Source organism: Callithrix jacchus, chromosome 5, assembly GCF_049354715.1.
Source record: "Callithrix jacchus isolate 240 chromosome 5, calJac240_pri, whole genome shotgun sequence".
Taxonomy (NCBI): Eukaryota; Metazoa; Chordata; class Mammalia; order Primates; family Cebidae; genus Callithrix; species Callithrix jacchus.
Window position 1 is genome coordinate 71,753,550 of NC_133506.1, and position 69,742 is coordinate 71,823,291.

The following is a 69,742-nucleotide window of genomic DNA, read 5'->3' on the forward strand; positions in this document are numbered from 1 at the left end:
CCGATAATGCTGGCATCATACCAGCCTGCACTTTGGGAGAGGTGATGGCTGAGGTGGGAAGAAACGTGAAGAGGGAAGAGGAAATTAGGACACAGAGAAAATGCTGCAACAATAAGTCCTCTGGCTTCACTGCAGACAACTGGTTTCTCCTTCGCCCGTTATCTTAAACTGGGCTGCTGTAGCAAATCTGACGCAGCACTACGGCGTTTGAGATTTACCTTGATTCGTGATTTTACCAAGCAAAGGAATGCAGTAAATTGACCTGCCTCAAACGTAGGTAGATGTGAGAAATGGAAACAGAAAACCATGCAACAGCCCCAGTGTTGCAGTGAAAATGTGACAGGTCGACAACGCTTTCCATTCGGGAAGCCCAAGATGGCCGGGCCAAGGACCCCGGGAGGCTGCTGAAGTCCAACTTCCCTCGCCCTAGGCCTGCCCAAGGGAAGTCAGGAGCCGCGCCACGCCCACTTACGTCACCGACAGACGTAATCCGGTTCGGCTGCAACCGTGCGGCAGGCCGTAGGCCCCGCCCCCTTCCCAGCCCCTCCCCGCCCCCCCCCCAGCAGGGTGGCCGAGCGCCGCGCGCGTAGCACGCCGGGACTAGCTCTCGAGCCTCCCAGCAACCGACGGGCGCGGTGCGTAAGTAGCTCGCCGGCGGTGGCCGTTGTCCGTAAGATGGCGGACCGGCGGCGGCAGCGAGCTTCTCAAGATACCGAGGACGAGGAATCTGGTGCTTCGGGCTCAGACAGCGGCGGCTCCCCGTTAAGGGGCGGCGGTAGCTGCAGCGGTAGCGCCGGAGGCGGCGGCAGCGGCTCTCTGTCTTCACAGCGCGGAGGCCGAATCGGGGCCCTTCATCTGCGGCGGGTGGAAAGCGGGGGCGCCAAGAGCGCTGAGGAGTCGGAGTGTGTGAGTGCGCGTCGGCGGGGCGAGGTGGGGGCCGGGCGGCGAGCCGGCCGGGCGGAGGGGCGGGCTGTAGGTGATGTTGGTGTCTGGGAGTTGATAGTAGATAGTGAGACTTTTTTTTTTTTTTAAAGAGAAAAGGAGTTATCCCAATGAGAGTTGCATCTGGAGTTCCAAGGGAAGAACGGTTGGGGGATTCTGGGAGGATGGCAGTGTCGGTGGGGATGGAAAGCGGCTGATTATTCAGAAATCCGGGCTGGAGGGAAGGAGACCGGACTTGCCTCGGATGCTACTTGTGAAAGATTTATTATCTCCGTCTCCCTATTCAACCATTTTGTGTTGAGTCTTTAGCTCTTCACCCACATTTCTTTATTGGCCTTCCCACCTATGGAAATCATAGAACTAACCGACGTCTTCTACTTTCCTGCAGGAGAGTGAAGATGGCATTGAAGGTGATGGTGAGTATTATCTTTTACCCCGTTATGACAAGAATTTTATTTTTTAATTTTTAATTTTTTTATTTTTAAAATCTTGTCTTTCCTTTCAGTGTTATCCAAAAGAGTTTTTTTTTTTTTTTTTTTTTTTTTTTTTAACATAAGCTCAGGCTGGGCGAGGTGGCTCACGCCTATAATCCCAGCACTTTGGGAGGCCGAGGCGGGTGGATCACGAGGTCAAGAGATCGGGACCATCCTGGTCAACATGGTGAAACCCCGTCTCTACTAAAAATATAAAAATTAGCTGGGCATGGTGGTGCACGCCTGTAATCCCACTTACTCGGTAGACTGAGGCAGGAGAATTGCTTGAACCCAGAAGGCAGAGGTTGCGGTGAGCCAAGATCGTGCCATGGCACTCCAGTCTGGATAACAACAGCAAAACTCTGTCTCAAAAAACAAAAAAACATAAGCTCAGGTCACTTATTTCCAGCAGTCTACATTCTCACACACTGTCTCGGATTTAGGGCCACAGAGTGGCTTTTTGTAGCATAGTGGTTAAGAGCATAGGTTTTAGCAAGTTACTCTCTGAGCCTGTTGTAAGTGGGGAACTATACTTTTATCCACCTTATAGGTTGATGTCAGTTTTTTTTTTTGACACGGAGTTTCGCTCTTGTTACTCAGGCTTGAGTGCAATGGCCGGATCTCGGCTCACCGCAACCTCCGCCTCCTGGGTTCAAGCAGTTCTCCTGCCTCAGCCTCCCGAGTAGCTGGGACTCCAGGGTGCACGCCACCATGCCCAGCTAATTTTTGTTTTTTTAGTAGAGACGGTGTTTCAGCTTGTTGACCAGGATGGTCTCCATATCTTGACCTTGTGATCCACCCGCCTCGGCCTCCCAAAGGGCTGGGATTACAGGTGTGAGCCACCGTGCCCGGCCGGTTGATATCAATTAAATGAGACTCTTAGTCTAACCTATTATAAACCAAAAAAGTGTTTCTGGGTTTCTTTTTTTTCCACATATTTCTGTTTTATTTCAGCTGTTCTCTCGGATTATGAAAGTGCAGAAGACTCGGAAGTGAGTATGATAGGTTCTTTTCCCTATGGTATAGATCAGAAATGCTTTTTAAAAATGTGTACACACCTTTGTTGCAAACATACCATCACCTCCTTGTTTATCCTTTTGTGCATTCTTTTTTGCTTCTGAAAAACTGTTACAGAAGGTCTTGTTCAGTTAAGAGTTAGGGAAAACTTGGGGCATGCTGTTTCAAGCCACAGGTGTTATACTGTTAGTTGATTTCTCTTCTGGTAGAATATGAGGTTCTAAATAAGAGAATGAAAACATCCTGAAGTCCTCTGATGTTTTCATTCTTTTGAATGAAAGATGTTTGACAGTTCGTTTTATGCAGCATAGGTTGAGAAGCCAGTCAGTTGGATATTTTTTTCAAATCTATCTGAAGTCTATGAAAGGGCACGATTCTGAATGTTTTGTGCCAACAGCATCCATCGTTTTATAGATGGGGATTTCTTTGTCTTTAGGAGAAAGTTTCCTGAAAACAGACTTTTGTGAGCTTACTTCTTTTGATTGGATAAATTACTAGAGATGCCATCAGAATAGATGCTTGTTTTTTGGGTTGTTTAGTGGAGTCCTGAGTTCTGGTAATGGGGTTATATACAGGGGGAATTGGATGGTGGATTAAAGATTTCATCTATAAATTTTTAGAACTGTTGCTACATTTTAGACTGTTAAGCCCTTGAGGCTGGAATGGTAAACACTAACAAAATTCCTATCTTTAGAGATATTATTACTTAATAAGGAAGTCAGACAGACATGCAAGCAATTGTACCATTTGCTAATAGGGGATAGCACTGGAATAGGGCTAAGTAGTGTGCTACCGCTGGGCACTGAATCCATCTTAGGCAGTCAGGAAAGATAAAGAGTTGGCAGTCCAGGTGTGGTGACTCACGCCTGTAGTCCTAGAACTTTGGGAGGCCGAGGTGGGCAGATTACAAGGTCAGGAGATTGAGACCATCCTGGCCAACATGGTGAAACCCCATCTCTACAAATGCAAAAAAAAAAAATTAGCTGTGTGTGGTGACACATGTCTGTAGTCCCAGCTACTCAGGAGGCCGAGACAGGAGAATTGTATGAACCCAGGAGGTGGAGATTGCAGTGAGCTGAGATTGTCCCACTGCACCACAGCCTGGGTGACAGTGTGAGACTCCATCTCAAAAAAAAAGAGTTGGCTGGTTAAACTGTGTTCTGAGCAGAGGAAACAACAATCAAGAAAGCCCATTAGTGGCCCGACACTGTGGCTCACGCCTGTAATCCCAGCACTTTGGGAGGCTGAGACAGGTGAATCACTTGAGGCCAGGAGTTTGAGGCCAGCTTGGCCCTGCATAAATATATATACCTCCTATGTACCCACAAAAATTAAATATTTTCATTTTCTTTTTTTTTTAACTGAGATAGAGTCTTGTTCTGTCACCCGAGCTGGAGTGCAGTGGCACTATCTCGGCTCACTGCAACCCCTGCCTCCCAGGTTCAAGCGATTCTCCTGCCTCAGCCTCCCAAGTAACTAGAACTATAGGTGTGCACCACCGCACCCGGCTTATTTTTGTATTAGAGATGGGGTTTCACCATGTTGGCCAGGCTGGTCTTGAAGTCCTAACCTCATGATCCACCAGCTGTAGTCTCCCAAGGTCCTGGGATCATAGGTGTGAGCCACCGTGCCCCAAATTTTTTTAAAAAGAATAAGCCCAGCCAGAGAAGATAGAGAGCATTTGGAAACTTGGGAGTAGTTAGGTGTGACGGGAACATTGTTGGGACAGGATATGTATTAGAAATAAAGACAAATTGGTGAGCAGGGGCTACCAATTGGTCAGGTGGGAGGATTGCTTGAGCTTGCCATGTAGAGGTTGCAGTGACTCAAGATTGCACCACTGCACTCCAGCCCAGGCAACAGAGCAAGACCTCTCTCAAAACAAACAAAAAGTGATGTGATTTGATTTAAATTTTATTTTTAAAATTTTTATTTACCTTCTTTTTTTTGAGATGGGGTCTTGCTCTATTAGATGCCCAGGCTCTGGAGTGCAGTGGTGCAATCTTGGTTCACTGCAGGCTCTACCTCCTAAGTTCAAGCGATTCTCCTGCCTTAATCTCCGAGTTAGCCAGGTAGCTGGGACTACAGGAGCGTGCCATCACTTCCAGCTAAGTTTTTTGGAAAAAAAAAAAATTTTTTTTTCTGAGACAGAGTCTTGCTCTTGTCACCCAGGCTGGAGTGCAGTGGTGCAATCTCAGCTCACTGCAACCTCCTCCTCCCAGGTTCAAGTGATTCTTCTGCCTCAGCCTCCTGAGTAGCTGGCATTATAGGTGCCCACGACCACACCTGGCTGATTTTTGTATTTGTATTTGTATTATTTTTTGAGACAGAGTCTTGCTCTGTTGCCAGGCTGGAGTACAGTGGCACGATCTCACTCACTGAATCCTTCAACTCCCTGGTTCAAGCGATTCTCCTGCCTCAGCCTCCCAGTAGCTGGGATTACAGGTGCACACCATCACGCCCAGCTAATTTTTGTATTTTTAGTAGAGACGGTTTTACCATATTGGCCAGCATGTTCTCGAACTCCTGACCTCGTGATCTGCCTGCCTTGGCCTCCCAAGGTGCTGGAATCATAGGCATGAGCCACTGCGACTAGCCAGTTTTTTTGATTTTTAGTAGAGGCAGGGTTTTACCACGTTGGCAGGGCTGGTCTTGGAACTCTTGACCTCAAGTGATGTGCCCGCTTTTGCCTGTCAGAGTGCTGGGATTACAAGCATGAGCCACCATGCTTTGCTGGATTTAAATTTTAAAGGAGTGTTTTTCAGATCCAGAGAACACTTGCATCAGAAAATCCAACTGGCCATTCTCTACTGAAACAGACTCTTGATGGGTAATGGGGACTCGGACATTTATATATTAAAGCAGATGCTAGGTTGATGCATTTGAGGATTCTTTTACAGTAGTTATTTTGTCCGCAATGAGGAGAAACAAGATCGGAGACAGGAAAGCTAAATAAGAAAACTGTTGTAGGAATCTAGATAAGTACTGAGTGTGGCATGGCGTAGAGTGGTGGTAGTGAAAATAGAAGTGGACAGAATTCAAAGTTACAAGTGGTTTTGGGATGGGGAATGTTTGCAGTACAGCTGCTTTTTGATTTATGGTATAGTTACATCCCATCCTGATAAACCCATTGTAAGTTCAGAAGTTCAAGACACCGTAATGCATTGCTAACTTGGAGCAGCACCTCTCTGCTGCTATCCAGCAACTCAAGAACTACGGTTTCTTTTCTTTTTTTTTTTTGAGACAGAGTCTTACTCTGTCGCCCACGCTGTAGTGCAGTGGTGTGATCTCAGCTCACTGCAACCTTTACCTCCTGGGTTCAAGCTATTCTCGTGCCTCAAGCCTCCTAAGTAGCTGGGGTTACAGGTGCATACCACCATGCCCAGCTAATTTTTTTTGAGATGGAGTTTCGCTCTTGTTACCTCCACCTCCTGGGTTCAAGCGATTCTCATGCCTCAAGCCTCCTAAGTAGCTGGTATTACAGGCACGTGCCACCGTGCCCAGCTAATTTTTTGTATTTTTAGTAGAGACGGGGTTTCACCATGTTGACCAGGATGGTCTCGATCTCTTGACCTCGTGATCCACCCGCCTCGGCCTCCCAAAGTGCTGGGATTACAGGTTTGAGCCACTACGCCCGGCCCTTTTTTTTTTTTTTGTATTTTTGATAGAGAAAGGATTTCACCATATTGGACAGACTGGTCTTGAACTCCTGACCTCTGGTGATCTGCCAACCTTGGCCTTCCAAAGTGCTGGGATTACAAGCATGAGGCACCACGCTTGGCCTCTTTTTTACTTTTTAAAAAATATTTTTGGGCCTCTGTCTCAAAAAAAAAAAGAAGGTTTTTACTTAAGAGCTTTTTTTTTTTTTTGGAGACAGTCTTTTTCTGTCACCAGGCTGGAGCAGTGGCGACATCTTGGCTCACTGTAGCAGCCTCCGCCTCCCGGGTTCAAGCGATTCTCCTGTCTCAGCCTCCTGAGTTGTTGGGACAGTAGGTGCACACCACCACACCCAGCTGATTTTTGTATTTTTAGTAGAGATGGGGTTTTACCATGTTGGCCAGGATGTTCTTGATCTTTTGACCTCGTGATCCTCCTGCTTTGGCCTCCCAAAGTACTGGAATTGCAGGTGTGAGCCACTGCGCCTGGCGAGAGAGATTCTAGTATTACTCATAACCCCTTCATTGACTGAATGTGGAACCTGAATTAAGGCATAAAAGGAGGCCAGACACCATGGTTCTTGCCTTTAATCACTGCACTTTGGGAGCCCAGGAGTTGGAGACCCACGTGGCAACATGGCAAAATCCTGTCTCTACAAAAGAAAAGTAGAAAAAAAAATTAGCTGGGCTTGGTGGTGCATGGTCTCTGGTCCCAACTACTCGGGAGGTTCAGGCAGGAGGATCATCTGAGCCCAAGGAGGTCAAAGCTGTAGAGCTATGATCACTCCACAGCACTCCGGCCTGGACAACAGAGTGAGACCCTGACTCAGAAAAAGAAAAAGAAAAAAAGGAGCCAAAGGAATGTGCAGGTTGATGAATGGTGTTAACCACTAAGGAAGGGACAGCAGAAGAATTCTAGGACAGTGGTGGGTCAGGTTTTGGATGTTGTGAAATCGAGAAGCTTTGGGACTTTTAGGTGGTGACATCCGGTATATAGTTCCTAATTCCTCATATGATGAGTTTTCATTTCATTTTTGAGTTTTTCCAATTCTGATTGATGTTCTTTCATGCCTTATATAATTTTCTTAATGTCTTCTTAGCTCATTTTGAAATAGAAGTTGCAATTTTGATGTGATACGTGGATGTCTTTCTGGCATGCTTTCATTGTCTGTAGGAATTCTTATAACTTTATATGGGATTTAATTTCTATATTTTCTGTTCATTTTTATGTAATTAGTTTTCCTGGTCTTTTAGAAGGAAGCATGATTCAGAGTAGCTTTTTCTTTTTTTCCCCAAGACAGAGTCTTGCTCTGTTTCCCAGGCTGGAGTACAGTGGTGCAATCTTGGCTCACTGCAACCTCCACCTGTTAGGTTCAAGTGGTTCTCCTGCCTCAGCCTCCCAAGTAGTTGGGATTACAGGCATGTGTCACTCCACCTGGCTAACTTTGTATTTTTAGTAGAGACAGGGTTTCTCCATGTTGGTCATGCTGGTCTTGAACTGACCTCAGGTGCCACCATGCCCAGCAATTTTTAGTATTTTTTAGTAGAGATGGGGTTTTGTCATTTTGGCCAGGGTGGTCTCAAATTCCTGGCCTCAAGTGATCCACCTGCCTCTGCTTCCCAAAGTGCTGGGATTATAGGCAGTTTTTTTTTTTTTTTGAGAGGGCGTTTCGCTCTTGTTACCCAGGCTGGAGTGCAATGGCGCAATCTCGGCTCATGGCAACCTCCGTCTCCTGGGTTCAGGCAATTCTCCTGCCTCAGCATCCTGAATAGCTGGGATTACAGGCAGGCGCCACCATGCCCAGCTAATTTTTTGTATTTTTAGTAGAGACGGTGTTTCACCATGTTGACCAGGATGGTCTCAATCTCTTGACCTCGTGATCCACCCGCCTTGGCCTCCCAAAGTGCTGAGATTACAGGCGTGAGCCACTGCGCCTGGCCTATTTTACATAGTTTTAAAGAGACAGAATCTTAGTCACCCAAGCTGGAGTTCAGTGATACAATTATAGCTCACTGGAACCTTAAATTCCTGGGCTTAAGCAATCCTCCCTCCTCAGCCTCCTGAATAGCTGGAACAATAGGCATGTACCACCATGTCCAGCTAATTTGTTTTTTTTTTTTTTTTTTTTTTGAGACAGCATCTCTTTTTGTCATCAGACTGGAGTGCAGTGGCACGATCTCTGCTCATTGCAACCTCTGCCTCCCAGGTTCAAGCCATTCTCTTCTTGCTTTAGCCTCCCGAGTACCTGGGACTGTAGGCATGTGCCACCATGCCCACCTAATTTTTGTATTTTTAGTAGAGACGGGGTTTCACCGTGTTGGTCAGAATGGTCTCAATCTCTTGACCTTGTAATCTGTTCACCTCAGCCTCCCAAAAGGCTGGGATTACAGGCATATGCCTCTGTGCCCAGCCACCCAGCTAATTTTTAAACAAATTCTTTGTAGAGGCAAAGAATCACTATATTGCTCAGGGTGGTCTTGACCTCAGCCTCAAGCAATCTTCCTGCCTCAGCTTCCCAAAGTATTAGATTACGAGCCACCATGCCTGGCCAAGTATACAGTACATTATTGTTATTATTATTATTTTTAGGTGGAGTCTCCAGGAAGGTTCACATAAAAAAAAAAAAATTAAAAAAAATAGATGAAGTTTTGTTCTGTTGCCCAGGCTGGAGTGCAGTGACATGATCTTGGCTCACTGCAACCTCTGCCTCCCAGGTTCATGTGATTCTCCTGCCTCAGCCTCCTGAGTAGTTGGGATTACAGGCACCCACTACCACACCCAGCTAATTTTTGTATATATATTTTTTTGAGATGGAGTTTCACTCTTGTTACCCAGGCTGGAGTGCAATGGCGCGATCTAGTCTCACCGCAACCTCCGCCTCCTGGGTTCAAGCAGTTCTCCCGCTTCAGCCTCCTGAGTAGCTGAGACAACAGGTGTGTGCCACCATGCCCAGCTAATTTTTATATTTTTAGTAGAGATGGGGTTTCACCATGTTGACCAGGATGGTCTTGATCTCTTGACCTTGTGATCCGCCTGTCTCGGTCTCCCAAAGTGCTGGGATTATAGGCGTGAGCCACCGTGCCCGGCTAATTTTTGTATATTTAGTAGAGACTGGATTTCACCATGTTGGCCAGTCTGGTCTCAAACTCCTGGCCTCATAATCTGCCCACCTCACCCTCCCCAAGTGCTGGGATTCCAGGTGTGAGCCACCGCGCCTGGCTAGTACATTATTACTGACTGTGGTTACCATGCTGTACATCAGGTCTCCAGAACTTGCTCATCTTGTAACTGAAATTTTATATCCTTTTACCATAATCTTCCCATTTTCCCTACCATTAAGCCCTAGGCAACCTCCTTTCTACTCTCTGTTTCTGTGAGTTTGACTTTTTTTTGAGACAAAATCTCACTCTGTCGCCCAGGCTGGAGTGCAGTGGTGTGATCTGGGTTCACTGCAACCTCCGCCTCCCAGGTTCAAGCAATTCTCCTGCCTCAGCCTCTTGAGTTGCTGGGACTATAGGTGCATGCCGCCACACCCAGCCAATTTTTGTATTTGAGTAGAGACGGGGTTTCACTGTGTTGCTCAGGCTGGTCTCGAACTCCTGAGCTCAGGCAATCCACCTGCCTTGGCCTCCCAAAGTGCTGGGATTACAGGCGTAAGCCACTGGGCCCGGCTGAGTTTGACTTCTTTAGATTCCACAATTAAGTGAGACCATATGGTGTTGTCTTTCTATGGCTAGCTTATTTTACTTAGCATAGTTCCCTCTTCGTTCATCCATTTGTTGTCACAAATCGCAAAATTTCTTTTTTAGTGCAGAATTATATTCCATTGTTTGTGTGTTCCACATTTTCTTTATACATTCACCCATCAACAGATAAGAGTTATTTCCATATCTTATTTCTGTCTTTTGGTTATTATGAATAATTCTGCTACAAACACTAGTGCACACATTTTTGTGGAGACATATATTTTCACTTCTCTTTGTGTATCTAGGAATGGAATTGCTGAGTCATGTGGTAACTCTAATTATTTGAGGAACTAGAACTGCCATACTGTTTCCAAGGTGCTGCACCATTTTATGTGGCTAATATCAGTGTATGCGTATTCCAGTTCTCCATAACTTTGACAGCACTTGTGTTATTTACCCAGGTGCATGCCTGTACTCTCAGCTACTCAGGAGGCTGTGGCAGGAGGATTTCTTGGGCCGAGGAGTTCGAGACCCGCCTGGGCAACATAGATCTAAAACTTTTTTTTCTTTTTTCTGCTGGGCACAGTGGCTCATGCCTATAATCCCAGCACTTTGGGAAGCTGAGTTAGGTGGATCACTTGAGATCCGGAGTTCTGAGACCAGCCCCCACATGGCGAAACCCTGTCTCTGCTAAAAATGCAAAAATTAGCAAAGCATGGTGGCATGTGTCTGTAATCCTGGCTACTCAGGAAGCTGAGGCATAAGAATCACTTCAACCCAGGAGGTAGACGTTATAGTGAGCCAAGATCGCGCCGCTGCACTCCAGCTGGGCAACAGAGCGAGACACTGTCTCCAAAACCAAACCTAAACAAAACAAAAAACACAACTTTTTTTTGGCTGGGCGCAGTGTCTCATGCCTGTAATCCCAGCACTTTGGGAGGCCAAGGCAGGCAGATCACGAGGTCAGGAGATCAAGACCACCCTGGCCAACATGGCAAAACCCCATCTCTACTAAAATACAAAAAATTAGCCAGGCATGGTGGTGTGCACCTCTAGTCCCAGATACTTGAGAGGCTGAAGCAGGGGAATTGCTTGAACCCAGGAGGCAGAGACTGCAGTGAGCCGAGATTGCACCCCTGTACTCCAGCCTGGGCTACAGAGACAGACTCCGTCTCAAAAAAATAGTTTTGATTCTAGGCATCCTGGTAGGTATGAGATGTTATCTCATTTCGATATGCATTTCCCCAATGACTAATGATGCTGAGCGTTTATTCTGGTGCTTATTAGCCATTTGTGTATCTTCCTTGGAGAAATGACTATTCAAATACTTAGGCCATTTTTTGTTTTTTATTTTATTTTATTTTTTTAAGATGGAGTTTCGCTCTTATTACCCAGGCTGGAGTGCAGTGACACGATCTTGGCTCACCACAACCTCCGCCTCCTGGGTTCAAGCAATTCTCCTACCTCAGCCTCTCGAGCAGCTGGGACTACAGGCTGCGCCACCATGCCCAGCTAATTTTTTTGTATTTTTAGTAGAGACGGGGTTTCACTATGTTGACCAGGATGGTCTTGATCTCTTGACCTAGTGATCTACCCGCCTAGGCCTCCCAAAGTGCTGGGATTATAGGTGTGAGCCACTGCGCCCGGCCCACCTAGGCCATTTTTTAAAAAATTTATTTTTAATTATTGTTTTCATGTTTTTAGAGACAAGGTCTTGTTATATTATCTAGAGTGGTCTCAAACTCCTGGGCTAAAGCAGTCTTCCCACCTCAGCCTCCCAAGTAGCTGGGACTACTGGGATCAGCTACCACACTTGGCCTTTGCCCCAAGTAGCTGGGATTACAGGTGTGCGCCACCACATCTAGCTAATTTTTGTATTTTTAGTAGAAACGGGGTTTTGCCACGTTGGCCAGGCTGGTCTCAAAATCCTGAGCTCAGGTTATCTGCCTGCCTCTGCCTCTCAAAGTGCTGGGATTACAGGTGTGAGCCACCATGCCTGGCCAATTTTTTTTAATTGAGCTTTAAGAGTTATATATATATTCTGTATTCTAGATATAAGTCCCTTATCAGATATGATTTGCAAATATGTGTTTTCTTTCTGTGGATTGTTCACTTTTTTATAGTGTTCTGTCAAAGGTTTTCTTTTTGAGACGGAGTTTCTCTGTTGTTAACCCAGACTGGAGTGTAATGGTGTAATCTCGGCTCACCGCAACCTCCGCCTCCTGGGTTCAGGCAATTCTCCTGCCTCAACCTCCTTAGTAGCTGGGATTACAGGCACGCGCCACCATGCCCAGCTAATTTGTTTGTATTTTTAGTAGAGACGGTGTTTCACCATGTTGACCAGGATGGTCTCCATCTCTTGACCTCATGATCCACCCGCCTCAGCCTCCCAAAGTGCTGGGATTACAGGCTTGAGCCACTGTGTCCAGCCAAGTACAAAGGTTTTAATTTTGATGAAGCCAGATTTATATTTTTCCTTTTGATACACACGCTTTTGGTGGTATATTTAAGGATCATTTGCCAAACTCAGAGTCATGAGTATTTACGCCTATGTTTTCTTTTAAGAGTTGCATAGTTTCAGCTAGGTCTTTGATTCATTTTGAGTTAGTTTTTATATGTGTGGTGAAATAAGGGTCTAACTTCATTCTTTTGCATGTGATGATTTTGGTCAAGGACTAGGGTATTTATATTTAAGGTTTTATTTATTTATTATTATTATTATTATTTATTTTTTTATTTTTTTTTTGAGACGGAGTTTCGCTCTTGTTACCCAGGCTGGAGTGCAATGGTGCGATCTCAGCTCACCACAACCATCGCCTCCTGGGTTCAGGCAATTCTCCTGCCTCAGCCTCCCGAGTAGCTGGGATTACAGGCACACGCCACCATGCCCAGCTAATTTTTTGTATTTTTAGTAGAGACGGGGTTTCACCATGTTGACCAGGATGGTCTCGATCTCTTGACCTCGTGATCCACCCGCCTTGGCCTCCCAGAGTGCTGGGATTACAGGCTTGAGCCACCATGCCCAGCCTTATTTTTTTTTTGAGAGATGGAGTTTCGCTGTGTCGCCCAAGCTGGAGTGCAGTGGCGCTGTCTTGGCCCACTGTAACCTCCATCTCCTGTGTTCGAGCAATTCTCCTGCCTCAGCCTCCCAGGTAAATGGGATTACAAGTATAAGCCACCACCCCTGGCTAATTATATTTAAGGTTTTGAGAGTAGCCAGGGGTGGTGGCTCACGCCTGTAATCCCAGTACTTTGGGAGGCCAAGGCGGGCGGATCACCTGAGGTCAGGAGTTTGAGACCAGCCTGACCAACATGGAGAAACCCTGCCTCTACTAAAAATACAAAATAAATCAGGCGTGGTGGCACATGCCTGTAATCCCAGCTGCTTGGGAGGCTGAGGCGGGAGAATCCCTTGAACCTGGGAGGCGGAGGTTGTGGTAAGCTAAGATTGCACCATTGCACTCTAGCCTAGGCAAGAAGAATGAAACTCCATCTCAAAAAAAAAAGAAAAAAAAGAAAGTGGAGGAGTTTTACCTAAAATAAAAAAGCATAGCAGTTCTAGGTAAGACTGGTTTGGAGTGCAGCCATGGAAATGGATGGCTGAAGTGCAGGTAAAGACTGAACTCAGCGCTAAAGTCTTCAAGTTAGTGACAGGTAGGCCTGTGGCCGTGGAGGAACCAGGGTGTTGTTTTTTGCTTTTTTTTTTTTTTTTTTTTTAGAGATGGAGTCTCATTCTGTAGCCCAAGTTGCTGTGCAGTGGTGCAATCTTGGCTAACTGCAACCTCCACCTCCCAGGTTCTAACAATTCTCCTGCCTCAGCCTACGGAGTAGCTAGGATTACAGGCGCATGCCCCCATGCCCAGCTGATTTTTTTGTATTTCAGTAGAGACGGGGTTTCACTGTGTTCCCCAGGCTGGTCTCGAACTCCCGGGCTGAGGCAGTCCACCCTCCTTGGCCTCCAGAGTTCTAGGATTATAGGCATGAGCCAGCGAACAAGCCAGGATTTATTAAAATGAGGCTAGAGGAATTAAATCTGGAAGAGACATTGAGAGTAAGGAGGATACAAACCCCCTCTTTTATTTGAAATATGTGCGGAGTAGAAGCATGAGCTAAAACTTCTGCATTAGAATTTTTCAAAGGAAGCAATTCCTCCAGGGGAGAGCTAGTAAGAATAGGAAAGAGTACACTGAAGTTGTGGGTAATACAGGGAGTTTGTCTCCCCTGGAAAAGGGTTTTGATGACATCCCTTTGCCAAAGCAGTGTGACCATGTGGTAGCACCTTGGCTTCAGTTAGACTAAGCTTTACTAATTTGGAGCTTCCTCAGCACTATGCTATTTGTATCTGTTCTGCCCTGGAAACAAAATTAGTTTTTCACTTGGAAGAAAGTTGCCTCATTTGACATCCTACCACAGATCAGAGGGTGGAGCATAAAACAAGGTTTCTCTATTAATCATGTGATAATACTATTTAAAGGTTTGGTTTTTTTTTTTTTAGACAGAGTTTTACTCTGTCGCCAGGCTGGAGTGAGTGGCGTGATCTCAGCTGACTACGGCCTCCACCTCCTGGGTTCAAGCAGTTCTCCTGCCTCAGCCTCCTGAGTAGCTGGGACTACAGGTGTGCACCACCACGCCCAGCTAATTTTTGTATCTTTAGTAGAGACGGGGTTTCACCATGTTGGCTAGGATGGTTTCAATGTCCTGACCTCATGATCCACCTGCCTCTGCCTCCCAGAGTGCTAAGATTACAGGTGTGAGCCATCACACCCAGCCTGTTTAAAGGTATTTGAATTAAGTCAGTATGTGTGTATGGGGGGGTGGTGAATTAAAGTCACATACGCCAAGTTATTGTAATTTCTGCTTGAAAATCTGTACAGAACATAGGATCAAGGAAAGAACTGTATGATTGCCACCTACCCATCCCAATTTTGAGGAGGAATAACTTCATGTAATTAAGAGAAATGGGAAGAATAAAGGGTGCTCAGTTGTTAAAAAGCCATAGGTCAAGGCTTGATTCCAATAGTGTGGGTATAGTCAGACAGTCCCCCTCTATTCTGTTACCTTTCCGGGAATCCTAACCAAAAACACTCAAGGCCAAAATTGTTGACCTTTGAACAATATGAGAGTTAGGGGTGCCTATCCTGTCGGTGCAGTCACTCGTGCTTCTAATTCAGGCACTTTAGGGGACCAAGGCAGGAGGATCAGTTGAACCCAAGAGTTTGAGACTAGCCTGGACAAGAAAGGAAGACCCTGTCTCTACAATAAAAGGACAAAAATTAGTTGGGCATGGTGCCACGTGCCAGTAGTCCCGGCTACTTAGGAGGCTGAAGCAGGAGGATCACTTGAGCCCAGGAGTTTGAGGCTGTAGCAAGCCCTGATCACACTCCTGTACTCCACCCTGAGCAATATAGGAAGACCCCATCTGTTAAAAATAAAAAGGGGTTGGGCATGGTGGCTCACACATGTAATACCCAGCAGAAGTGGGTGGTTTGCCTGAGTTCAGGACTTTGAGACCAGCCTAGGCAACCTGGTGAAACCCTGTCTTTACTAAAAATACAAAAATTAGCTGGGAATGGTGGTGCCTTTCTGTATTCCCTGCTACTCAGGAGGCTGAGGCATAAGAATTACTTGAGGGGCCGGGTGCGGTGGCTCAAGCCTGTAATCCCAGCACTTTGGGAAGCCGAGGCGGGTGGATCACCAGGTCAAGAGATCGAGACCATCCTGGTGAACAAGGTGAAACCCTGTCTCTACTAAAAATACAAAAATTAGCTGGGCATGGGGGCGCGTGCCTGTAGTCCCAGCTACTCAGGAGGCTGAGGCAGGAGAATTGCTTGAACCCAGAAGGCAGAGGTTGCGGTGAGCCGAGATCGTGCCATTGCACTCCAGTCTGGGTAACAACAGTGAAACTCCATCTCAAAAAAAAAAAAAAAAAAGAATTGCTTGAACCCGGGAGCTGAGATCATGCCATTGCGCTCCAGCCTGGGTGTCAGTGCAAGATTCTGTCTTCGAAATAAATGAATAATTAATATATATAGGCTGGGTGCAGTAGCTCAAGCCTGTAATCCCAGCACTTTGGGAGGCTGAGGCGGGTGGATCACGAGGTCAAGAGATCAAGACCATCCTGGTCAACATGGTGAAACCCCGTCTCTACTAAAAATACAAAAAATTATCTGGGCATGGTGGCACATGCCTGTAATCCCAGCTACGCAGGAGGCTGAGGCAGGAGAATTGCTTGAACCCAGGAGGCGGAGGTTGCGGTGAGCCGAGATCACACCATTGCATTCCAGCCTGGGTAACAAGAGCGAAACTCTGTCAAAAAAAAAAAAATATATATATATATAAAAATATATAAAGGGCACCTACCCCTGTGCAATGAAAATTTAACTTTTGACTTCCCCAAAACTTAACTGTTAAGTCAACTGGAAGCCTTACCAATAAGGTAAACAGCCAATGAATACATATTTTGTATCTTATATGTATTATGTACTAAAGTCTTACAATAAAGTAAGCTAGAGAAAAAAATGTTATTAAGAAAATCATATTACCATTAAGGAAACATTCACTGTTAATTCAGTGCAGGTAGATCATCATAAAGGTCTTTATCTTCTTTGCGTTCTATAGATTGCAGAAGAGGAGGGGTTGATCTTGCTGCCTCAAGTGACAGAGGCGGTGGAGGGGAAGGCAGGCATACTTGACGTAACTTTTATTGAAAAAAATTTGCATAGAAGTGGACCGGAGTAGTTCAAACTCCTTGTTTTTCCAGGGTCATCTATACCCATGCTGAGCAGGGAAAATGAAGAAGGATTAATTGGCTTGTCTGGGCCAAAAGGATGACTCAGATCTGTTCGAGGAGATGGCAGAAACTTAGAGTTTAAGGGCTTCTCAATCAGGAATTCGGGAATCTCACATTGAGCCTCTTTGACCAGATTATTGGAGCCAGCCTGGGTCTTGAGTGACAGGGCAGTCTGGTTCAGGTCAAGTGTTAGACCCAGTAGGAGAAGGAGAGACCAGTGTACGTACATTTACCAGGTTTTAGATGTAACCACCAATGAGGACTAAACCACCTTTCCTTGAACCCATTTCTCTGTGTCCTCATAGGTCTCCGTAGCCATAGCTCTGCCTCTTTAGGGCCAAATCTGGGGAGGACAAGGAGAGGAAAGTTACCTTATTCTAAAGTCAGTCCCTTTATCATGAGCCTTAGCTGCTATTTTTTCCTACCTAAAACTAGCCACACATCTAATTTCCTGACCCTTTCTAATGGTCTCTATTTAGGGGGATGGCCTAATTATCCTCATTTGTGTGTAGACCCAGCACTTTATCAGTCTTGAGCAGTTATCCAATCTTGTTATAGTAAAAGAGGGAAGAAGGTAGTAAAAAGGAGAGAGAGACAGCACTTGGACTTTAATTTTTTTTTTTATTTTTGAGATGGAGACTTGCTCTGTCGACCCAGGCTGGAGTGCACTGGCTTGATCTCGGCCCACTGCAACCTTCACCTTCTGGGTTCAAGCAACTCTTCTGCCTCAGCCTCCCGAGTAGCTGGGACTACAGGTGTGCACCACCATGCCCAGCTAACTTTTGTATTTTTAGTAGAGACAGGGTTTCACCATGTTTGCTGGTCTTGAACTCCTGACCTCCTGATCCGCCCTCCTTGGCCTCCCAAATTGCTGGGATTACAGGCGTGAGCCACCATGCCCGGCCGTATGTTGGTCCTCTTGTATGTTAGGTATTGTATAGTAAGTCTCCCTTCCATTCATAACCCCTGGGCCCATTAGAGGCTGCTGCTGTTTTTTTTTTTTTTAAAAGACAGAATTTTGCTCTTGACACCCAGTGTGATCTGATGTGCAGTGGCACAGTCTCAGCTCACTGCAAACTCTGCCTCCCAGCTAATTTTTGTATTTTTAGTAGAGATAGGGTTTCGTCATGTTGGCTAGGCCGGTGTTGCACTACTGACCTCAGGTGATCCACCTGCCTCAGCCTCCCAGAGTGTTGGGATTATAGGCATGAGCCGCCATGGTCAGCGAAAATAGGGTCTTTATCTTCTAGAAATAAGGATAAGAATATTGATTTGTGGCCGGGCGTGGTGGCTCACGCCTATAATCCCAGCACTTTGGGAGGCCGAGGCGGGTGGATCACGAGGTCAAGAGATCGAGACCATCCTGCTCAACAAGGTGAAACCCCGTCTCTACTAAAAATCAAAAAATTAGCTGGGCATGGTGGTGCACGCCTGTAGTCCCAGCTACTCGGGAGACTGAGGCAGGAGAATTGCTTGAACCCAGAAGGCGGAGGTTGCGGTGAGCCAAGATCATGCCGTCACACTGCAGTCGGTAACAACAGCGAAACTCCGTCTCAAAAAAAAAGAATATTGATTTGTTTGCTTTTCAGTTCTATGTTGTGGTAAAAGTTTATCAATAAATGTATTCCTAAAGAGTAGAAAATTAAAATGTAGCAGGGCACGGTGGCTCACACCTATTATCCCAGCATTTTAGGAGGCGGAGACGGGTAGATCAGGAGGTCAGGAATTCAAGACCAGCCTGGCCAACATAGTGAAACCCTGTCTCTACTAAAAATATAAAAATTAGCCAGACGTGGTGGCATGCGCCTATAATCCCCATTACTTGGGAGGCTGAGGCAGGAGAATCACTTGAGCCTGTGAGGCAGAAGTTGCAGCGAGCCAAGATTGTACCACTGCATTCCAGCCTGGGTGACAGAGCGAGATTTTATTCCCTGGGGCAGGGCCGGGTGGGGGGGGGGCGTAGAAAACATACCATTCAGATCTTATCTGCGCTGCTGACAGGGAAACTTTTTTCAGGGTGAAGAAGGTGAATACAGTGAAGAGGAAAACTCCAAAGTGGAGCTGAAATCAGAAGCTAATGATGCTGTTAATTCTTCAACAAAAGAAGAGAAGGGAGAAGAAAAGCCTGACACCAAAGGCACTGTGACGGGAGAGAGGCAAAGTGGGGACGGACAGGTCAGTACATCTCCCAGTCCTCCATTGTAGAGGCTAGAATGGGGACTCTGAGTCTTGGAAGAGTAAGGATCCTTTTATCTGTCATCTAGGAGAGCACGGAGCCTGTGGAGAACAAAGCAGGTAAAAAGGGCCCTAAGCAGTTGGATGATGATGAAGATCGGAAGAATCCAGCATACATACCTCGGAAAGGGCTATTCTTTGAGCATGATCTTCGAGGGCAAACTCAGGAGGAAGAAGTCAGGTAAAAGCCACTTGCTGCTGCTGCTGTCTAACATGTATTTTAGACATGTAGGCCAGGCACTTTGCTAAATGCTTTGCCTGTATTATTTCATTTAATACAACATTTTTAGTTAAGCATTATGATTATCCTTCTTGTACAGATGAGGAAAGTAGGGCTTAAGAATATTTGGTACCTCTTGGTGAGGAAGCTAAGATCCAGACCAAGAGCAGTCTGTTTCCAGAGCTCATCTTCTCTTAATTATTATATTTTTGCCTTTCTTAATCTGAAGTGTAAGACCTCTGAGATGTGAAGTACTTATTAGACTAACTTTTAGGAGAAAGGAGATGTTTGAAAAGTACTGAAAGGCATGAAATGAAGTGTTTGCTCATTTCTGTGTCTGTTGTATTTGAGCCCAGCAGGCCCTGAGATTCTGTGATCCATACTTGCTTCGGGGATGCCCATTTTGAATAATCTCTCTTGGATAATGAAACTACTTGAAGTTCCTATTGTTCCCCTGCCTGACACTTTTTGTTCATGAACATCTCTACTTGGAGAATTCTGCTTACCCAAGATACTTTTCCTTCATTTTATCCAGACCCAAGGGGCGTCAGCGAAAGCTATGGAAGGATGAGGGTCGCTGGGAGCATGACAAGTTCCGGGAAGATGAGCAGGCCCCAAAGTCTCGACAGGAGCTCATTGCTCTGTATGGTTATGACATTCGCTCAGCTCACAATCCTGATGACATCAAACCCCGAAGAATCCGGAAACCCCGGTGAGAACTACTGGGCCAGGTGTGGTGGCTTGCACCTGGAACCCCAGCACTTTTCAAAGCTGAGTCAGGAGGATTGCTTGAGGCCAGGAGTTCAAGATCAGCCTGGGCAAAATAGTGAGACCCTGTCTCAAAAAAAAAAAAAAAAAAGGAGTGTACACTATTGATTAGGCATAGTGGCTCACGCCTATAAGCCTAGCACTTTGGGAAGGTGAAATGGGTGGATCACAGGGTCAGGAGTTCAGGACCAGCGTGGCCAAGATGGTGAAACCCCGTCTCTACTAAAACTACAAAAATTTGCTGGGTGCGGTGGCAGGCACCTGTAATCCCAGCTACTTGGGAGGCTGAGGCAGGAGAATCACTTCAACCCATGCAGCAGAGATTGTAGTGAGCCGAGATTGTGCCACTGCACTTGAGACTCCAGCCTGGGTGACAGAGTAAGACTTCGTCTCAAAAAAAAAAAAAAAGTACACTATTGATAAGTTTAAGAAAGAACTCTGTTGCTTTTTTTTTTTTTTTTTGAGACAGTGTCTCACTATGTTGCCCAGGCTGGAGTGCAATAGCACAATCTCAGCTCTGCATCCTCCACCTCCTGGGTTCAAGTGATTCTCCTGCCTCAACCTCCTGAGTAGCTGGGATTACAGGTGTATACCATCACACACCTGGCCAATTTTTGTATTTTTAGTACAGATGGGGTTTTGCTGTGTTGGCCAGGCTGGTCTCGAACTTCTGGCCTTAAGTGATCCACTCCTCTTGGCCTCCCAAAGTGCTGGGAATACAGGCCTCAGCCACTGAGCCCAGCATCCTTTTGTTAATTTTTTCTTTTTGTATTTTATTTATTTATTTATTTATAAGCCTACAGCACCCGGTATTCCCAGGCGGCCTTCCGTTAATTTTTTCTTAACAGTTTCTTCATTTGTTTATAGATATGGGAGTCCTCCACAAAGAGATCCAAACTGGAATGTTGAGAAGCTAAACAAGTCCCATCGCCACCAGGGTCTTGGGGGTACCCTACCACCAAGGACATTTATTAACAGGAATGCTGCAGGTACCGGCCGCATGTCTGCACCGAGGAATTATTCTCGATCTGGGGCCTTCAAGGAAAGTCGTCCTGGTTTTAGGCCTGTGGAAGCTGGTGGGCAGCAGGGTGGCTGGTCTGGTGAGACTGTTAAGCATGATACTAGTTACCGGTCACGGCATCTAGAGCAGACTTGTGTGAGGGATCCATCTCCAGAAGCAAATGCTCCAGTGCCTGGCAGTCCTGAGAAGGAAGAGACAGCCTCAGAGACATTAGCTGCTGCTCCTGATACCACACCACCAGCCCCGGACAGGCCCATTGAGAAGAAATCCTATTCCCGGGCAAGAAGAACCCGAACCAAGGTTGGAGATGCAGTCAAGCTTGCAGAAGAGGTGCCCCCTCCTCCTGAGGGGCTGATTCCAGCACCTCCAGTCCCAGAAACCACCGCAACTCCACCTACTAAGACTGGGAACTGGGAGGCTCCAGTGGATTCCACTACAAGTGGACTTGAACAAGATGTGGCACAACTAAATATAGCAGAACAGAATTGGAGTCCCGGGCAGCCTTCTTTCCTGCAGCCACGGGAACTTCGAGGTAGGTATCATAGGATTGATGGCTAGCTTTTTCCCCTTTGCATCATCAGGTTTAGGGGCATGGGACTTCTGTCTCAGAAATATGGTGTCTGATAAATGTCTACTTCTTTTTTTATTTTTGAGACGGAGTCTCCTGCCTGGCTCCAGGCTGGAGTGCAGTAGCGCAATCTTGGCTCACTGCAACCTCTGCCTCCCAGGTTCATGCCTCAGCCTCCCAAGTAGCTGGGACTATGAGCACATGCCACCATACCCAGCTAATTTTTGTATTTTTAGTAGAGATGGGGTTTCACCATGTTGGCCAGGATGGTCTCGATCTCTTGACCTTGTGATCTGCCCACCTCGGCCTCCAAAGTGCTGGGATTACAGGCATGAACCATCACTCCCCGCCTACTTTTTCATTGACTGAGAGAAAGATGCATTCATAGGTACATTCATGAATTTTGCTCTTGACACCCAGTGTGATCTGATGTGCAGTAGCACAGTCTCAGCTCATTGCAAACTCTGCCTCCCAGCTAATTTTTGTATTTTTAGTAGAGATAGGGTTTCGTCATGTTGGCTAGGCCGGTGTTGCACTACTGACCTCAGGTGATCCACCTGCCTCAGCCTCCCAGAGTGTTGGGATTATAGGCATGAGCCGCCATGGTCAGCGAAAATAGGGTCTTTATCTTCTAGAAATAAGGATAAGAATATTGATTTGTGGCCGGGCGTGGTGGCTCACGCCTATAATCCCAGCACTTTGGGAGGCCGAGGCGGGTGGATCACGAGGTCAAGAGATCGAGACCATCCTGGTCAACGAGGTGAAACCCCGTCTCTACTAAAAATACAAAAAATTAGCTGGGCATGGTGGTGCACGCCTGTAGTCCCAGCTACTCGGGAGACTGAGGCAGGAGAATTGCTTGAACCTAGAAGGTGGAGGTTGCGGTGAGCCGAGATCGTGCCGTCGCACTGCAGTCGGTAACAACAGCGAAACTCCGTCTCAAAAAAAAAGAATATTGATTTGTTTGCTTTTCAGTTCTATGTTGTGGTAAAAGTTTATCAATAAATGTATTCCTAAAGAGTAGAAAATTAAAATGTAGCAGGGCACGGTGGCTCACACCTATTATCCCAGCATTTTAGGAGGCGGAGACGGGTAGATCAGGAGGTCAGGAATTCAAGACCAGCCTGGCCAACATAGTGAAACCCTGTCTCTACTAAAAATATAAAAATTAGCCAGACGTGGTGGCATGCGCCTATAATCCCCATTACTTGGGAGGCTGAGGCAGGAGAATCACTTGAGCCTGTGAGGCAGAAGTTGCAGCGAGCCAAGATTGTACCACTGCATTCCAGCCTGGGTGATAGAGCGAGATTTTATCCCCTGGGGCGGGGTGGGGGGGCGTAGAAAACATACCATTCAGATCTTATCTGCGCTGCTGACAGGGTGTGCCATCACATCCAACTAATTTTTGTATTTTTTGTCGAGATGGGGTTTTACCATGTTGGCCAGGCTGGTCTCAATTTCTTGACCTCATGATCTCCCCACCTCAGTCTCCCAAAGTGCTGGGATTACAGGTGTGAGCCACTGTGCCCAGCCCCGACTAATTTTTTTTTTTTTGAGATGGAGTTTTGCTCTATCTCCAGGCGGAGTGCAGTGGCGTGATCCCGGCTCACTGCTGCTTCCATTTTCCGGTTTCAAGCAATTCTCCTGCCGCAGCCTCCCGAGTAACTGGGACTATAGGCACGTACCACCATACCCAGCTAATTTTTTTTGTATTTTTAGTAGAGATGGGGTTTCACCATGTTGGCCAGGATGGTCTCGATCTCTTGACCTTGTGATCTGTCTGCCTCAACCTCCCAAAGTGTGGCTAATTTAAAAAAAAAAAATTTTGTAGTGATGAGGGTCACACTATGTTGATCTTGCACTCCTGGGCTCAAGTGATCCTCCCAAAGCGCTGGCATTACAGGTAAAAGATACTGCACCTGCCCAGTTGTCATTGAGCCTCCTGAGTACAGGATCCTTTTCTACTCTCTGTAAAAAAAGGGTAGTAGTCAACGTTATTATTTGCACTAATGGTAAATGTTTGAAGGGAGAAATTTATTCAGTTGAATTTTGATCAAGATCTTCTCTAGTATCTTTGAAAGGTAAGCCTCCCTAATTTCCTTAATCTTCTAGAGACAGATCATCCAGTAGAACTTTCTGTAGTGATTGTACTTTTGTGTTGTTATTGTTCTTATTATTTATATATAGAGATACAGATTTTTTTTTTTTTAAGATGGGGTCCCACTTTGTCACCTAGGCTGGAATCTGAAGTACAGTAGCGTGACCTTGGTTCACTGCAACCTCTGCCTCCAGGGCTCAAGCAATCCTCCCATCTCAGCCTCCTCAGTAGCTAGGATCACCTGGCTAAGTTTTTTTTACTTTTTGGGGAAACAAGGTCTCACTGTGTTTCCCAGGCTGGTCTTGAATTCCTGGGCTCAAGCATCCTCCTACTTCTGCCACCCAAAGTGCTGGGATTACAAGCATGAGCCACTGCACCCAGCTGGAATTGAACTTTTAATTTTAATTAATTGAAACTTAACTGACCACATTTGGCTTGTTGGTGTCATACTGGGCAGCATAGTTTTAGAGAGTAGGCCCAACTGTTGCCCATTTTGCCTATTGTAGTTTGTCTTCTTCTAGCCAGACAGATTGAAGGATCTTTTGTTAGTCTGAAATCTAACTTAAATACTGGAACTCCTCATTTGGAGTTGCAGCACACTTCTCACCATTGGAAGACAATCTCTAGAAACATTCCTTTTGTTCTTGAGTCATTTTAGCTAGCCAGAGGAGAATCTTCTCTCAAGCTTCCAACCTACAACAGCTCTGTGAATGGGGTATAACAAGTAGATTTACAAAGCATCCCTCCCTTGTCCAGCTGTTGCTCAGAAACTCTTGAGCTGAGATTTTTCAATATGTCAGATAATGTAATGTGCTAATTATAATCTCCCAGATGCAGAGAACAATTTGATAGGAAAAATTTGAACTTGATTTTCTTCACTGAAGTCATTTTTCATGTTCAAAGGCTTTATTACTATATTAAGATGGCAGACAGTGGGGACAAATTTCTAAATGCTGATGTTGACAGCAGAGATAATTTATAGAGAATTTTATTAGTTAAAAGAAGAAAGCCATTTCCCATGTGGACACTTAAACCTGTCATTTTCAGCCGGGTGTTGTGGCTCACACCTGTAATCCCAGCACTTTGGCAGGCAGATCACGAGATCAAGAGATGAAGACCATCCCGGTCAACATGGCAAAATCGTCTCTACTAAAAATACAAAAAATAGCCAGACGTGGTGACACATGCCTGTAATCCCAGCTACTCGGCAGACTGAGGCAGGAGAGTCGCTTGAACCCAGGAAGCAGAGATTGCAGTGAGCTGAGATCGCAGCACTGCACTTCAGCCTGGCGACAGAGTGAGACTCTTTCTCAAAAAAAAAAAAAAAACAAATGAAAAACCTGTCATTTTCTTAATGGTATCTTTAAGTCCCACTCACATATGTCTGACCTGCAGAAGTGACTTTTTCCGTGTATTACAGGTATGGCCAACCATATACACATGGGAGCAGGACCTCCACCTCAGTTTAACCGGATGGAAGAAATGGTACAGGAGGGGAAAGGGGTCGATGGGGGAGGAGGCTGCTTTACATAGCTTGTTCATTGTTTAAAACAAGATAAGGGCTGGGTGCGGTGGCTCACGCCTATAATCCCAGCACTTTGGGAGGCCGAGGCGGGTGGTTCACGAGGTCAAGAGATTGAGACCATTCTGGTCAACAAGATGAAACCTCGTCTCTACTAAAAATACAGAAATTAGCTGGGTATGGTGGTGCGCACCTGTAGTCCCAGTTACTCGCTGAGGCAGGAGAATTGCTTGAACCCAGGAGGCGGAGGTTACGGTGAGCCGAGATTGTGCCATTGCACTCCAGCCTGGGTAACAACAGCGAAACTCCGTCTCAAACAAAAAAACAAAAACAAGGTAAGATCCAAAAGTCAGCTTTCCCATTGATTATCCATGTTTCTTTTAATTTGGATCTCAAATCTTGATGTCTTTCATTGATTATTTTTCAACTCACTTTGCAAATACCTATTAAACACCTGCCATGTACCACACATACCAAGTGTTTTGCAGCAGCTAAAGGAAGGTAGGACTTGATATGAGAGCCCTCTAGAATTCTTGTTCAGGCCTCTTTCTTTGTCTCAGGGTGTCCAGGGTGGTCGAGCCAAACGCTATTCATCCCAGCGGCAAAGACCTGTGCCAGAGCCCCCTGCCCCTCCAGTGCATATCAGTATCGTGGAGGGACATTACTATGATCCACGTGAGTTTTTTCTTGTTGGGGTACTTTTCTTGGCAGGGTGAAGTGAACTAAGACACCAGGCTCCTGGCTCCTGAATTTCTCTTCTGACCTCTCAGTGTTTATCAAACATTGTCTGATTGCTCTTTTCCTCACATGCAATATTGAGAACATCTTTTAAAGGGTTTGGGGGACAAGGTGACTTGTCCATGTGATGTGAAGAGTAAGGGTTTATGAGAGTCCCAATGTGATATCTTACAGCACAGTTCCAGGGACCAATCTATACCCATGGTGACAGCCCTGCCCCGCTGCCTCCACAGGGCATGCTTGTGCAGCCAGAAATGCACCTTCCCCACCCAGGTAAGCTTTGTACCTGTGCTTGTATACCTCCGGTACCTGAGGATGTATGTTAGGAGTGCCACAAACCCCATCCTCCTCAGCTCTGTGCTGCTAGCCTGTGAGTGTGGCCATCCTTGGGCAACAAATTCCTCTTGTGTCCATCCTGAGGACTTCCATCCTGAGCCTCATTATGCTGAGCAGTCCAGCCAGGCCATCCTATGAAAATGGTGTTACTTTCTTTTTCAATTTTTGTTTTCTTCTCCTTATCCAGGTTTACATCCCCACCAGACACCAGCGCCTCTGCCCAATCCGGGTCTCTATCCCCCACCAGTGTCCATGTCTCCTGGACAGCCACCACCTCAGCAGTTGCTTGCTCCTACTTACTTTTCTGCTCCAGGCGTTATCTTTGGTAATCCCAGTTACCCTTATGCTCCAGGGGCACTGCCTCCCCCACCGCCGCCTCATCTATATCCTAATACGCAGGTGAGATGGTTAATGAGCATGTTTTTCTAGCTACACATCCTTTAATTCAGACAGGAATGTGGTATGGGGAGAATCCTAAAGGAATTTGAGAAAACATTTCAATGCCACTGATTTTTATGTGGCACCAGGACGCCTCTTAGTGGTCAGGAACTGGAAATGCAGCTTATGTAATGCCCATCATCTTTATTCTTTTCAGTTTTTTTTCTGTCACCCAGGCTGGAGTACAGTGGTGTGATCTCAGCCCACTGCAACCTCCACCTCTTGGGTTCAAGCGATTCTCCTGCCTCAGCCTCCCGAGTAGCTGGGATTACAGCGCCTGCCTCCACGCCGAGCTAATTTTTGTATTTCTAGTAGAGACAGGGTTTCACCATGTTGGCCAGGCTGGTCTCAAACTGCTGACCTCAAGCGATCCACCTGCCTTGGCCTTCCAAAGTGCTGGGATTACAGGCATGGGCTACTGCACCCAGCCTTCAGTTTCTCTAATGGTGTTTCTTTCCTGTGTTGTGGTACGTCATAGGCGGCAATATCTGCTTTTTATTCTGTTACATAAAGAAGCTGTATTGTACTCTTTATTACCCCTACCCTTGTCCTGCTTAACTTCCACCATGTTGACATAATCCAGCATCTGAAGTGTCACCACTGAACTCAGCCTTTTCCATTTGTCAGCTGGTGGTAGAAATTAGAGAAATCTGGGTAGTACTTTGAAGAAGGAGAAACAAGAGCATAATAATGATGAATTAAGGCAGAAATGAATAGTCACTTTATTTTGAAGGGTGGGCAGATTTTAGATATTTAAAAAATTATAAATAACCCAATACTCTTTTGTGGCTGAATAATATTTCCTATTTATCATAGATTGGATGAACTCATTCCTAACTTTTTCTTCTCCTGGTTTATCGGGTGCCAGGCCCCATCGCAGGTATATGGAGGAGTGACCTACTATAACCCCGCCCAGCAGCAGGTGCAACCAAAGCCCTCCCCACCCCGGAGGACTCCCCAGCCAGTCACCATCAAGCCCCCTCCACCTGAGGTATGAGAGCTCCTTCCCATACCTATTGCACATGCTCCATCAGTGGGCTTTCCTTCTCCCCAGAGGATTTCCCTTCTTTTCTGGGTGTGTTTCTATGGAAAATGGTCTCTTTGGTATGACCTGATAACAAATTCCAACTTTATTATTTCAGGTTGTAAGCAGGGGTTCCAGTTAATCTGAGTTTCTGAATATTTTAAATCTTAACATCATATAAAAGTAAGTGCACAACTTGCTGTGAATATTATTCTTAAAACTAATGCTCACATTTACTTGATTAACAAACAAAATCACCTAATTAATTCCTTTTTTTTTCTGTCGATTAGTATCACATTTTATTACACAAAATAAATTTCATCCTTGTTGCACATTCACTCTCGCTATAAATCTGGTTTTTAAAAAATCCCTAGGGATTCAGTCTCATCTATTTCATTGACGTCATGCCTCTATTGTAGTCAGAGTCCTCTCAAAGGACAAAAGCAGATGTGTCTGCCTTGGGTCAGCTGCACACAGTGTGCTCCTGGCCTGCCCGATGGAGGCGCGGCTCCCATCATCATCTGGACCGCGACTTCTAGGTACTGTCAAAGTGGCAGTATGTCATCGCCTTCACCAGCCCTTCTCCAGCAGCATAACCAGTCCTCCTAGCTGGTTCTCTGGGGACCAGCCATCATGTCGACGTGGTGGCAGTGTCCCCAGGCAGCTGACCATCCTGAGCTTCTCTTTGGGCAGGCCTGGGCCAGGGCCTTAGGGGATCTCTGTGTCCATGGCATAAATCTGAATGAGATCAAACACAATATTATCAATGATTGGCTTGGTAAGGTACTAAATACCTGCCACCATGGCTTCTCAGCCTCGACCTCAGCAGGTACCTCAACTCCATAGACCTGTAGGGCCAGGTAGAGCACTGCCACAGCTATGTGCTGGGCCTGGAAGCGGAGGCACAGCCCCCCATGGTAGCTGTCCCGCAGCAGGGCCCAGGCAGTGACGGCAACAGGAGTCCGCTGCCAGCTGTGGCGGTTCAGCCACTTCTTGAGGGAAACCAGGTAGTGGAGCAGGTACTTGTGTGGTTGCTGGAAGGAGACCTGGAAGCGCAAAACTCTCAGCATGAGAAGCTCGCACTGCACAATGCTGTCTCGGAGCTCCCAGAAGCAGGAGTCCAACTCCAGGGACTCACTGCTTGGGTTAAAGTACCTGTTGGACACATTGATGATATCACAAGTCCGCAGATGCTGCTCTTCCACTTTGCCAGCCAAGTAAATGGAAGACATAGCGATCAAGTAAGGGTCATAGGTATCCAGGTTGGTCTCACAGAAGAACTTATGGTAAATGGTGCAAGCAGTGGCAATGGGAATGAACCGCATCCCCAGCTTGACACCTGCTTCCATGATGAACCTCGACACTCAGAATTGCGCTCTGGCTTCGGGCGCAGGCCGTCCCAGTCCGCCGCCCTCCAGGCCTTCCATGAGGCCCCGCGGCCCCGGCCCCGGCGGAAGGAAAAGTGGCTCCACGTAGAAACCGGCAGAGCCGGGGCGGGGGGTACTCGCGGCGTCCAGCCCCGTTGCCCCCCTTTTTTTTGAGACGGAATCCCAGTCTGTTACCCAGGCTGGAGTGCAGTGGCGCGATCTTGGCTCACTGCAACCTCCACCTCCTGGGTTCAAGCGATTCTCTTGCCATGGCCGCATGAGTAGCTGGGACTACAGGCATGCACCACCACACCTGACTAATCTTTGTGTTTTAGTAGAGATGGGGTTTCACCATGTTGGTCAGGGTGGTCTTGAACTCCTGACAGGTGATTGGTCTGCCTCAGCTTCCCAAAATGGTGGTGAGCCACTAAGCCTGGCCTCTAATGCTTTAAGTAAGAATCATGGGATATCTCAGGAGGCTTAAAGGAGTCCTGAAATTTGCCATTTGTTTGTTTAGCAAATGTATTGGGCAGGGTTGTGGTAGAAACGATTGTTAACATGGCAATTTCAGTTAGGAAGCTGCAAAGAAAAAATTGAGGAAGGCAGTCTAAACTTCATCAAGGAAAAGGGAACTCTAAATTTGAGATGTTAAAGCAGAAATAAAAACAGTTCTAAAGATCATAGAGGAGAAATACTGGTTTTTTTTGTTACTTTTGTTTAAGGACATTACTTAAAATGTATTATTTAGAAATACAGGTTTTTGAAAACAGCTTATAAATGCCCAGAAGGCCCATTAACACTTTGGTGGTTCTTCCCTTTTCCCAACCCGTCAGGACAGCAGAGGTGAGAACTCAGGAGAGAAGAGAAATACAGCTGGCTATCTACTACCAGAAGGGCTTCAAAGATATAGGGTGTGGCTCCTACCAGCAAACAGCTGAAACAGGAGGACTCCTGCCTTCCTCTGAGGACAGGCTCTGGAGAGAGGGAGAAAGAAGTGGACCTCGTCCCATCTTCACTCTTCACTTGAGTTGGCTGTGTTCGAGGGAGCAGAAAGCCAGACAGCCCAAGCTTCTGAGTCTAGATCCAGAAGCCCATGTCCTCTGCTGTTCTTCACTTCTGGGAAATTGAAGTGTCTTCTGTTCCCAGGAAAGATCCTTCCTGTTTTGTTTTTTCTAGGATGTTCATTTTTAAAGCCTGCCTTCCTATTCTTATTATTTTAGTTTTTTCTCTTTGTTTCTTGCTCTCCCCCCGCCTTTAAACGAAACAAGTCCATTCTTCTGGTTTGCTAGCTCCTCTGGGTTCTCTTTGGACTCTTCCCTGCATCCCAGGTAATGGCGAATGTATTAGCCAGGCTTCCCCACCAAGTCTAAAAAGACCTGGCATTTCACTTTTAGTTGACCTTTGTTATCGTCTTGTATACTTGGATTCCCTTAACTCCTCTAACCCCGTGGAAGCATGGCTGTCTGCACAGAGAGTCCCATTGCACAGAAAAGCTCAGAGTAGGTGGGTAGGAGCCCTTCTCTTTGTCTTAGGTTTTTAGGAGTCTGAGCTTCCATCAATACCTCTGCTATGGTGAGCTTCTGTTCTCTGCTGAGGGCGAATTCCTCCTGTGGGGAGAGATGGCAAACCAGATGCTTTTGTGAGAAAGGGATGGTGGAGTGAGAATCTTTGCACCTTAGGGTGTGTATTCACATAGTCCTCAGGGCTCAGTCTTTGAGGTAAGTGGAATTAGAGGGCCTTGCTTCTCTTCTTTCCATTCTTCTTGCTACACCCCCTGTTCAGTTGCTGTGGACCAGTGCATCTCTTTAAAGGCAAATATCCAGCAAGCAACCCACCTTGTCCTTTGCAATTGCTCTTCTCCATGTCTTTTCTGCTACAAGTGTTTTAGATGTTAATACTTTATTTTCCCTGAATTCTACTCTTGTCCTTCCAAACAGAAGATACTACATCTGGGCTTAAGGCCTAAGGAAGCCAGTCACCTTCTGGGCAAGGGCTTCTATCTTTCCTCCCTAACCATGGCACTAAACCACTTCTCTGCTGCCTCTATGGAAGAGATTCCTGTTATTGCAGTACTTCCATCTGCCAGGGGTAACTTGGCCACTGTCCCTGTCCTTCTACAGAACCTGAGAGCGAAGATGGTAGCTGTCTCTCTCCCCGGTAATGTCACTGTCTGTTTTTATTCCTTCCCTCTAGCAGCTGGCCTAACCACTCTTGAGTCACAGGTGTGGGATGGGGATGGGGGAGAGGCACTTAATCTGTAACCCCCAAGGAGGAAATAAATTAAGAGATTGTTCCAGGGGTAGCTGGTGGTTGTGCCTTTTGTAGGCTGTTCCCTTTGCCTTAAACCTGAAGATGTCTCCTCAAGCCTGTGGGCAGCATCCCCAGATTCCCAGACCTTAAGACACTGTGAGAGTTGTCTCTGTTGGTCCACTGTGTTTAGTTGCAAGGATTTTTCCATGTGCGGTGGTGTTTTTGTTACTGTTTTAAAGGTTGCACATCTGTGATCACCATTGTGACATGGAGATAATAAAATTTAGTCTATAAACTTGACAACCTTGCCGATGTTTTGCATGAGTCTTGATTCGGGAGGGAGGGAAGAGGACTTCCTAATTCTCCCACAGGGTCACAGCCACAACTCAGGCCAACCTAGACTTGTGAAACAGAAGCCCAGAGATGAAGAGCCCCTGTGAGGCCGTGAATGTGTCTTCATTCCTCATCAATTATGTTTTTTAACCATATAGATGACCAGGATATCATGCAATCCCTTAGATTGGAAGTGTCAGGGACAGAATAGTGAGATGCTGCTTATTCACATGAGCATCTAGTATCCTTTATGGCTTCCTTTGTGTTTGACAAGTAAGTTTCCCAAAGTAATGTGCCATCAGATGTCAATATAACTATACCAAGTCCTGGGCTAGGGGGAAGTGCAAGTATCTAGCTTTCTTGAAAAATAAAGATGCCTACAAAGTATTAAGGAGCACAGTCTTTGGGAGACTTACCAATTAGGTCAGGTAAGGGGAAGGAAAACTGAAAGACTAACTGTGGCTCATGTTGCAGTTTACCTAGATCACTTGGCCTCTGATCCTTAGAGGGCAGTTCTCTACCTTTGAAGTGACTTTTTCCTCCAGGTCCTGGGTGGGATGGAAGTTTACAGAGGCTATCCCTGGTATGGGAGAGCAATTGAGTTTCATGTGGAGCTAGCAACATTTGTTAAGTTTCACAAATCCATACACTGGAGGCATGGACATCATAGTGCATCTTTTTTTTTTTGGTCTTGTACTATTGCCCAGTCTGGAGTGCAGTGGCACTATCATGGCTCACTGCAGCTTTGACCACCTGGGCTCAAGCAATCCTCCCACCTCAGCCTCTCAAGTAGCTGGGACCACAAGCATGTACCATCACATGTAGCTAATTTTTATTATTTTTGTAGAGACAAGGTCTCTATTGCCCAGAGTGGTATTGAACTCCTGGGCTCAAGTGATCCTCCTGTCTGGGCTTCCCAAAGTGCCGGTATTACAGGCTTGAGCTGCTGTGCCCAGCTATGGTGCATCTTATAATGACAGATGGGGCTTCCCCCATCCCTTGGTGTTGCTGCCACACAGCCAGAGGACCATGACTTTCCTGATCCCTGTCCCGCATCTCTAATTCCTTTTTTTTTTTTGAGATAGAGTCTTGCTCTGTTACCCAGGCTGGAGTGCAATGGCATGATCTTGGCTCACTGCAACCTCTGCCTCCCAGATGCTGGTTCAAGCAATTCTACCTCAGCCTTCCAAGTAGCTGGGATTACAGGCATGAGCCACCATGCCCAGCTAATTTTTCTATTTTTTAGTAGAGACGGGGTTTCACCATGTTGGCCAGTCTGGTCTTGAACTCCTGACCTTGTTCTGCCTGCCTTGGCCTCCCAAAGTGCTGGGATTACAGTCATGAGCCACCACGTCTGCCCCCCCCCTCCCTTTTTTTAAGACGGAGTCTCGCTCTGTTGCCCATGCTGGAGTGCAGTGGCAGGATCTCAGCTCACTGCAGCCGTCACCACCTGGGTTCAAGTGATTCTCCCAGCCTCCCAAGTAGCTGGGATTACAGGTGCCTGCCACCAAGCCCGGCTACATTTTTTTGTATTTTTAGTAGAGATGGGTTTCACCATGTTGGCCAGGCTGGTCTCAAGCTCCTGAGCTCAGGTGATCCCGGCTCAGCCTCTCAAAATGCTGGGATTACAGGTGTGAGCCACCACGCCCAACCAGTATCAGGATTTCTGAAAGGCTTCCCTGTGATTCCAGTGTGCAGTCAGGGTAAAACCACTGCCACTCTAGGAGGACCTTCACTTGTGCTGGGACCCTAATTCCTCTTTAAATTATGACAGTTTGCTTCTCTTCCCCAGTGTGATGGATGATGTAGGCCTGATCTCCCAGGGTCATGCAAAGAATGTCAACCAGCCTTGGGGGTGGGTTACTGGCAGGAGGTCTGAGTGTTGGGTGTTGCCCCTTTACCCTTGCCTCTTGCTTCCCCAGTTCTTCAGTTAGATCCTATTGCTCTCTCTGTTGCCTTGGTAACCAACTCAGTGAGAAGAAACTCAAGCTCAGCAAAGCCCCCAGGTTCTTTCTATCCTACCAGCCTGCCTCTGGGTGGGCAGAAAGAAGAGGGTATGAGAGCAGCAGACAGATCACCTTAGGTAGCCCTGCCCAGTCCCCTTGTAGAAGCCCATGGGCTAGGTTCTCAAAGCTCTTTCACCCCCATCTCAGTTGTTACTTATCCCACCCTGCGTTCCTCTTCATGAGCAGGTGCAAATGCCTGCCAACCCTCTTCCCCTTCAGGGTTAGCACACGGGCCTCCTACCTTGTGGGCAACTCGGAGCACCAGACTCTTGGAATTCCAAAGTCAGCTCCCAGCATCTGCAGCGCACTTGGGTTGGACTGTCCCTCTACGGCAGTGATTTTTCAACCCTGGCCATGTGTGGTCATGTCAGGAGCTTTTAAAAAATACTATAAGCCTTGGCCCTGCTTCAGAAATCTGATTTAATTGGTCTGAGATGTGGCCTAGGTATCAGTCTTTTTTTTTAATATGGAGCCTCACTTCTCCCAGGCTGGAGTGCAGTGGCACAATACTGGCTCACTGCAACCTCCGCCTCTCAGGTTCAAGCTATCCTTCCACCTCAGCCTCCAGAATAGCTAGGATTACAGGTGTGTGCTACCACACCTGGCTTTTTTTTTTTTTTTGGTATTTTTAGTAGAGATGGGGTTTCACCATGTTGATCAGGCTGGTCTTGAACTCCTGACCTCAAGTGATCCACCTGCCTCGGCTTCCCAAAGTGTTGAGATTACAGGTGTGAGCCACTGCGCCCAGCCAGCATCAGGATTTCTGAAAAGCTTCCCTGTGATTCCAGTGTGCAGTCAGGGTGAAAACCACTGCCACTCCAGGAGGAGGACCTTGACTTGAAAATGTTTAACTTTGTCTCTGCCTGATATCCTTGAGTATTTGGGGGAGTGCTGAGGTCCTGTGCCCCAAGGTTCTAGCTTCCAGAAGTCTCCCAGTCCCTTTTATTTTCAACCCCCCCACAGCCTTCACACTCCCCAATTCACCCTTCCTAACCAACAATTCCCAAATCCTGCCCAGAGAGAAGGTTACCAAGGCAACCGGCTTAATCTGGTAACTGTGGCATGTGCTGGGAGAGAAGCCCTTCCCTCCTCCTCTTCAGTTCATAAAATGCTACCTGGGAGCTCCAAGCCATTCCAGCCACTTTCCCCTTTCAAGCTTGGGAATATTGGGGTGTCCAATAAGGGGAGCACAGAAAGCCGATACACAGACTTCTAAGACAGCTTCTTAGCCAAAATTGTACACTCTTCTTTCTACTGTTTCCAAATCCACAAACAGATGGGTGTGCAGAGCTTTATTTCTGTGAACACATGCTCTAGCATACATGGGACCAGATATGTACCTACATTGATGCGTATGTCATACACACCCTGTTCAGTTTTACTACCACTCCCAGCCATCAGCATTCCTATCCCTGCCTGGTTGGTGCACAGTAAACAGGGGTGGGGCATTGTTCAGGGAGCCTCAATCCATCCAGAACCTGGTGCCATTCCCCCACCTTGTAAACCTAACCTGGATGTTTTCACACTTAGCATGGGTTTACACTGCACTCCCCTTCTTCTTGGACAGTATACCCTTAAGGACAACGCTCCTGGCAAAGGCATCAGGAGTAAGGATTACTTGGAGTGCCAATTTGGCACCACTTTGCCCACTCCAGGGCTATGTACCCTTGGGCTCTATGCTTGATGGTAGCACTTGTGGGGCTTGTCACCTGTCTCCATGGCCCTGCTTCCTTCTGCTGCCAGCTGGGCTCAGGTGCCCCTGTGCTCCTGGTCTCCTCCCCGCTGCCTATTATCTCCTCACCCCAGCTAGACCTGCCACAGCCTGCTGCTCCCTGCCTGGCTCCTACCTGCCTGCCAGTACCTGCCCACAGACTAGGCGGACACTACCTATTGTGCCTTACCAGAGAGGACAAATGGGCACTGCCTCCAGTGCCAACGCTAATTCACCCAAGAGGCCTTCCTTTCCAGCCCTTCTCACAGAAGGAAGATAAAGTCCATATATTCCTGTGAGTATGGAAAAGGTGCACACTCTCGGGTTCAGCAATTTGTAGGCCTGACTTGGGTACACAGGTAGGTGAGTCAAGGTGTCCAGGCCACAGACCTGACTCTGAAATAATGCTGAGAACCCGGTAATCCCTTGAGCCAAGAATCTTTCTCCATTGGTAAATCTCTGCCTCACCTTTGCCCTTAATTTCTTCTGCTCAGAACCCAAGTCCCTTACTGTTTACCTCGCGGTCAACCCCAGCGCGCGAGTTCAAGCCTCGTGCGGCGCGGGACCGGGCCCAGGAAGGGCAGGGGCGGGACTGGGCGGGGACTAGAGGAGGGGGCGCGGTCTCGGTTCTGCCACCTTCCCCCCCCCCCCACCCGGCCAGGAGCGCAGCCGCCGCCGCCGCCGCCGCGTCCTCTCAGCCTTGCGCTCCGCCCGCTGCTTCTGCCGCCGCAGCCCAGCCCGGGAGCGCAGAGCCGGGGGCACCGGCCCCGCAGCCTGCCCACTCTTCGGGCCGCGTGCCGGCTACAGCGGCATGGGGGGCTGCTGAGAGCCGGCACTCCTTCCCTCTGGCACCTCCCCCGGCTACTGGCCACTGGACTCTGGCCAGCGAGGCTCGGCACCTCTGGCCCCTAGTCCGGCGCCTAGCACGGCCCTCTACTCTGCTCCTCCAGCTCTGAGCATCGTGTCCCCGCGCCCCCCCCGCCCGCGCCAGGGACACCTGGGTCCCCCGGCGGCCCCTAGGAGAGGGGCGGGGGGGGGCATGAAGCCGCTGGAGAAATTTCTGAAGAAGCAGACGTCGCAGCTGGCTGGCCGAACGGTGGCGGGAGGTCCCGGCGGGGGTCCGGGGAGCTGCGGCGGGCCTGGAGGGGGTGGGGGACCTGGCGGGGGCGGCGGTCCAGCCGGGGGACCGCGGTCGCTGCAGCGGCGTCAGAGCGTGTCTCGCCTTCTGCTCCCCGCTTTCCTCCGGGAGCCTCCCGCCGACCCGCGCCTAGAGCCGCCCCCTGAGGAGGAAGGGGGAGAGCCGGCGGGGGTCGCGGAGGAGCCGGGCAGCGGGGGGCCTTGCTGGCTGCAGCTGGAGGAGGTGCAGGGGCCGGGACCGCTCGGGGGAGGGGGGCCCCTGCGCTCCCCTTCCTCCTACTCCTCTGACGAGCTGTCCCCGGGTGAGCCCTTGACTTCGCCGCCCTGGAACCCCCTGGGCGCCCCCGAGCGGCCGGAGCATCTTCTGAACCGGGTTCTGGAGCGACTGGCTGGAGGGACCACCAGGGACAGCGCCGCCTCAGGTAAGGAGCTGGCGCGCTCGAACACCCGGAGCAGGGGCTGACCCCGCATCCTCTTCTTTGCCCTTGGAGCATGGGGGTGGCGCCGTGCTGTGGCCTGGGTACAGGATTGAGTGGTCCGCGGAAGCTGGCCAGGGCCCTAGCGGAGGCACAGACCCTCCCGCGGAAGAGCAGGGCAGTACCCACCTTCCTCCCTGCAGCAGCCTCACCCCCCGGCTGGAGAAGCAGCTGAGCCTCTTCCTCTCCTTCAGCCACCCTTCCTTTCCCCTGGGCATTGTAGCCATTGACTTCCATGGGTCCCTGATGTTGAATACCTCCTTCTGTGGGCCCAAATTAGGGCCCAACACATTAAGATGGAAGCTGCCCAGTGCAGCCATGCCACCCACCAGAGGTGCTTGAGCTCTGAAAACCCTGGGGTCCCTGACTGTTCAGAGGCCTGCACAGTGCAGGCTGACCTACCCAGGGGGAACAGGAACAGGCCCCAAGCTGCCTTTTAGGCATCAGCAAAGGGATTCGTTGTCCTTAGCAGTTTGGTGGGTGGGGTGGGGAGGATAGCGTTCTCCTTGGGGGTGGACTCAGAAGGTGTCTGGGAGGGGAGACGTGGCTGGGCTGACATCAGGGCCCTGTAGCACCCAGGGTGTTTGAGTGCCTCCAGCTTCCACCCTTCCCTTCCCGTGGCAGACCTCAGCACACAGCCTCTTTTTTTTTTTTTTTTTTTGAGATGGAGTCTCACTCTGTCAGCCAGGCTGGAGTGCAGTGGCACAATCTCAGCTCACTGCAACCTCTGCCACCTGGTTTCAAGCGATTCTCCTGCCTCAGCCTCCAGAGTAGCTGGGATTACAGGCACCTGCCACCGTGCCTGGCTAATTTTTGTAATTTTAGTAGAGATGGAGTTTCACCATCTTGGCCAGGCTGGTCTTGAACTCCTGACCTCATGATCCACCCGCCTTGGCATCCCAAAGTGCTGGGATTACAGGCGTGAGCCACCGTGCACAGCACACAGCCTCTTTAAAACATAATTACCACTCACTGAGAAGCTTCTTCCCTAAGTGATGATACTATTTCACCACTCCCTTTCAGCACCTCTACTAAGGGGCCTTTGAGGAAACTGAGGCCTCAAATGGCTGGTTGGTGGCTGAGGTAGAAGACCTAGGGGTCTTTGGGTCTAGCTCTAGGCATTGCACAAAGCCAGGAGAGTCTGAGGTTTGGGAGCCCCAGCTGAGGCCCTAATGCTGAGAGCTTTCACACTTGCTCTCAGCCCTCTGCAGGGAACCCCAACCTAGATGTGTGGAGCAGGGCTCCACTCTCCTAAATCCTTCACAAGACCTGGGTCCTCTCCTTTGGCTCAGGCTGTAGTTGCCCTGAGGAGCTGACACCTTTTGGATTTAATTAGAAAAATATCAGACACACACAGCTCTCCTAACCATAACTTCACGCCTACACCACACACCCTGTGTCTCTATGACACATTCCCTAGGGAGGCTGTACGTTGGCCCAGAGCCTGCCTTGGAAAAGACAGATGCCCAACTGTGGCCCCCATATCAGCATCTCCCCCACTCTGCCCCCATCTTACTCTTTCTTCGCTCCAGCTTAGAAATCCTGTGAGATAAAGTCTATGAAGGATGTCAGGCCTCTCAATTCCTCGTCCCCATCCCTGAAGCTGGGGGTCAGAGCTGGGAGCTCTCTGACTCACTGTAAGAACACAGCAAGGTAGCTGGGCAGGGAGGAAAAGGGATAAACTGTCTTTCCCCTTTTACAGGGGCCTGGTGCCACATACTCTGCTCAGTCTCCCCTGGGGTACGACTCCTAAAATGTCACCCATGTTATCTGGCAGGCTGGATTCCCAGAGTAACTGGTTTGGGAAATTCCAAACCAGTCCCAGGGTGAATGAGAATCAGTTTAACCTGCCACTCTGATGTTCTCCAATAAAACCAATGTTCTCAAGTCATCCTGGTCTCCTCCCAGGGTGTGTGGGAGGAGAGAGCTTACAGAAGTTACTCTAAACCTAGCCAAAGCCTCTCCAACATCCAAGCAGTCCCCTCTGACCACTAGGCTTTCCCCTAACACTCTGCTTGCCTCAGGCATACTGAGAAAAATGACAGAAGACTCAGGATTATGGGTTCTTATTCCAGCTCCAAGCAAGTCCCTCCCAGCTCTGGGCCTCAGTTTCTCATTTGTGAAATGAAATCGTTGAAGTAAATTACCTCGTGTGGGTTTTCCTCCTCCACCTTCATGACTAGAACTGACCACAGGGGATGGTGAACCAAGGCCCGTCAGAAGCCTTGTTTTCCTGGGACAGTGCCTGGGGACCTGGCCCTAACCTGTCCTGTTGAGGACACCCTGGCTCCCTCCCTGCACCTTGCCTGTGTGCGCCAGGCAGCCCTGCCCCACCCCAGGGCTGGCTGCAAGTCAGGGCGACCTTGTACCCGGCTGACTGGCTGAGCCAGGCCCAGACGGGGGTGTGGAGGGGAAAGGGGTGGTGAGAGGAGCCACTCCTCTTCACCATTTTCCTTCATTAACCCTCTGTCTCTGGGCACACAAAGGACACAAGATTTCTATTTAAAGATTCTGAGATCAAAGCAATGGCATCTTTCCCTCTCCCTTTTAATCCGGCTGGTTCTCACCTGCCTAGTTAGAACTCAAAGCTGTTAGGTAGGAGATGGGGAGGGGAAGAGGAACACACACACTCCCCCCACTGATGCTGACCTCTGTGTTTGGAAATACTCTTTGTTTAGAGACCCTTCTGTGGGCTACTTTTTTCAGGCAGAACTCAAGCTTGATGTGTTATCTGACCAACTTCCCACACACACTGAAGAGAAGTGCACGTGGCCATCAAAGGCACGCCCCCCCATTCCCTTCAGCTGCCTTGGCAGCTGCCAACCCCACCCCCGCAGCAGCTGCCCAGAACCTTTACACATGTGTGTATGCGCGTGTGCAGAGCATGACGGGGCAGGTGGCTGGGGCTCCAGCCTGGCTAAAGAGAACTTGCCCTCAGGGGCAAGAGAGAGAGGCACTGCGTTTCCAGTTTCGTTCTGGAAGTGCCCTCCTGACATCCGTGGTGCCCACTGCTCTTTACAGATATCCTGCTGGATGACATTGTCCTTACGCATTCTCTCTTCCTCCCGACGGAGAAATTTCTGCAGGAGCTACACCAGTAATATCCTTTTGTGGAGTTTGTAAAGGGAGAGGTCAGAGGGAGCCACTCCCTCCATCACACATGCAATGTCAGAGCCTAAACTCTCCCCTAGAAAACATACCTGGGGCCGGGCGAGGCGGCTCACGACTGTAATCCCAGCACTTTGGGAGGCTGAGGCAGGCAGATCACCTGAGGTCAGGAGTTCGAGATCAGCCTGACCAACATGGCAAAACACCATCTCTACTAAAAACAGAAAAATGAGCCAGGCGTGGTGGCATGCACCTATATTCCCAGCTACTCAGGAGACTGAGACAGGAAAATCGCTTGAACCTGGGAGGAGGAGGTTGCAGTGAGCCAAGATTGTGCCACTGCCTCTAGCCTGGGCAACAGAGTGAGACTCTGTCTCAATAAATAATAAATAAATAAATAAATCTGGGTTTCACTCCCAGCTTTTCTACTCAACAGCTGTGTAACCTGGGCAGATTACCTAACCTCCTGGGGCCTCGGTTTCCTCTTCTGTAAATTAGAGGTAAATAGTACCTGTCCCACCTACCTATGAGCTGCTATGAAGACCAGTCTGATAGCAGATGTAAGAGTGCTTTGGAGGCTGCAGAGCTCTGTACAAATGAAAGGTGTTATTTATTTATTTATTTAGAGATGAAGTCTTGCTCTGTTGCCCAGGCTGGAGTGCAGTTGTGTGTTCTTGGCTCACTGAAAACTCTGCCTGCCGGGTTCAAGCGATTCTCTTGCCTCAGCCTCCCCAGTAACTGGGGACTACAGGCATGTGCCACCAGACCTGGCTACTTTTTGTATTTTTTGGTGGAGCCAAGGTTTTGCCATGTTGCCCAGGCTGGTCTTGAACTCCTGACCTCAAGTGATTCACCCACTTTAACATCCCAGAGTGCTGGGATTACAGGCGTGAGCCACTGCACCCACCCAAGGTGTTATTATTCTACTAAAGGGGCCTCTATCCCCACTGAATTATTGCTCCAAAATATTTGGTTGCCCAGTGAGCTATGATGTGGTCTGATGTAAATATCAGGTCATGGTTGTACTTCAGTAGGGTCTGCTAGAGAGGAGCCACTGGATGTGCTATTCATAGGGTCTCATAAGCATGGGCCTCTCATGGAGTTATTCTAGGACCTAATTGTAAATGTCAGACCCCTGAGTAGAATGTCACAGGCTCTTGGCCAGGTGTGGTGGCTCATGCCTGTAATCCCAGCACTTTCAGAGGCTGAGGCAGGTGGATCACTTGAGGGCAGGAGTTTGAGATCAGCCTGGCCAACAAAGAGAAACTCTGTCTCTATTAAAATACAAAAATTAGCCAGGCATTGTGGTGGGCACTTGTAATCTCAGCTACTCTGGAGGCTGAGGCAGGAGAATTGCTTGAACTCAGGAGGCAGAGGTTGCAGTAAGCTCAGATCGCGCCACTGCACTCCAGCCTGGTCGACAGAGCGAGATTCCATCTCAAATAAATAAATAAAGTCACAGGCTCTCTTAGAAACATCAGGCCTTCCAGTGAGATATAGTCAGGTTTATGTTAGGCACCATTGGCCTTTATTAGGTGCACTGTGAGCTCCAGGCTCTGGGCTGGACAGGGGTTAGGTGGGTCTGGGCAGGGTATCCTCAAGTGAAAATCTAACCTGTCTAACCTGCAGGAGCTGGATGTGGTCAACTGGGTGCCATTGCTACCTACTCTAAGCAAAAACCTGTGCTGGGGCATGAGGAGATCTTGGCTTCAGGGCCCCTGAAACTCCTTTCTCTCTAGCCCCAAGTCTAGAGAATATTTGGGAGCAATTTAGCCTCCCATCTTTTTTTTTTTTAAGATGGAGTTTCAGTCTTATTGCCCAGGTTGGAGTGCAATGGCCTAACCTTGGCTGGGTTCAAGTGATTCTTCTGCCTCAGCCTCCTGAGTAGCTGGGATTACAGGTGTCCACCATCACGCCCAGCTATTTTTTTATATTTTTAGTAGAGATGGGGTTTAACCATGTTGGCCAGGCTGGTCTTCAACGCCTGACCTTAAGCGATCCACCCATCTTGGTCTCCCAAAGTGCAGGGATTGCAGGCATGAACCCCCATGCCCAGTGTTTCTTTCTTTCTTTTTCTTTTTTTTTTTTTTTTCGAGATGGAGTCTTCCTCTGTTGTCCAGGCTGGAGAGCAATGGCGTGATCTCTGCTCACTGCAACCTCTGCCTCCCGGGTTTAAGCCTTTCTTGTGCCTTAGCCTCCCAAGTATCTGGGATTACAGGCATGTACTACCATGCCCGGCTAATTTTTGTATTTTTAGTAGAGATGGGGTTTCACCATGTTGGCCAGACTGGTCTCAAACTCTTAACCTCAGGTTATCTGCCCACCTCAGCCTCCCAAAGTGCTGGGATTATAGGTGTGAGCCACTGCGCCCAGCCTATCCTCCCATCTTTCTCCTCAGTTCCTCAGGTCTGCTTGCCTAGGGGTTTTTCTTAACTTAAGGTCAGCTTTGTTCGCGCAGGGGGCATGGAGGGCCCTGAGGGGCTGGGCCAGAAGCAGGCCTGTCTAGCCATGCTTCTCCATTTCTTGGACACCTACCAGGGACTGCTTCAAGAGGAAGAGGGGGCCGGCCACATCATCAAGGTGGGCCTCGGGGAAGAGAAGGTGGGTAAACAAGCTCTCAGGTCTAGAAGGAGGCCCCTGTGAAGGAGCCATACTTCTGATGCTGGGCATGTGGAAGGAAGAGATGCCAGGGGGCCTTAGCTTATATGGCTCTTCTATGCTCAAAGGCATGGAGACCTTGTCTGGACCTTGCAGAGATTAGACCTTGGGATGAGACCCCTTCCTTCATCTTTTTTGTCCTCCTCTCTCTAGGATCTATACCTGCTAATTATGAAGGATGAGTCCCTTTACCAGGGCCTCAGAGAGGACACTCTGAGGCTGCACCAGCTGGTGGAGACGGTGGAACTAAAGTGAGGGGGAATGGGGCAAGGGCGGGAACAGGAAAGAGATCCCCTGTGTTCCTCTATTACAGGGGTGCCTCTGGCCTATTGGCTCCGATATGGATTTGTTTGTTTTGAGACAGAGTCTCACTCTCACCCAGGCTGGAGAGCAGTGGTACAGTCTTGGCTTACTGCAACCTCCACTTCCTGGGTTCAGGTGATTCCCATACCTCAGCCTCCCGAGTAGCTGGGATTATAGTGTGTGCCATGCCCAGCTAACTTTTATAATTTTACTAGCGATGAGTTTCACCATGTTGGCCAGGCTGGTCTCAAACTCCTGGCCTCAAGTGATCTGCCTGCCCTAGCCTCCCAAAGTGCTGGGATTACAGGTGTGAGCCACTGTGCCCAGCTTCCAATACGGTTTTATTTCAGCTCCTATCTCTCACTGGAGGTGGCACAAAGCACTGTCTCCAGTCACTTTTTTTTTGTCCATTCTCCCTCTCTATTGTCCGATAATCCAGTGGTGTACTGGTAAATATTTAACAATCAGTGCTGCAGGAGAAAAAGCCCTGATTTGTAGCTTTGATTCCTACAGTGTAAACTCTGTCACTATGGCTGATTTCAAGCTACCAACACTGAAGGAGGAGTTGGGAAGAGACGTGCAGCACAGGCCGTTATGTAGTATCTCCACCATACAGTAGGTGTGGTAAAAGGTAGTGAAACGGCCGGGCGTGGTGGCTCACGCCTATAATCCCAGCACTTTGGGAGGCTGAGGCGGGTGGATCATGAGGTCAAGAGATCGAGACCATCCTGGCTAACATGGTGAAACCCCGTCTCTACTAAAATACAAAAATTAGCTGGGCATGGTGGCGTGCGTCTGTAGTCTCAGCTACTTGGGAGGCTAGGCATGAGACTCGCTTGAACCCAGGAGGTGGAGGTTGCAGTGAGCCAAGATCACACCACTGCACGCCTGGGTGACAGAGACTGTGTCTCCCCACAAAAAAAAATGTGAAACAGGAAGGAAACTACCTTTTTTGTAATAACTTATTTGAGTATAAGTTTTATGTATTAATTGTTAATTTTTATTATTTTTTATTAGATACAGGGTTTCATTATGTTGTCCAGGCTGGGGTCAAGCAATCCTCCCACCTCGGCTTTCCAAAGTGTTGGGATTCTAGGTGTGAGCCGCCACACCTGGTCCGACTATAAGCTTACAAAACATATATATTTATTATATTTTAATGGCTCTTTAAAAACCAGTTGGCAAAATTCCCCAGAACTTAACAATTTGCTCTTGTGAGCCAGTGTAAACAGATTGCATTCATCTGTCCGTCCGTCCGTCCGTCCGTCCGTCCATCCGTCCATCCATCCATCCTGCCCTTTTAGTTTCTCTCTTCTCCTTCCCTACCACCACAACCCTTATGGAGTCCTCAGCTTGTGGTGTGGCATCCTTCTCTCCCTTCTCTGTGCTGACACTAGAGAGATCTTCAATCCTCCTGTTCCAAAGGCGTCCCTGCTCCCCATGCTTCTAAGAGAAAGTGAAACATCCCAGCATTCAACACCCTTCCCTTTCTGCCTTCTGCTGTTCCTTCCCGTCTTACCTACCACATCCTGTTCTGACACTGCAACTCCTGCACTCTCCAACTTCCCACGGTCAGTTATATTGTCCACCCCAGAATGCCCTACCTCCTTCTCTTTTTGTTCTTTTTTTTGAGACAGAGTGTTGCTCTGTCATTCAGGGTGTAGTATAGTGGCACAATTTTGGCTCACTGCAATCTCCACCTCCCAGGTTCAAACAGTTTTGGATTCTTGTGCCTCAGCCTCTCAAGTAGCTGGGATTACAGGTGCACACCACCATGCCTGGCTAATTTTTGTATTTTTAGTAGAGATGGGGTTTTGCCATGTTGGCCAGGCTGATCTTGAACTCCTGGCCTCAAGTGATCAGCCCACTTCGGCCTCCCAAATTGCTGGGATTACAGGTGTGAGCCACTGCACCTGGCCTCCACCCCCTTCTCTTCCTGCTCTCCTCCAAAGCCCAGTCAAATGCCATCTTCTCAATGAAAACTTCCCAGATCCTTTTAGGAATGGCTTTCTCCTTCCCCCACATCAGCATAACTCTTCTGGTACCTTTGTTATATCACCAACACCTCTTGCCTGGTGTTAGAAGTAGCTGTATGCCCATCTGTCTCCTTCCCAGACCGTGAAGTTCTGGTCAGCAAATTCAGCAAACAACTAACTGATGACCTACTACCTACCATGTGCCAAGCAGTATGCTAGGCCCTGGAGGATATGAAAAAAATACTCAGTAAGGACCAAATTCCTGACCGGATGTGGTGGCTCATGACTGTAATCCCAACACTTTGGGAGGCCAAGGCAGGCAGATCATGAAGTCAGCAGTTCGAGACCAACCTGGCCAACATGGTGAAACTCCATCTCTACTAAAAACTTAGCGGGTCGTGGTGGTGGGCACCTGTAATCTCAGCTACCTGGGAGGCTGAGGCAGGAGAATCACTTGAACCTGGGAGGTGGAGGTCGTAGTGAGCAGAGATCATGCCACTGCACTCCAGCCTGGACGACAGAGCAAGACTCCATCTCAAAAAAAAAAAAAAATAGAACCAAATCCCAGTCCTCAAAAGCTCTCAATCTCATAGAAGAGATAAGAGGTGAATATAAACATTATCCCCAAGTTCTATAGTAGCTGAGACAAGAAAGTGACCTTCCGGGTGGGTGGGACGGATCCGAGGAGAATTCATGGAAGACGTGGCATTTGGTTAGAAATACTTGGACAATTACCCCATACTGCTCATTGTCCTCTCTTCTCACCCCCTTAACCACCTTCTGAAACTGGTGCTGGTACAGCCTTGACCCAATTCTGATATTCCTGCTTGATGTTGCCTGCTTGGTGTTGGTTGACCATATGCCTGGCAGGGTGTGCTGATGCCCAGCTTGTCCATGCCAGGATTCCAGAGGAGAGCCAGCCACCTAGCAAGCAGGTGAAGCCACTCTTCCGCCACTTCCGCCGGATAGACTCCTGTCTGCAGACCAGGGTGGCCTTTCGGGGCTCTGATGAGAGTGAGTGTGGGTATTAGGAAGGACGAGGTGTTCTTAGTGGCTCAGGGGGACATGTGGGGTCTCTGGGTCTTGGGCACCCTCGGTGGCATCTCCCTGGGTGGTAGAACCAGCCCCTTTCACAGGACCTTCTTCAGAGGCCAGCCTCTGATGGGGAACAGAGGCATCCTAGAGGAGACTGTGCTAGCTGCTGCCACTCTGCCCTCTGTTGAAAGCCATTTTCCTGTTTCCATCAGTCTTCTGCCGGGTATACATGCCTGACCACTCTTACGTGACCATACGCAGTCGCCTTTCAGCATCTGTGCAGGACATTCTGGGCTCTGTGACGGAGAAACTTCAGTACTCAGAAGAGCCTGCGGGGCGTGAGGACTCCCTTATCCTGGTAGCTGTGGCCTCCTCAGGAGGTAGGGTCAGGAAGAACAGGGCTGAGGCTCCTGAGGAGAGGGGGAGGGGTAGAGACTGAATTCTAGGCCCTTGCTACTCAAAGTATGGTCCTGGGACCAGCCTCATGTGCATCACCTGGGAGCTTGTTAGGATGCAGCAACTTGCTGGCTGCAGTGGGGCAAGCCTACAGTCCCAGCTACTCAGGAGGCTGAGGCAGGAAGATTGCTTGAGCCCAGGAATCCAAGGCTATAGAACGTTATGATTGCACCTGTGAATAGGCACTGCACTCCAGCCTGGGCAACATAGCAAGACTCTGTCTCTAAAAGAGATGCACCGTCTGAGACCCCAACCCCAGACCTGCTGGTCTTATTCAAATCAGCATTTGAACAAGATCAGCTTGGGGACTCTTGTGCCTACTAAAGTTTGGGAGACAGTAGCCGGGCATAGTGGCAGGTGCCTGTAATCCCAGCTACTTGGGAGGAGGAGGCAGGAGAATCACTTGAACCTGGGAGGTGAAGGTTGCAGTAAGCCGAAATGTACTACAGTCCAGTCTGGGTGACAAGAGCAAAACTCCGTCTCAAAAAAAAAAAAAAAAAAAGGCAGGGTGAGGTGGCTCATGCCTGCAATCCCAGCGCTTGGGGAGGCTGAGCCAGGTGGATACCCTGAAGTCAGTAGTTCAATACCAGCCTGGCCAACATGGCAAAACCCTGTCTCTACTAAAATACAAAAATTAGCCGGGTGTGGTGGTAGGCGCCTGTAATCCCAGCTTCTTGGGAGGCTGAGGCAGGAGAATTGTTTGAACCTGGGAGGCAGAGGTTGCAGTGAGCTGAGATTGCACCACTGCACTCCAGCCTGGACGACAGACCTAGTAGGACTCAGGTCTGATCTGGGTGCTGCCCCTCACTCACCTGTGGATTGTGTTCTGGTCCTTTAACCTTCCTGTGTATGTAAGGATGCCACATTTCTCACGCTGAAGACACAAGATGAGGCTTTAATCCCCATGGGAAGGCAGAAAGCCAGCAATGTCACTGAAGGCTTGTTTTCCTCTACAGTAGGAAAAAATTTCAGCCTTTCCAGTGTCACAGGGACAACAGAACAAGAGAAAGTCTGTAAAAAAAAAAAAAGGGAGTAGAAAAAAGTTATAAATGCAAAAGAAATCATCATTTTACAAATTCCAGATAAATATGGCATAAACTGGTGAGACTATGAGTTCTGTTAGTCTAGAATGTGTCAGTGTGGGTGAGGAGTTTTTGGATAGGACAGTGCCAGTGTGGGGTGTGTGAGGGTGCAGGCGGCAGGGGCTGAGGCTGAGCAGCTTGTTCTCCTGCAGAGAAGGTCCTTCTCCAGCCCACTGAGGACTGTGTTTTTACCACACTGGGCATCAACAGCCACCTGTTTGCCTGCACCCGGGACAGCTATGAGGCTCTGGTAAGAACTCTTTCCCAAGGCCTTGGCTGGAATGGAGGGCTGAGGAGGGCTGTGATCAGTTCCAGCCCCACCACCAGGAGCCCAGCCACTATGCCCCTGCCCCCAGGTGCCCCTCCCTGAGGAGATCCAGGTCTCCCCGGGAGACACAGAGATCCACCGAGTGGAGCCTGAGGACGTTGCCAACCACCTTACTGCCTTCCACTGGGAGCTGTTCCGATGTGTGCACGAGGTGGGGACCAAGGCTGGCGCTGTGCTCGGGGGCTGGAGGGAGAAATGTGCCATTAGGAGACGGTGTTGGCAGCAGAACGTCCTGGTTCAAAGGCTCACCTGCAGCAAACCCTGGGGCAATGCATGGCTGTAACTTCCCTCAGTCTTTGTCCCACCATTCGAAAAAAAGTCGCAGAGAGACCCCAGAGCAGAGTGGCTCAGGGCTGGTGCTACTTACACAGAACCTGACCCAGGATTTGTATTTTTTTTGAGACGGAATTTAGCTCTTGTTGCCCAGGCTGGAGTGCAATGGCGGGATCTCGGCTCACCGCAACCTCCGCCTCCTGGGTTCAGGCAATTCTCCTGCCTCAGCCTCCCGAGTAGCTGGGATTACAGGCACGCGTCACCATGCCCAGCTAATTTTTGTAGTTTTAGTAGAGACGGCCGGGCGGGTGGCTCACGCCTATAATCCCAGCACTTTGGGAGGTCGAGGCGGGTGGATCACGAGGTCAAGAGATCGAGACCATCCTGGTCAACAAGGTGAAACCCCGTCTCTACTAAAACTACAAAAATTAGCTGGGCATGGTGGCGCGTGCCTGTAATCCCAGCTACTCGGGAGGCTGAGGCAGGAGAATTGCCTGAACCCAGGAGGCGGAGGTTGCGGTGAGCCGAGATCCCGACATTGCACTCCAGCCTGGGCAACAAGAGCTAAATTCCGTCTCAAAAATAAAAAATAAAATAAGGCAGCGACAATAATGCCTAGCAGATGGTTGTCTTAAGGATGTCAGCCATGAGCAAGTGCCTAGTAAGTGCTCAGTAGCTGGTGAAATATTATTCATGTTGTTTTCTTTTTTCCGCATCTTTGCCGCCTCTTGTCCCGTCTATTTTTCTATTTTCCACCCCTTCCGCCCCCGCCCTCCTGCCTTTCGTTCCCCTTCGCCTTGCACTGCCATCTTCCCACGCACTCCCCTCACCCCCCCCGCGCCCGGGCCGCCCTGGCCGCCCCTCCGCCACCGTGGATGCAGCTGGAGTTCGTGGACTACGTGTTCCACGGGGAGCGCGGCCGCCGGGAGACGGCCAATCTGGAGCTACTGCTGCAGCGCTGCAGCGAGGTCACGCACTGGGTGGCCACCGAGGTGCTGCTCTGCGAAGCCCCGGGCAAGCGCGCGCAGCTGCTCAAGAAGTTCATCAAGATCGCCGCCCTGTGAGTGCGGCCGGCGGCGGGAGGGGGAGCCCCAGGCCCGAGGCCTGCGGCACCGCCCGCCCCTGACCCCGCCTCCCATCCCCGCAGCTGCAAGCAGAATCAGGACCTGCTGTCCTTCTACGCCGTGGTCATGGGGCTGGACAACGCCGCCGTCAGCCGCCTTCGTCTCACCTGGGAGGTGAGGAGACCCCTCCCTTTCCTACCTGGGGACCTGGGCATCCCGGGCTTTCCGCTGTGGATCCTCCCCCGCCCGCGACGGCCGCCGACCTGGAGGGAGTCTTTGTGCCATTGGAGGGAGGCGCCCTCTTCTGGTAGATGCAACCCTAGGGCGCACAGCTTAGACCCGGTCTTTGGGCAAAACAGTGAAAAGTCAGGAACCTGCCTGAGTCGCGGCAGGCAGCCCTTGGCCAGGTCAGGTCACAGACTTGGCTGTGGGAGTCGGGCAGATATTCAGCCACACTCAGTAGGGGGCACCCTTGTACACGGCGCCTGCATAAACAGAGGTCTGGCTTTCCCCAGAATAATGAATTCCTCCGGGCTGTTCTAGCTTCTAGACCTAGCCAAGGCCTGACTTCATTTCCCCACCCCCCAGCTTCCCAGCCTCCTACAAGCCATGCTGGCCCTTTTGCCCTCCAACACGGAGGATTAATCCAAGGCTCCCATGTAACCCAAGAAGCTCCACTCTGATATCCCTTCTCCTTCCTTCAAACTGCAGAAGCTGCCAGGGAAATTCAAGAATTTGTTCCGCAAATTTGAGAACCTCACGGTGAGTGGGTTGGCTCTTTCTTCTGCTCTTGGACTTAGAGCTCAGAAACCCTCTGTTCCCACAAACCCTCTTCCTCAAGCTTTCTTTTCAAAGTGTTTAGTGCATGAGACCCCCACCCTCCCTACCATGCTGGAGGGGGAGGGTGGAAGGATTGTGCCCCTGTTTTTCCTGGAAAGGGGGAGCAGTCATGCCCTTCCCCACCACACCATTAGAAAGCCCCCAGCACCTGGCCAGATGCGGTGGCTGACACCTGTAATCCCAGCACTCTGAGAGGCTGAGGCAGGCAGATCACCAGGTGAAGAGATCAAGACTCTCCTGACCAACATGGTGAAACCCTGTCTGTACTTCAAAAAAAACACAAAAATTAGCTGGGCGTGGTGGCAGGCACCTGTAGTCCCAGCTACTCTACTCGGGAGGCTGAGGCAGGAGAATCGCTTGAACCTGGGAGGGAGAAGTTGCAGTGAGCTGAGATCGTACCCCTGCACTCCAGTCTGGCGACAGAGTGAGACTCTGTCTCAAAAAAGAAAGAAAGAAAGTCCCCAGGGCAGGGAGTGAGGGAGGAAGTGAGGGACATCTTTGGTATTCATTGGCCAGTCTCTCCCTTGATCTCTCTCCTGTGGAATGCCAGGACCCCTGCAGGAACCACAAAAGCTACCGAGAAGTGATCTCCAAAATGAAGCCCCCTGTGATTCCTTTCATGCCTCTGATCCTCAAAGGTGAGAGAGTTGCTCCCAAGCTGTGCTACTTCAACCCATGTTTCCCTTCTCCCATGCCCCAGTTCTGACTTCCAACCCCCATCTTGACTCAGCTCTGAGTGCCCGCCTGGAGAGGAGCCCCCCACCCCAGGCAGAGTGGATTCTGGGGAAGGGGGGGTCCTTGGGTGCAGTGGTCCTTTGGACCGCCTCTCTTATCCTTTCCTCACATTGGATTCTCTGCATCTCCTAGATCTGACTTTCCTGCACGAAGGGAGTAAGACCCTTGTAGATGGTTTGGTGAACATTGAGAAGCTGGTGAGTGAGTGGCACTGCAAACCCCTAGTCCCACAAGTGGTGAGCTTGCATCCTCTCCCTCTCATCACCTCCCCAGAATAGCAGGCTTCCTGCATGTGCCCAGCTTGCCTAGCAGACTCTTGATTGTCTCCCTGGTGGCATCACTGTGGCAACCCGCCCACGGGTGGCAGAGCTGACAGGCAGCTTGGGGGCAACTCTACCTCCCCCTCACCTGGCACCCTGTTACACCCACCCCTTTGGTCCTTCAGAGACCCTCCAGAATTGGAGACTGGAGGGAGAAAAGCAGAGTTGGAGAATGGCGGAGGGGGAGCAGAAGAGGGGGAGCCTCTTTCTGTGCCCCTTTCAGGGCTCATTCCTTGTCATCTCCCAGCATTCAGTGGCCGAAAAAGTGAGGACAATCCGCAAATACCGGAGCCGGCCCCTTTGTGAGTACCCAGGATTCTGAGAGCAGTACAGGTAGAGCTTTGACTGAGCAGGAGCGTTCAGGGGAGAACTCCCTGTCCAAATGTGTATTTCCATACACTTGCCAGTTCCGCATTCTCTCATTGCCTCCCTAGAGGCCCTCCTGCCCAACATCTGTCTCAGTCCACAGCCTGATCCTCTGCCCCGTGTGTGTGTAGAGGAAGAAGGGAGCCTGGGAACCTGACTGCCTCTTTACCCCCTAGGCCTGGACATGGAGGCATCCCCCCATCACCTGCAGACCAAGGCCTATGTGCGCCAGTTCCAGGTCATCGACAACCAGAACCTCCTCTTCGAGCTCTCCTACAAGCTGGAGGCAAATAGTCAGTGAGAGTGGAGGTTCTAGTCAGACCCACCAGATCCTTGGGCACCTGGCACTCAAGCACTTTGCACAATGTCTCAACCGACAGCTGACATCTTTCCTGAGGAACAACATCCTGCCCACCCACCCCTGCTCCACAGGAAAGAGTTGGATGGATTTACCCTTGGACCCATAAGTTTGTTCATCCTGCTGGAGCCCTCTCCCCATTGCTCCTTCAAGCCAAAACCACACTTTGCTGGTTCCTGTCCCTTCTGAGAAAGGGGTCAGAAAACTCCTTCCTCTGTCCGCTCCCATCAAGATCTGTTCTGGGGATGGAGTTTCCAATTTCCTCTTCCCAAGAAGGAAAGAAAGCTGCCGACCCTTCTGTCTTGCCAAGTGGGATGGTGGGAGGGATTGGCAGCCTTCTTCTCCACCACCTGTCCAGCTTCTTCCTGGTCAGGGCTGAGACCCCCAGGAATATTATGTTGCCGTGTGTGTGTGTGTGTGTGTGTGTGTGTGTGTGTGTGTGTGTCTCTCTCTCTCTCTCTCTCTCCCCCCTTTTAGGGAGCATGAGTCCATCTGGTAATTGAGGGAGGGTGTTGTGTGTGCCGGGGAGGGGTCCTTCTGTTTGGTGCTACCCTTGTCTACTCTGCCCCTGGGATGGTGCAGGGTGCTTTCTCCGCCCCTACACTCCCTGCTCAGCTCCTCGTGCTGCCCTGCCTGCCCAGGCTTGTGAGCCAAGCTGCTTTTCAGGGCAGGGAGTAGCAGCAGGTGGGAGGGGTTACCCATCAGCCCTTGCAAGTCCCCCACTTAGGCCTCCGGAAGGTCCAGGGGTGGGCTCTGATGAGAGGGTAAAAGATGCTCAGGGAAATACAGGCCTCAGCTGCATAGAGAACCCTTCCCCTGCCTTGCAGTGTGGTGGGGTAGAGCAGTATCAGGAGCTAGGGGTGTCTGCTGCACATACTCCTGCTTTTTGGGTGTCTAACCACTAAGGAGGGAGTTGGCCTCCCCCTTCTGGCTCATGTGTCTGACACCAACAACGTGGTCTCTGTCCCTCTCCCTGTCTCAACTCCTCCTTTGTCCTCCCCATAGAGCTGGGGTAGGGTGGATCCCTATAATGGGGCAGGCAGCCCCATAGTGGGGGAGGGGGATGGCAGAGACTGTAAAGGCGTCACCGGACTCTGGTGAGGCCTTTATTACCTCTGCCCCCCTCCCTCTCCCATCACCAGCCTCAAGGCCTGAGGAGTGCAGGGGCTCCTGGCAGCTGCAGGGTGAGGTTTCCAGGCGCAGCCTCACCCTTCTTTCTGGCACCACCTCTTTCCCTTTTGAAGAGGAAGCAGCAGCAGCAAAAGCAGCTACTGCTCCTGCTATGAGGGTGTATATATTTTTTACCCAAAGCTCTGGAATTGTACATTTATTTTTTAAAACTCAAAGAGGGAAAGAGCCTTGTATCATATGTGAACATTGTATCATAGGTAATGTTGTACAGACCCTTTTATACAGCGATCTGTCTTGTTCTTGTGGCAAAAATCCTCTATGGACATATGCAGGCACTGTGTCCCACGCCCTCCTGCCCTCTCGGTGTCCACGGTGTCCATGGCACCCTCCTGCTCCCTGCCTCCTCCCTGCTGCTGCTGATGTGCTCTCCTCTCCCTGCAGCCCCAGGCTTCCAGCCTTCTTCCCGACTCCTTCCAGCAGCCTTTGAACTCCAGCTACCGCCACCGTCTGGGTGGAACACTGGGACCCACTGGCCCAGTCTTGGCTGCTGCCCACCCTTAGCCTTGACGTCTGCCCAGGGACTCCCAGAACCCTCCCCTTGCCCTGCAGCTTTAACAGAGTGAACCACATGTATTGTACAGGTTCGGTTGTCATTGCAGAAACCGCTGGGTGGGGAAAAATCCAGTAAAGTCTATGAATCAACCTGCCTGCTGTTCTCCATTCTGTTTCTTTGAGGCTGGGGAAGGGCTGAGGGAGGGGAGAGGGGATGCCACCCGTGCTGCCTGAGCAGGGCTGTTCTGGAGTGACTTTGAAAATGTGGGCAGCCAGGTACGGTTGCGCATGCTTGTAATCCTAGCACTTTGGGAGGCCGAGGCAGGCAGATCACCCAAGATCGGGAGTTCAAGGCCAGCCTGGCCAACATGGTGAAACCCTCTTTCTACTAAAAATTACAAAAAATTAGCCAGGCGTGGTGGTGCATACCTGTAATCCCAGCTACTCAGGAGGCTAAGGCAGGCGGATCACCTGAGATCGGGAGTGCAAGACCAGCCTGGTCAACATGGTGAAACACTCTTTTCTACTAAAAAGTACAAAAATTAGCCAGGTGTAGTGCAGGTGAGGTTGGCTCACTGCAAACCTCCGCCTCCCGGTTTCAAGTGATCCTCCTGCCTCAACCTCCTGAGTAGTCGAGATTTCACCATGTTGACCAGGCTGGTTTCAAACTTCTGACCTCAGGTGATCCACCCGCCTCAGCCTCCCTAAGTGCTGAGATTACAGGTGTGAGCCACTGCCCCCAGCCATCCACCTAGGTTTTCAAGGCAGAAATCTAGGACTCACCATTGGTGCCTCTTTCTCCCACCCTTCATTCCTCTCAGCCAGTCCCATCAGCTACAATTCCAGAGCATTTTCTGAGTGATCCATTTCTCTATGACTCCTCTATGACCACACTGGGCCAAGCCACCTTCATATCTTCCCTGCATGACTACACCAGCCTCCTACCTGGTCTGTCAGCTTCCTCTCTCTGATCCACCCCTACCTGCCACCAGTTCGATTTCCACCCTGGTAGCCAGGGTGTTCTTTCAAAAATATCACGCTGGGCACGGTGGCTCAAGCCCATAATCCTAGCACTTTGGGAGGCTGAGGCAGGAGCGTCGCTTGAGTGCAGGAGTTCAAGACCACCTCGGGCAACATAGTGAGATCCTGTCTCTACAAAAAATAAAAAATGAATGAGCCTGCAGTGAGCTGTGATGGCACCACTGTACTACAGCCTGAGCAACAGAGTGGGACCCTGTTCCAGAGGAAGAAGTGGAGGGAGGGAAGGAAAAAAAACCCCAGTATCCTTCAACACATGAATGGACAAATATATTAGGGCATATTCATATGGCGGAATACTATATAACAAGAAAAAAGAACAAACTGTTAATGCCTGCATGAATGAATCTTACAGAATTAATGTTAAATAAAAGGAAGCCAGACACAGCCTGGGTGTGTTGGCTCACACTTCCAATCCCAGCACTTTGGGGCTCTCTTAAGCCCAGGTGTTCAAGACAAGCCTGGCCAACATAGTGCAAGAGAGTACTCACATACATAAGCATCAACCTACTGATTCACCCCTCACCAGCTGACTGTATGTCAATGGGAAGTTCCCCTATGTAGGCTGGGGCCAGTGGGTCATGCCTGTAATCCCAGCACTTTGGGAGGCCAAATGGGAGAATCGCTTGAGGCCAGGAGTTTGAGACCAGCCTGGGCAACATAGTGAGACATTGTCTCTATTTTAAAAACGAACAAAATTAGCGGGGCATGGTGGTGCATGCCTGTAATTCCAGTACTCAAGAGGCTGAGGCAGGAGGATCACTTGAGCCCTGGAGGTGGAGGCTGCAGTGAGCCATGATTTTGCCACTGCACTCTAGCCTGGGTGACAGAGTGAGACCCTGTCTCAAAATAAATAAATAAATAAATTCCCCTTTGTAGAAAGTTCCCTAACATAGCATGTTCCTTAGCCAGGTTTGAATACTCCCTGTCCTTGAGACATGTTTATACTGAATATTTGCATACGAAACCCTTTGTCATATAAAGAAAATTTTCCCAGCACCTACCTAAGTGCTTTGTTGATATTCAACAAATAACTGTTTGCAGACACTGACCTAGAGGCAGCAGTGAGTACAACAAAGCCTCTGCCCTGATGGAACTGGCCTCCTAGTTCCCCCTCCTAGTGGGGGAAGTTGATGATAAAAGTATGTCAACAAAATATAAAAACAGTGGCTGACACAGACTATGAGTAAAATAAAACAAAGAAAGGGGAGCCAGAGAGGAGGCACCAGGCACCATGTTAAAGGGTCTTCCTCAGGGAAGGCCTCCGAGGAGGTGGTAACTGGAGAGAGATCTGCATGAGGTGGAATAGTGAGTGAAGCTCAGCCTAGTTAGTAGGAGCAACCAGGGAAGGGTCCAGAAGGAGGGAATGAGCTTGGCATGTTATGGAAGGAGACATGATCTCATTGGTTTCATCCCCGTCACAGCCACTAACCTGGTTCAAGCCACCACTGTCCCTTACCTGCTCCCCTGCTATAGCTCTAACCAGTCTCTCCATTCCTAGTTCTTCATTTCTGTGGTTGATTTTCTACACAAGTAGCCTGAGTCATCCTTTAAAAATGCAAACGTGATCCTGTGTTACAACACTCTACAAAACCTCCAAGAGCTTCCCATCTCTCAGAACAACATCGAGAGTCTTCACTTCCCTCGATAAATCCTCATGGTCTGTGCCAAACACCTCTCCGACCTTAGCTCCTGCCTTTCCTGGCTCACTGCTCGCTGGCCTCGTTGCTCTTCCTTGAACAGGCCATGTACACACCTGCCTTAGGCTGCTGCCTGAGCTGTCTCTACACCGAGAGTTTCCATAAATGGACCATGATTCCTCCAATTGCTCTAGCAAATGACTTAGAAGTAACTCTTGATTCCCTTTTTTTCCTCACACTCCATAGCGTATCCATTGGCAGGTCTTAACAGGTTTTTATTCTAAGGAGATCCCAAATCAGGTCACTTATCACTTCCACCAGTCACCCTAATCCCAGCCACCACCATCTCTCCCCTGCCTACCTGAATTACTGTAGCCACCTTGCTTGCCATCTTACACCCCATAGCCTATCCTTTACACAGTAGCCAGAAGGATCTTTTTTTTTTTTCAGAGCCAGAATCTTGCTGTGTTACTCAGGCTGGATGGAGTGCAGTGGTACAATCACAACTCATTATAAGCTTGAACCACTGGGCTCAAGCTATCTTTCTGCCCGAGCCTCTTGAGTAGCTAGGACTACAGGCGCTTGCCAACATGCCTGGTTAATTTTTTTTTTAAGTTTTGTAGAGATAAGGGTCTTACTATGTTGTTCAGCCTGGTCTCAAACTCCTAGCCTCAAGCAATCTTCCTACCCCAGCCTCCCAAAATACTGGGATTACAGATATGAGCCACTGTGCTTGGCCCAGAAAAATCTTTTAAAAAGATGTATTTAACATTCAAATAATATTCATTGAGCCCAGCTATGTGCTAAAGTCTATTTTAGTTGCTGGAGATGTGGCAGTGAACAAAATAAGAAAGGTTCCTGCCCTCATGGACACTAATGTTTGGGAAATAAAATGAAGAAGAGTTCTGTTTTTGTTTTGTACATGTTAAAATAAATGGTCAATATATTAGGTTGGTGCAGAAGTGCATTTTTTGCACCATTGGTGCAGTTTTCCCATTACTTTTTTTTTTTTTTTTGAGATAGAGTCTCACTGTCACCCAGGCTGGAGTGCAGTGGTGCAATCTTGGCTCACTGCAACTTCTGCCACTCAGGTTCAAGCAATTCTCCCTGCCTTAGCCTCCCAAGTAGCTTGGGATTACAGGCGTCTGCCAGTACGTCACCATCTAGCTAATTTTTGTATTTTTTAGTAGAGACAGGGTTTCACCATGTTGGCCAGGCTGGTCTTGAACTCCTGAACTCAGGTAATCTGCCCTTCTCGGCCTCCCACAGTGCTGGGATTACAGGCATAAGCCACTCTGTCTGTCCTCCCATTACTTTAAATGACAAAAACTGCAATTACTTTTGGACCAACCTAATAATTGGTCAATATTGTCAAAAACTTTTGTGTGTAGATAAAGCAATAGCCAGTGACACCTTATTGTTGTTGCATTAAAAGTTTAATTTTGCAAATTTATCATTTAGGATACTGTATTTTTCCCAGAGTTGGAGCGCTTTGCACCGAGCTGGTGATAGATCTCTTGATATCACACTCCAAATCACAGTATGTGTGTTGTACCTCAGTTCTAGTTCTGAATAACATTTCTAGATATTTTTTAAATGAAAAATATAATTCTTTGCTAATGCATATGAAACAAACACTCCACTTGGGGAAGATGCTTAGGAAACAAGCTTTTCAGTGAAACACATAGGCGAGGATATTTATCTACTGACTCATGTCAGCTCCAAAAAGAATTTAAGGGAAACAGGTCTATGGAATCGGGTAATTTTAACTGTCATCAATCACAGTTTAATCTAAACTTGGTCTTATTCCCAAACTTTGATTAAGATGCTTCTTCCAAGCTGCCTTCGGTTTTACTTTGGATGTTTGCTCCAAGCACCTGGAGAGCAAGGATTATGGCTTATTCTTTATTTAGCCACAGTGCCTACTGTAGTTCCTGGCAGAAAATAAAGGTTTGTTGAATGACTAAATGAATGAAACTTTCCTAGGGCAAGTTTTAAATCTAAGCCCTCTGACCAAATTGCAATACAGATAGGCATAAAAATCAACTTTCTAGCTTTTCATGGGCATTTCAGCAAGAACAGTCCCGTGGTCGTCCTTTTTCTATAGCCAAATGCTAGAATTTTTCTCCATGGCTCTCAGCTCTTTGTACTTCCAAAGACCCCCATTGTAAAAGAGTTCAGGTATAGGAAACAGAAACCGTTATACCAATTGTAAACAAAAAGACTATATAGCATCAGGAATTAGGTGCCTGAAAGATTATTGCCAGGGCTGAAGCAGCAGTCCCTCTACTGTGCCTCCTAGAATGACTTTCAGAACAGCACACCAGAACTGGCCCAACAGGGAAGCTGCCACGTAGGTGGGTGAATCTGAATCTGATAAATGTAAAAATCCATGTGGCCATGGCCACAGCTGATTCAGGCATCTGCTACCACCACCATCACCACTACCGCATCATTGCCTCCTGTTGCCTACAAGGCTGATGACAGAGCACTGGAAGGCTGCTGTTGAGAAACATAATGTCTGCACAGCCATGCTTGCTGCTGGTTCCAGGGATGGCTCTGGGCAAGACCCTGAAGTAGGACAAGCTTGGCTTGTTGGTTCTCCAGTAGATGTTTCATAGGCAAAGCTGGTGGAAGAAAGCCTTTGTCTCACTTGTGTCAGGCACATCTAACTGGGAGAACCTAATCCTCTTCTAGAAACGTAGCTGCAAGGGAGTCTGAGAAATGTAGAGTTTAGTTTATCAGCCTCTGTAAATCAAAGAGGAAATGCTAGCCAGGAAGGCAGGCTAGATGCTGAATGCCAATCAACCATAACCACTGCAATCCTTTCATCCATTTGGCAGAATAATGACAATATAGCTAACATGTAGCCTGGACTACACTCTGGTGTGAAGAAGGAAGAACTATCTGTGACATCCCAGTACAACAGCGTTAAACTCTCCCATGAACAAATAACTACCCACTTTAACGGGAGGAGGAATTACAACTCAATTAACATTTGATCACACAGCACGCTTGCTGTGCTACAGAGGGAGCAAGGGACAGAGAGAGATATTTTCAGTGGAAAAAAAGGAAGGATGAGAGAGGAAGAATTTTCCTTTTTAAATAAGCATCTTTTACTCCAAATTGCTTTCTCTGTGGCCATACTGAATATCTTTCAGATGGTCAATGTGCATTATGGGGAAGAGAGGGGGAAGAGAGACACAGTTGTCCCCAGGCTGAGAGGAGAGACCCAGTTCTCACTTGTAGGGCTCTCCAGAGTCTGGTTTGGTAAGTTGTTTTCTGCTACTTTGTGGTTCTAATTAAACAGAAAGCTTAAAAAAGGAAAATAATAATAATTTTTAAAAAAACATAAAATGGAAAGAGCCCAAGGGTAGGAATTAGAGAATTCTGAGGGAATCATTGGGAAGAACACCATTCAAAACAACCATGGAATTATGTGTGTTTGGGAGCAAGGGAAGAAAGCAGAACCCAGTTGTGCATTTTCTTGAGAACCAGAGATGCAGGCGTCCCCCAAAGCTGCTCAGCTGTCTAGACCACCAAGCAGCTGCCACTGGTCATAGACAGCCTGGCCTCATACTCTTCAGTGACCTCAGGACTTTTTTTTCTTTCTCTCTTTCTTTCCTTCCTTCCCTTCCTTCCCTCCCTTCCCTCCTCCCCCTCCTTTCCCTCTTTTCCCTCCCTCCCTCCCTCCCTTCCTTCCTCCCTCCCTCCCTCCCTTTCTTCCTTCCTTCCTCCCTCCCTCCCTCCCTTCCTTCCTTCCTTCTGTCTTTCTCGCTTTCTTCTTATGTTGTTTTTGAAACAGGGTCACTCAGGCTGGAGTGCAATGGGGCAATTACAGCTTATGGTAACTCCAAACTGCTGGGCTCAGGGGATCCTCCCATCTCAGCCTCTTGAGTAGCTGGGACTACAGGTGTGGCCACCATGCCAGAGGCTAGTTTTTAAATCTATTGTAGAAACACGGTGTTATTTTGCACAGGCTACTCTCAAACTCCCAGCCTCAAGCAATTTGCCTGCCTCGCTCAGGGACTTTTCTGATCTTGCTTGTCTCCGTTTAGGATTTCTGGAGTCAGGACCCCTGTCAGGATGAGTGGGAAGAGCATCCCCTTGCCTGCCTATGCCTCAGATTCCTCATCTTCAAAATGGAGAGAATAAAACGACTTACCTTGAAGGGCTGGTGAAAGGTTAAAACGAGATGTAATTAGTATAGACATTACATGAATACATCCTTAGTTTAGAATAGAACCTGGCATGTGTTAAGCATTAAAATAATGGCCGGGCGCGGTGGCTCAAGACTGTAATCCCAGCACTTTGAGAGGCCGAGGCGGGTGGATCATGAGGTCAAGAGATCGAGACCATCCTGGTCAACATGGTGAAACCCCGTCTCTACTAAAAATACAAAAAATTAGCTGGGCATGGTGGTGCCCACCTGTAATCCCAGCTACTCAGGAGGCTGAGGCAGGAGAATTGCCTGAATCCAGGAGGCGGAGGTTGCAGTGAGCCGAGATCGCGCCATTGCACTCCAGCATGGGTAACAAGAGCGAAACTCCGTCTCAAAAAAAAAAAAAAAAAAAAAAAAAAAAAAATATATATATATATATATATATATGGGCAGCTTTTGTTGCTTTATCTCTATGAATCCTTTGAAGAGTTAGAGAACACAAATTGTCTAGAGGTAGGCCATGGTGGAGAACTGTGAATGAGGTGTGCAGGGTGATTGAATGAGGAAGCCACAGAAGCTGCAGGAAGGGCAAGTGGCTGAGGAAGCTTTTGTGAAGTCCTAATTAGAAAAACAGAGTTAGTCTGGCAGGACCAAGGAATAGCAAAGAGAAAAAGCAGATAAACTATTAAGTCTTCCCTTCTTCATGGTCCAGGACACGTAGCCCTCCTGAGCAAATAACTTTCCATCTTCCTGCTTCCAACTATCACCAGGCATGTGCAAGTGATTATAGCTCACTGCAACCTTGGCACAAAGCCCACCGCAACAGACAGCATAAACACTTTTCTATAAAATCTCCAGCAAGTCTGTTTCCTGGCAGTTAGCTTCTCTTCTGCTGGCTGCCCGTTGACTCCTTGAAATGTATTTTCCTAGTTTCTCTAATAAATCTGCCTCTTATCTACAACTGTCTTGGAAAATTCTTTTACCCCTGCACCACCAGCCCAGAAAGTCCCTGCTCACCTGCAACAGCTTTGGCAATGGATTATGATAGCAAAATGTCAGAGGTTGGCCAGCAAGATGAAACGGAACCCAGAAGAGGAAAGAGTAGCCAGGAGTGAGAAGAAGCATGGCTGAGACCAACACGGGCTAGGGACAGATTTAGCTACTATGCCAAGGACCAAACTAACGGTGTCTCTAACAAAGCTTATTTCTCTTACAGAAAAGTATGAATAGATGGTTCGGGGATGGTATGGTGATTCTGTAGTGTTGGAGATTCAGGCTTCTTCTATCCTGTAGGAGACCCAGGTCTCTTCTACCTTGTTTCTGTGCCATTCTCAGTATGTGGCTTTACCTTTAGTCTAACATGGCTACTCCAGCTTTACCTTCCAGCTCGTGGGAAGGGAAGAAAGGTGATAGTGCACACATTCTTTTGCTAAAGGAATGACCTAGAAGGTACATACACCACTCCTGCTCATCTCTCACTGGCCAAGACTTAGTTACATGTCCATACGGAGCTGCAAAAGATGCTGGAAATGTGGTCTTTAGCTGGGTAGTCATGTGCCGAGTTAAATCTTGGTGATTCTATATCAAAGAAAGGAAGGGAAAATGGATTTTGGGAGTGGTGGGCAATGAATCGCATCTGCTATGGGACTATATATATTTTGGGCTCCAAATGGAATTTTTATTCTTAATGATTTCTGAAAATGTCTGACAAAGTTGCACCATCTTGTTTCTAACAATATTCAAAAAATCCAAACTACATAAAGAATTGGAAGCTGGAAGTTTCCTACAATGACCCCACTACTACCTGAATATCAAAGCCTTATCAATGCTGATAACAAAAAATCAGGCTTGAATTGTCCGATTCTTCTCTAGGAAAATATTTTGAAGACTAATTAAGTTAAATGAATATTGACAAAAAAAAAATTTCTTCCTCTTGATCGATTCCGTCCATTACCATTGAGACTGATTAAGCAGCTTACCTTTTCTGAGGAAGGATATTAAAGGACAGAGCATGCCAAGCTTTTAAAGTTTGACCAAAATTCTCAGTTAAATTCTTATTAGATTCTGAGATATGCTCTGAAGGTGATGAAGGAGCTCTTTGGAATACAGCCAAATGCTAATGCTGATTTCCACAGCTGAGCAAGGTCTGTGCAAGCACCCCAGGATCACTGCCTGCTCTCTGTCCTGCTGTTTAATGCCTAAAACATAGGTTTACGTATGTTGAAATGTTTATATTTGTCCCAAGGCTTTTCTGGAGGGAATTGGGCATAAATAAACCACACAGTGGATCCCTTCCTCAGTGGAAACTAAAAATGAGGTCATTTCATTTGTCTCTTCCCATTCCTCTCTTGTTAGGAATGCACATTTTTCAACGAACATATCAAAAGTATGCTGTGAAGAGGGATCAGTGTTAGTATCAGCAGGCATTTTTGTCTTAAAATTGCCCTGATATAAAAACTGAGAAAGGAGATAGAGAAAAGAAAAGGGAAAAAAGAGGAGAAAGGAGAGAGAGGTACTAGGTTCTTATCCTTTAAGTCTTTTTGGTGCCATAGATGACTTTGACAGACCAGTGAAGGCTATGGACCCCTTCTCTGAATAGTGTCTTTAAATACATAAAATAAAATACACAGGATTACCTAGGAAACCAATTCCATTTAGCTAGAGCTCTACTTTTGGATTCTTTAGGAGATCTGTGGACTGCAGACAAACTCTCTGGGTTGTCTCTCCTGCCTACATCATCGGCTCCCTTAAATCAAGCCTAAGTTCCAACTTCAGGCTGCCTTAGTTTGCCAAATGCAATCCTCACATGAAGCTGCTACACTGCATGCCCAGACTCTTTCTCAGACAATTGGTCATTTGTGTTCAATGGACATGGATCTAGCATTTAAAGGTGTTACTATAAAGCTCAAAAGCACAAACCGCTTTACTGCAGGTTAAATTGGCCCCTCAGTGATAGATCTCCACAGGCTCTGCCTGGATGCCACTTGCTTTCCTGTAGCACTGAGCAGAGATAGGATACCGGGATTCAGTCCTTAAAAGTAAAAACCTTATAATAAACATGTAAGTTCTTCTTGATGAAATATGTGGTAAGAAGAGGCTGTTTTTGTTACAGTCTCACCATTGCACCACAGTGTAGCAGTCTCTCATTGTAAGGCATCACCCCAAGTTCTTTGTCTCACAACCAGGAGAATTAAGAAGCATGGACACAAAGGGTGAGGCTGGAGTGAAAGTTTAATAATCAAAAAAAGAAAGGTCTCCGCAGCAGAGAAGGGGCCCAAATGGTTGCCATTTCTATAGTTGAATGCAAAGCCTTTTATTATAAATGGATGGGGGCTAGGCATCTCATTTACATAAGGTGCAAAGTTCTGGTAACTCCACCCCATCCTCGTTATGCACATGGGGGCCCTTAGCTTGAGTTATTCCATATTGTTTTGTTCCCCTTACTGTGCATGTGTTAAAGGATGGAATTTTCCGTTGCAAGCATGTCTAGGCAAGTCACTTGTATAGTCATTCTTATCTGTGCAGCCGTGGGGATGTCTTAGGGAGGACCCCCCTGTGCAAGTTTCGTTATGTATGCCTGCAGCTTGATTTTTTCAGGCTGTTTTTTTGTTTGAAAGAATTCAACTAAGGACCCACCCTAACTGCCTGCCTGACTGGTTTCTTCCTTTCTCTCTTGTATTCTTATAGTAGCAGAAGCTCCTGGCCTTTAAAAGAGGGCTTTGTTTTTGCGAAGAGGGGCAAAGGAGAAACAGGATGATGGGGAAATGTGGGGAGGGAGATACCAACTCACACTTTCGTCAATTCTGCCTCTGCGTGGATCTGCACTGAGGGACCCATAAAGGCATCTCAGCATTGATCCTTGGGTGCTCTCTCACATGGACAAGTGCAGAGTAGGAAAGATGACACTTGGCAGGTCCCCAAGACTCCTCTTATACCCTCTTCTTACCAAGCCCCATTTATATCTTCAGGAATCCCTGGGGAGGGGAGGATGGTGGGAATGACTCTTCCCCGGGTTGCCTTTACTGAGGCCTGAGAAATAAAAATAAAATTCCCAGCCCCTAACTGACTGAACTGATCCCCTCTTGGCCAAGGAGACCCCAGAGAAGCCTTGGAAGCTGAGTCCTGGCCATGAAGCTATAGGAGGCTGGACACACCTCATTACACCCCTCCCTGGGTAACTGCAATTAGGCTTTCTTTCCTAAGGGGTACACAGAAACCAGCCCTTTCAAAGGACTCTTGGCTGATAATGTCAATGACTAGCTAATCTTCCCAGGTATAGAACAAAGACGAGATTAGTTACTTCTTCACCTTTCCCTGAGTCATCTGCTTCCTCTATTCCTCTTCTCTTCAAATGTTCACGTTATATTATGTAAAATATAGATTTCCTAGGCACCAACCAGAGTCTCACAAATGTGTGGTCATTCATCTCATGGCCCCCATCCCTTTTTTAAAGAAAATGTATAAATACTAAACCTCCTGAGAAAGTCTTTGAAAAAAAGAGCCGCAGATGTGTCTGTGACTGTCATTTTTCCTGGGTGAGCCCTCAAGCTGGCTCAATAAACCTTGATGATTTGAAACTTATACTTCAGTCACTAATTTTGATTGTCAGACTCCCACATCTAAAGGGAGCCATTTTACTGGTTCAAAGACTCAACCAACACAAGTCTTATGCACCTTGCCCCTACCCTACCCATTATGATGAACTCTGGTCAGCAAAGAGTCATCTATAAATTTCACCCAAAGACACAAGGCCCCCTTGGGACTGCCAATCACAACAGGGTTACTTTGATTGTTTCCGTTGTGGGTTGAACCAAAATAATTCCTTAGCTAGTAAGTCACCGTATCAGGCTCTGTCAATACCACCAGACTGTACTCAGCAACATTTGATTATGGCCCAGGAGGTGTTTGGGCCACTTCAGGAAGGTCCTGTTGTTCCACAGAGAGAGGGGAGAACGCTCATCCTGTTACAAGAAAGGGGTTCTGATTCAGATCCCATGAGAGCGTTCTTGGATCTTGCGCAAGAAACAATTCGAGGCAAATCCATAGAGTAAAGTGAAAGCAAATTTATTAGGGAAGTAAAGGAATAAAGAATGGCTACTCCATAGGCAGAGCAGCCCTGAGAGCCGCTGGTTGGCTATTTATTTATTTATTTTTTGAGATGAAGTCTCACTTTGTCACCCAGGCTGGAGTACAGTGGCATGATCTCAGCTCGCACGATCTCAGCTCACCGCAACCTCCACCTCCTGGTTTCAAGCGATTTTCTTGCCTCAGCCTCCTGAGTAACTGAGATTATAGGCGCCCACCACATGTAGCTACTATTTGTGTATTTTTCATAGAGTTGGGATTTCACCATGTTGGTCAGGCTGGTCTCAAACTCCTGACATCATAATCCGCCCAGCTCAGCCTCCCAAAGTGCTGGAATTACAGGCGTGAGCCACCGCGCCTGGTCGCCCTTTTTAGACCATATAGGGTAACTTCCTGATGTTGTCATGGCATTTGTAAACTGTCATGTTGCTGGGAGGAGTGTCTTAGAGCATGCTAAGGCATTATAATTAGTGTATAATGAGCAGTGAGGACGACCAGAGGTCACATTTGTTGCCATCTTGGTTTTGGTGGGTTTTGCCTGGCTTCTTTACCACAATCTGTTTTATCAGCAAAATCTCTGTGACCTATATATACATATTTTTTATTGCCCACCTCAGCCTCCAAAGTGCTGGGATTACAGGTTTGAGCCACTGCACCCAGCCAGGATTCTTTCTCAAGATTTTGTAGCTATTCTGGGTCCTCTGCTAATCCATATGAATTTAAGAATCAGCTTGTCAATTTCTACAAAGAAATAGTCATTCAAATACCGTATATTGTCATTTTTCTTACCAAATATTTGTAGATTTTCTTTAATAGACATTTCTTTATTTGCTGGATGCCCTTAGGCACATTTCAAGAGCCTTTAAGTGTTTGGGTTTTAAGCAAATGATTTTCATCAATTTCACTGGAGTGCACCAAATCGTCATATCTGAAATCAGTCTCTTCAACAAAGGATCACACACACACACACACACACACACACACACACTCCTATAACTCAATAGCAAAGGGAAAAACAACCTCATGTTGATGATGATGTGGAACAATCCAGATCGCTCATATACTGCTGATAAAAGTGAAAGTAGAATAAGCACTTTGGAAACCAGTTTGGCAATTTCTTACAAAGTTAAATATTCCACCTATTCTATTACCAGCAATTAGACTCCTATGTATTTAGGCAAGCGAAATTAGACTTATATCCACAAAAAGACTGGCACGATAATGTTCACAGTGACTTTATTCCTAATATCCTAGAAATAACACAAATGTCCATCAATTTTAAAATGTGTGGCCAGGCGCTGTGGCGCACACCTGTAATCCCAGCACTTTGGGAGGCTGAGGAGGGGGGATCATCCAAGGTCAGGAATTTGAGACCAGCCTGGCCGACATGGTGAAATCCCATCTCTAGTAATGATACAAAAATTGTCCAGACATGGTGGCACACTCCTGTAATCCCAGCTACTCAGCAGACTGAGGCAGGAGAATTGCTTGAACCCAGGAGATGGAGGTTGCAGTGAGCTGGGCTCACACCATTGCACTCCAACCTGGAAGACAAGAGTGAAACTCCAACTCCAAAAAGTAAAAATAAAAAAAAATTTTTTTAAACAAATACCTAAGAAGAAAGCGTAATGTATGCATCCGATAGAATACTACTCAACAATAAAAAGGAGTGAACTACATGCAGCAACATGGGTTTTGAGGTCAGGCAATCACATTGCTGCGTGACCATGGGCCAATTACTTGGCCTTTCAGTGTCTCTGTTACCTTTTCTATAAGTGTGATTGTCGTGGGTTGACTCGTATCCCCCAGAAATTTGTGTGTTATGGTCCTGTCCCCAGTACCTTAGAATGGCATTATTTGGAGATAGTGTCTTTTAACGGGTAATTTAAAATGAGATCATATGGGTAGGCCCTAATCCTATACGGCAGGTGTCCTTATAAGAAAAGGAGATTAGGACACAGACACTGAGATGAGCCCACTGTTCATCTGGGCTGCTATAACCAAATTCCACAAACTGGGTGGTTTGTAGAGACCAAATATTTATTTCTCACAGTTCTCGAGGGTAGGAAGTCCATGATCAAGTCTCCAGAAAATGTAGTGTTGAATGAGGTCTCTTTCATCATAGATGGGACCTTTTGGCTGTGCCCTCATATGGCGGGAGGGATGGGATTTCTAGTATAAGGGCATTAACTCCATTCACGAGGACTCTGCCCTCATGACCTAATTACCTCCTGAAAGCCCTACCTCCTATTGCCACCACACTGGGGATTAGGATAAGAACATAAGAATTTTGGAAGAACACAAACATTCGGACCATAGCAGACACAGAGAGAGAAAATTGTATGAAGATACAAAGAGGGGCAGGCCATCCGCAAACCAAGAAAAGAGACCTCAGAAGAAGCCAACCCTGCTGACACTATTTATTTATTTATATTTATTTATTTATTTATGGAGACAGGGTCTCACTCTGTCACCCAGGCTTGAGTGCAGGGCAGGATCTCAGCTCACTGCAACCTCTGCTTCCCAGGATCAAGTGATCCTCCTGCCTCAGCCTCCCGAGTAACTGGAACATGTGCATGGAACCACAGTGGCCTAATTTTTATATTTTTAGGAGAGAGAGGTTTTCACCATGTTTGCCAGGCTGGGCTCAAGTGATTCACTCACCTCAGCCTTTCAAAGTGCTGGAATCACAGGCATGAGCCATTGCCCCCAGCTTATTTATCTTAAGATGGAGTTTCACTTTGTTGCCCAGGTTGGAATACAGTGGTGTGATCAGAATTCACTGTGGCCTCAAACTCCTAGGCTCAAGTGATCCTCCCACCTCAACCTCCCAAGCTGGGACTACAGGTGCAGACCACCACACCCAGACAATTTTTAAAATGTATTTTAGAGACAGGGTCTCACTTTGCTGCCCAGGCTGGTCTCAAACTCTTGGGCTCAAATGATCTCCCTGCCTTGGCCTCCCAAAATGCTGGAATTACAGGTATGTACCAACCCACCTGGCCCCTGGTGACATCTTGTTCTCAAACTTGTAGCTTCCAGAATTGCAAGAAAATTGATTTCTGTTGTTTAATCCAGCCAGTTTGTGGTACTCTGTTGTGGTAGCCCTAACAAACTAATGCAGGGATCATAATTCCTATGGATGAAACTGGGAAGGATGACCTGAGAAAACCTGAAAGTCACTGATCATAGTGCTTAGAACATAGTGAATGCCCAGCAATACTCTGCCTTTTGGAGATGTAAATTACCAGGCAATGTGTAACAGAAGCCTGTGGTGTGTGTACATACACGTAAAGCTGGGGAACACTACGAGCATGTGTGTGTGAGCATGTGTGTGTATCCACATGTATGCGTAGTTTTGCACGTTAACAAATGGAATATGTCAGTCACATTCATACATCTCACAATGAAGCCTGGAGCAGAAGGTGAGCTTTCTGAGGGCGGGATCCCTGCTTGGGTAAGCTTATAAAGCAATAGGCCAGAGGGCCAAATCCAGCCCTTTGCCTGTGCAGTCAAGTGAAGTGTTACTGAAGCACAGCTACACAGGCTGGTCCACATATTGTGTCTGGCTGCTTTTGGGCTGCAATGACAGAGCTGAATAGTTGTGATAGAAATTGTACGGACCGCAAAGCCTAAAATATTTACTATCTGGCTCTTGAAAATAGTTTGTTGCCCTCGTTAGTAAAGATTAAATAAATTCTTCTTTCTCTTTCCTTTTCCTCCTTCTTGTTATGGAAAGAGACCAAGAAAAAGGGGGAAAAAAAATGAAGATGAAAGTAACTTTTTTTTTTTGAGGCAGGGTCTGGCTCTGTTGTCCAGTCTGGAATTACTGCACCATCTCAGCTCCCTGCGATACCCACCTCCCCGGCTCAAGCAATCCTCCCACCTCAGCCTCCCAAGTAGTCTCCTACAGCACGCGCCATCATGCCTCACTAATCTTTGTGGTTTTGGTAGAGATGGGGTTTCACCATATTGCCTGGGCTGGTTTTGAACTCCTAGGTTCAAGTGATCCACCTGTGTCAGCCTCCCAAAGTACTAGGATTATGGTCACGAGCCACTGTGCCCGGCCGAAAGTTATTTTAGATTTATTTTGTCTAATTTCTGTATGGTTATGAAGAAACTGTAGTCCAAAATGGGAAGTGTTGTTGTCCTAAAGGTCAAACAGTTCTGCCTCAATTTCCTCATCTGTAAAATAGGGATATTTTAAGACTTCAATGTGCTAATACTGTCATGTACCATATAAAGAATGATGTTTTGGTCAAGGATGAGCCACATAATGATGGTGGTCCCATAAGATTATAATGGAGATGAAAAATTCCTGTTATTTAGGGATATGTAAGCCAATGTAACATTGTAGTGCAATGCATTATTCATGTGCTGGTGTAAACAAACCTACTGGTATAAAAGCACAGCACATAG

The 69,742-nt window shown here is 48.0% G+C and overlaps 2 protein-coding genes, 1 long non-coding RNA gene and 1 pseudogene across 11 annotated transcripts; 2 read left to right on the top strand and 2 right to left on the bottom strand.

Moving 5' to 3' along the window:
* The first annotated feature begins 602 nt into the window (after positions 1-602).
* Positions 603-31,450, top strand: CASC3 (CASC3 exon junction complex subunit). Of its 4 annotated transcripts, none has more exons than XM_078372732.1 (14): positions 603-906; positions 1,331-1,358; positions 2,370-2,407; positions 18,567-18,740; positions 18,830-18,981; positions 19,556-19,732; positions 20,656-21,341; positions 24,896-24,960; positions 25,558-25,672; positions 25,910-26,008; positions 26,259-26,470; positions 27,378-27,500; positions 27,652-27,716; positions 29,734-31,450. In XM_078372732.1, exons 1-13 carry the CDS (start codon positions 676-678, stop codon positions 27,673-27,675), a joined length of 2,124 nt encoding a protein of 707 aa, XP_078228858.1. In that variant the 5' UTR covers positions 603-675; the 3' UTR covers positions 27,676-27,716; positions 29,734-31,450. The 4 variants fall into 4 exon arrangements, with proteins under 4 accessions (XP_078228858.1, XP_035155582.3, XP_078228859.1 ...); XM_035299691.3 differs by having other exon boundaries at positions 18,582-18,740; XM_078372733.1 differs by lacking the exon at positions 25,910-26,008.
* On the bottom strand, positions 28,094-28,897 carry LOC103793314 (cyclin-Q-like; annotated as a pseudogene).
* A 4,581-nt stretch (positions 31,451-36,031) lies between the features above and the next one.
* RAPGEFL1 (Rap guanine nucleotide exchange factor like 1) lies at positions 36,032-53,552 on the top strand. Of its 6 annotated transcripts, none has more exons than XM_035299693.3 (16): positions 36,032-36,759; positions 39,835-39,913; positions 42,366-42,501; positions 42,733-42,830; positions 44,280-44,453; positions 45,760-45,872; positions 46,106-46,273; positions 47,584-47,681; positions 47,788-47,910; positions 48,914-49,092; positions 49,180-49,270; positions 49,808-49,858; positions 50,487-50,574; positions 50,804-50,868; positions 51,239-51,293; positions 51,534-53,552. In XM_035299693.3, the coding sequence occupies exons 1-16, from the start codon at positions 36,240-36,242 to the stop codon at positions 51,656-51,658; spliced, it is 2,163 nt and encodes a 720-aa protein (XP_035155584.1). In that variant the 5' UTR covers positions 36,032-36,239; the 3' UTR covers positions 51,659-53,552. The 6 variants fall into 6 exon arrangements, with proteins under 6 accessions (XP_035155584.1, XP_035155585.1, XP_054111695.1 ...); XM_035299694.3 differs by having other exon boundaries at positions 36,219-36,759; positions 51,117-51,293; XM_054255720.2 differs by lacking the exon at positions 47,788-47,910 and having other exon boundaries at positions 36,219-36,759.
* On the bottom strand, positions 43,856-49,361 carry LOC118153696 (uncharacterized). The gene is made up of 3 exons (XR_004743147.3): positions 49,296-49,361; positions 47,162-47,360; positions 43,856-46,303 (listed from the first exon to the last, which is right to left on the bottom strand). It is a non-coding gene; the product is annotated as an uncharacterized LOC118153696 (long non-coding RNA).
* Positions 53,553-69,742: the final 16,190 nt, after the last annotated feature.

Bases quoted from the DNA above. Each gene is read 5' to 3' on its own strand.
- CASC3 (XM_078372732.1), top strand. From the start codon at position 676: ATGGCGGACCGGCGGCGGCAGCGAGCTTCTCAAGATACCGAGGACGAG. The intron at 21,342-24,895 runs GTAGGTATCATA...CGTGTATTACAG, and splicing joins GCAGCCACGGGAACTTCGAG to GTATGGCCAACCATATACAC. The intron at 25,673-25,909 runs GTGAGTTTTTTC...GATATCTTACAG, and splicing joins GGGACATTACTATGATCCAC to CACAGTTCCAGGGACCAATC.
- RAPGEFL1 (XM_035299693.3), top strand. From the start codon at position 36,240: ATGAAGCCGCTGGAGAAATTTCTGAAGAAGCAGACGTCGCAGCTGGCT. The intron at 42,831-44,279 runs GTGAGGGGGAAT...TGCTGACACTAG, and splicing joins GTGGAGACGGTGGAACTAAA to AGAGATCTTCAATCCTCCTG. The intron at 50,869-51,238 runs GTGAGTGAGTGG...GTCATCTCCCAG, and splicing joins TGGTGAACATTGAGAAGCTG to CATTCAGTGGCCGAAAAAGT.